General features: G+C 50.3%; 1 protein-coding gene across 1 annotated transcript; it reads right to left on the reverse strand.

Moving 5' to 3' along the window:
• Positions 1–2,816: 2,816 nt before the first annotated feature.
• On the reverse strand, positions 2,817–28,444 carry WBP11 (WW domain binding protein 11). The gene is made up of 11 exons (XM_068110715.2): positions 28,212–28,444; positions 21,290–21,321; positions 21,095–21,188; positions 20,792–20,988; positions 9,486–9,622; positions 9,005–9,180; positions 8,776–8,901; positions 8,426–8,521; positions 5,206–5,532; positions 4,704–4,874; positions 2,817–4,026 (listed from the first exon to the last, which is right to left on the reverse strand). Exons 1-11 carry the CDS (start codon positions 28,273–28,275, stop codon positions 3,500–3,502), a joined length of 1,947 nt encoding a protein of 648 aa, XP_067966816.1. The 5' UTR covers positions 28,276–28,444; the 3' UTR covers positions 2,817–3,499.
• Positions 28,445–72,089: the final 43,645 nt, after the last annotated feature.

A 72,089-nucleotide genomic window follows, 5' to 3' on the forward strand; every position in this document is an offset into this window, starting at 1 on the left:
GAGTCAAAGGTAGAGCTATTTGGCCACAGTACCAGAAGACATGTTTGGCGAAAACCAAAGACAGCATTTGACCACAAGAACCTGATACCAACTGCAAAGCATGGTGGTGGCAATATTATGGTTTGGGGCAGCTTTGCTGCATCAGGGCCTGGGCAGCTCACCATCATAGAATCCACTATGAATTCTTCATTGTACCAGAGGGTGCTTGAGGATATTATGAGGCCATCTGTTGGAAAGTGGAAGCTCAACCGAAGGTGGACCTTGCAACATGACAATGACCCTAAACATACCAGTAAATCCACCAAGGAATGGCTGAAAAGAAAGAAATGGAGGGTTCTGGAATGGCCAAGTCAAAGCCCGGATCTAAATCCCATCGAGATGTTGTGGGGGGATTTGAAACGAGCTGTGCATGCAAGAAACCCCTCAAACATCGCACAGCTGAAAGAATTCTGCATGGAGGAGTGGGCAAAAATTTCTCACAGTCGATGTCAGAGACTGGTAGACAGTCATAAGAAATGCCTACTTTAGGTTGTTTCTGCCAAAGGGGGCAATACCACCTATAGAGCCAAGGGTGTACTTACTTTTTCCACATGCGAAATTTGCATTTATGTTTATTTAAATTATACAATGGACGACAAAATGTAAATGTTTCATGATGTTTGTTATATTATATCACCTTTATCTATCAATATTGTTTAAATGAAGATCAAATAGCTGTATGTTGAAATATGTTGGAAAAGTCAAACCTTTACATGGGGTGTACTTACTTTTTCATGTGACTGTACCTGTTCAGCTGCATGTACTCATTACAGATGATATGGATGAAGTCTGAGATTGCGCGACCAAGGGATACATAAATAAGTACTGCACATATATTGAAGGAAACGTAATGGTTGAAATGGAAAACTACAGACAAGTACAGCAACCCGGATCCTTAAAAACATCAACGGACGTGGACATTTACTTTATGATATGCAGTAAACAGGTGAGAGGGTTGGAAATTGAGGAAACATAATATTGGAAATGAGGATGATGGGAGAGAGGATTGGAGGAAGGGCTGCATATCGATAAAACATCTGGTGAGGGGTGAGCATCGATTAAACAGCTGATGAGGGGTGGGCATCGATGAAACGGCTGGTGAGGGGTGGGCATCGATGAAACAGCTGGTGAGGGGTGGGAATTGATGAAACAGCGGGTGAGGAGTGCGCATCGATGAAACAGCTGGTGAGCGGTGGGGATCGATGAAACAGCTGGTGAGGGGTGGGGATTGATGAGACAGCTGGTGAGGGGTGGGATCGATGAAACAGCTGGTGAGAGGTGGGGATTGATGAAACAGCTGGTGAGGGGTGGGGATTGATGAAACAGCTGGTGAGGGGTGGGAATTGATGAAACAGCTCGTGAGCGGTGGGATCGATGAAACAGCTGGTGAGGGGTGGGATCGATGAAACAGCTGGTGAGGAGTGGGGATCGATGAAACAGCCGGTGAGGAGTGGGGATCGATGAAACAGCTGGTGAGGGGTGGGGATCGATGGAACAGCTGGTGAGGGGTGGGCATCGATGAAACAGCTGGTGAGGGGTGGGGATCGATGAAACAGCTGGTGAGGAGTGGGGATCGATGAAACAGCTGGTGAGGAGTGGGGATCGATGAAACAGCTGGTGAGGGGTGGGGATCGATGAAACAGCTGGTGAGGAGTGGGGATCGATGAAACAGCTGGTGAGGAGTGGGGATCGATGAAACAGCTGGTGAGGAGTGGGGATCGATGAAACAGCAGGTGAGGAGTGGGGATCGATTAAACAGCTGGTGAGGGGTGGGCATCGATGAAACAGCAGGTGAGGAGTGGGGATCGATGAACCTGCAGCTATAAGGTCACTCGGGGCACCACTCTGACTCATGACGTCAGGGCAGGAATTTGTAACTTAAGTCCAGGGTGCCGGGCATAACTCGCCTACTCTTCGCTGAAGACACAGTTGAATCTTCAACGTCCATCAATGAATGCTGGCAGATGAAACGCCAAGTTTCACCTCAATCCGAGGGACGTCACACACAATGATGAATCACCTGCCAGTGAAACACCACGATGACAATTTCTAGCTGGGTCGGGATTCGAACCTCAACAAAAACAAAAAAAAAGATGTAAGTGTGCATACTTCCAGAGTCCAGGCCATCCTGCCGACCCACAGTCTATCAAAACCCCATATCAGATATTCTGTCCAGGCCGCTACTCTTTACCACGCATGTGGGATCTTGTATCCAAGTGAGTCATTTTGTTTTGCTGGATCTTTATCACATACAATGATTGGCCAAACCTCTCAAAGGATGACATGTTCACTCTATTTCCACAAAATGTTTTTTCTCTTGAGCTTGTTCAGTCCATCTCGAACTCATCATCCAGGCACTGGTACACAGAAAGTACATGGAGTGGTAATTGTTACTGAGCAACTTGGTTTTTCTACACTCAGATGGCTAACCCTTCCACTAGTCGACATAAACTACCCACCGATGCGTCTCCTCACCATCAGAAAGCTCAATTGCCTAAGTCGTCCCCTTCTCGAACACCAGGTGAACTCTGCTCATCAACTTCTGACATCAGAAGATAAAGGTCTCCTTTTCCCAAAGATTCTGACGGGCTGAGGCAGTCATTAACTCTTTCCGTTTGAGCATCGTATCCCGAGCACGACCCTCACACATCCAACTCCTAAAGCATGAACAGAACGAGAAAGACGCACACTCACAGTCTTTACCTGAAGATGTCCTTCCATTGTTCACCCATTGTTCGGATTCAGGGATTTGATAATCAGATGCAATCTGAAAGAAGTTCATTTTCATGATGTCGATTCACGAATTTTATTAATATTTTATCCATCTCGGGTCTGGAAAAGTTACATCAGTGGCCGAGCGAACGCTGTCCTGGTTAAAAGTGGAGACTTTCACCGTTTTGTAACCAGTTTGGTGAAAAAAAAACAGAAAAAAAAACTCATTAAAAAAATATCTAACTGTATTATGGACATCATCAGCCATCACTGGATAACAATGAACAGTTTACAAATAATGGTGTCATGAAGATAATGTTAAACACAAAAAGAAAAATGTGTTTAAACAAGATGACGGAGTTAACATATTTCACAATTCCTCGGTTTAAAAAAACAAACAAACATGACAAACTCAAAAAGGATCCACTAAGACTTATAAACAAAAACAACAACAACAAAAAAGGTTTTTCTTTGGGGTGCAGAGTTATATCGAAATGAAAAGTTTTATTTATTTATATAAATCGCTTCAAGCCATTCACATGCACCACCTGCGTGTCACAACCGGATAATGGCTGCGACACAAAACAGATAAGGAGCAATACATTTGAAGGGGCGACTAAAACCAAATAACCTCGGAAGAGAATGCGATTTCACAGATAAATGCTCTGGGTGCTGTGATGGAGAAAAAGGTTGATGATGAGAACAGCCACGCCACCTAAACACTTGGTGCTTATAAGCTAGGCCCAATTTACAGGAGGCCTTCCATTTCCTTCATGAAGGCCTCGTACATGTCATCCTTGGTTGGCATGCTTGCGGTTATTTTCGATGCAGGTTTGGGATTGGGTACCGACGTGATGGTGCCCCCCATAGTTTCGTCCTCGGATCTTCGCGCAGGCACCACACGGCCCTTGGCCTCACGCTTGACGCGCAGCGACGTGGGCATAAAGCGCGTGACGTCTGCTTTTGGGTTAGTGATCTGGGGCTTGGCGCTGATCGTCGCCATTGCTGCCTTTTCTATGGTCGCCATGCTGCCAGCCTGAGCCACTGCAGCTGCGGTTGCTGCGGCAGAAACGACGTTGGACTGACCGAGTTGTGCCGGTTGTCCAATACCAGGACCGGTCTTGGCTTCGTCACCCTTTGGCCGAGAGATAAGACTTGGCGGGGCGCTCAGAACCCCGGGAGGATTTGTACCCGGTGGAGGGAACATGAGGGGCACCATGGGAGGCACAATGCCTGGCGGTCTCAGCATTCCATGACGTGGAGGTGGAGGAATTCCTTTGGTGGGAGGGTAATGATGAACACAAAATTAAAGGATGAAAGTTCAATGTCAGCAAAACCTGCCAACCACCACCACCACCACCACCACCACTCAATAACTGAAAAAAAAACCTTCCACCCGTTATAACCAGGAAGAAGCTCACTCGACCAAATCAAATTTTTGGTGATCAAAAAGACAATGGAAGGAAAAAAAATTTTTATGACCCATAATGTAAACTAGAACGCCACTCCTTGGAGCGCATACTCCCGCCGTGGGTCAAGTTGGCATAATACGTTTTGTTTAACATCCCCTCTCCCCAAAACAATAAATGAAAAAGAAAGTAAGCCCTACTGTCAGAGAATTTATTTTGATATATCTCGGAATTGGAGGAGAAAAACATCATTTAAGAATAAGAATAAAAGCTTCAATGCAGTAAAACAGAAAAAATCTTTCCCCAAAAAATTCCTGGATCCGGAATAATATCCTGAGCTTTACCAAAAACTAATCAATTCTTCCTTATCCCAAGGGCAATCATCCCACCAACTTTCATCCAAATCCGTTCAGAACTTTTCCAGATATCTTGTTCACAAACACACGAACACATGCACGGACGGACACGATCGAATGCATTACTCCCTGGTGGGAGTAATAAGTGTTGCCGAGCGATTGGAATAATACAAGACAGGTGACGTACCAGGTGGACCAGGTGGAAGCAAACGAGGAGGCGGTGCTCGAGGTGGAGGACCAGGGGGGAGGCCCGGCGGAGGTCCTGGAGGACGACCCGGAGGGGGCCCCGGAGGCAGTAGACGGGGTGGAGGTGCTCGCATTCCCAGAATCCCAAGAGGACGAAGGAAGGGTGGCACACCTGTTTAGGGAAAGGAACACCAATGAGAGAGACAGTGAGGGGGAGAGAGAGGGACAGAGATATGCTGCCTCCAAGTCAATTTCAAACGTGAGAAACTTATTAATTAATGAACAACCCCATGACAGGGTTTCCCCAATAATTAAGTTCAACATCAGGGTTTTCATCGTTCATTACTTTGCAGTGAATTGCAGCAAAAGAGTATACTCAAGGCGAACGACAACATAACAATATGATGCAGTCAATTATAGGCACAATTCGAAATGTGCATTTACATGGCTCAAATAAATGTACCTTCAATTAACTACACTTCAGAATACTTTTTGGGCCTTACCAGGAGGGGGAGCAGGTGGCGGGCCGGAAGGTGGTCCAGGGGGTCTCAAAGGTGGGATTCCTGGGGGAGCCATTGGTGGCGGAACTTGCAGAGGTGCAACCACCGACGCAGATTGAGCCGGTGATGCCACAGATATCTGATGCGGAACGTGCGGCGAGGTTCCGGAGGGTTTTGGAAAGGTAGAAGCAGTGGCATTTCCTTCGTCGTTGCTCTCAGACTTGGATCCTTTATTGGCGTCTTTTTGGGGCTCAACATGATCACCCTTAATCTCTTCATCCTCTTCCTCTTCCTCGTTCTCCCGTTCGTCCTGCGTTGGTATTTCTTGGCCTGAAGATGACAACACAATGATTACTTTTGTGCGGTTACTTGAATCAACGAATACTTCCATTTTCTCCATGCAATCCATTTGAATTCAAACACGGATTGTTTGGAGGCGAAACTAAAATGTTTACAACACCCGTGGGTGGGGAGTGGGAGGTGATATGTGGCAAACAAAATTTGATGTGTATAAAAGGCATTGTTACCTTTTATCTTACACTGCAAATTTAATGTTTGAGCAAAGTGTACTCCCAGGAAATTATCGAATGTGATTAGTCACAGTGATGGAAATGAGTATGAGAAGAGCCAATGTTGCTTGGTCATTGTGCACTCTCTTAACTGACACCACGCCTGCTCCGAGCGAGCACAGCATCTCAATGTCCGTTCTTCCAGGCAGTCGAGCGCCGAGTTTGACGTCTGGCTGCTGACATATTGAGGCCTATCATTTGAAACATCTGTTCCAACCTTATCAGTCAATCGCAGACGGGGTCGACATACTTTATGGCGAGGTAATTGAGGGTCAGGCCCATTCAGCAGGAAGGCAGACTCCAATAGTGAATTGGAGCGTGCGAAATGACCGAGCGGATACAGACCAAGCACGGTGAGGATGAGCACTCCATGATCAGCAGATTGCGGGTAAGGTACAGAAAGGCTGGCCAGACAGCTAACAGACCTCCAAGTAAGTGGCCAAAAGTGAATGTTGCCAGACACCGAATAAAAGACTGGCAAATTCATCTCTGGGTTTTGAAAATAAATAAATAATAAAATCAAACTGCAAATACAACTCAACTTCCTATAGATCAAAGTTGTGAGATGGATCCAAACGATCAAAAATCGCTTAAGAAGCCATGCCTACTGCCTACCATGCACGGCACCCACGGTGTTCCACTTGCAATGAAAAATATAATCAGACTGGATTCCAATTGGAACCACGACCATCTGATGCGCACAAGAAGCAACATGGGATGTAGATGCATCCGATTGATCAAACCTTGATAAAAAAAAAACAAACAAAAAAAAACCTGTCTGACATTATTCTTGCACCTCCTGGCCCTGCAGTTTTCACTTCACAGCAGTTTGACGGTTCAAAACGCAATTATCCAGGTAACGCATTCCTGGTTTTCCTCTGGAAGAAGAACAAGCATGTTTAACATCATCCTGAGGCTAATGCAATATTGATTTTCAACCACCACCTCCAGGCTTTCCGCATCAACGCAACTACTTGCGTGAGAACAGCTCGTCTGAAGAGCGTGCGCCCGGGCCGGGCCCGCTGGTGAAGGCGCCACCACGAGGTTAAAATGACAAATTACATGCGAACAATGATTTCGCAGCAAAAATAAAATGGTCACGATGGTGATGGCGTCATTATCCGTCTCGATAGCAAAATTACATGCGCAAAGTCTCATTTACAAGCATGTCTAGTAAATATAAAGTCTCTCACGTGATTCGTACATTGAGTGATGGACAAATGGGAATGAATGAGAGGGAGATCATGCAGAAGAATGAAACGACATGAAAAAGGGTTCTCAATTGCATTTGGTCTGTCATGTGGGTGAGGTTGGCAGAACTTTGGGAATGACCCTCATACGTGTGAAACATCATGGCCTGCAAGATTATTTTTACTTATTTAAAACAAGTCACACGATCGCAAATTACAGGATGATGCAGAGGTGGCGTACATGATTTTGAGCTGTCTAGTCTGGGCTCAATCACGAAGCCGACTATAAACTGCCGGATTGCGCTTCACAGAAGGGGCTTTGCATCACAAATTGCACCAGCTGGGTGACCCATCTACCGTCATTAATTGCACGTCAATGGTCCAGGGTGTCGTCACTCACAGAATAGGCAATTATCGCCACAGGAACCCTCAACAAATTTCAAATTCCGGCCTAAATCGGCAGCGGTTGAACGACATGCCTGACCAGCGGCTGGCTTCGGAGCCCAAAGACCCACGCTAAAACTTAGACCATTTCTGACTCCACAACGTGCGAATTATTGTGGTAGATTAAGAAATTGTTGTGTCACAGTTGACCACATGCATGAAGCCTTCATAAAATACCAAGACAGTGGGAACAGTAGGAAAACTAAAACGGGCACTCGGTGGGCTCCACCAGGCTGAACATTTTGTATCCCACTGATAGGCCGGATTTGGATCCGGACCTGAACCAAAATCGAATCGGCTTGTTCTAGTCACCTAAGCAATTCATCCACCTAGTTTTGTCATAACTAATCTATAACTTTTTGAAATATCATGCTATACTCTTTGGCCCCATCTTCAACAGTGAAGCATCACTTCAAAAATTCTAGTAGCCGGATCCGGATCGTCACGAAAATGTAATCATTTTGTCCTTGTGACACACCCAACCTCTACACCAAATTTAATCCGAATTAGTCCACAATTTTTTGAGATATCCTGTTCACAGACAAAGACAGACAGACACGGGTGAAAACACAACCTCCGACCACCGACCAAAGGAATGGGGCCGCTGGAAGGACCATAAAAACGGACAATGGAGGTGCTATCGAAAAGGGTCATCGGCACTTCAACAGCAAAACAATGAAATAAAAAGAATCAAACGCATCATGTGATCCAAGCAATGCATTTTGAATGTTAATTACAGCATCTTGAGGACAATTTGATGAATCAATACAATAACTGCAAACACATTTTGAACTGTATCCCCAACTGTGTTCCATGGGGTTTGTGAATGGAATTGAAAGTGCTTACACCTAAAATAGATAAGCAGATGACCAAGTGTCAGGAGTGAAAAGTGCGAGTTTGAATCCCATATTACTTTGTTCATTGTCTGTGAAGTAATAACAGGTCCAAGTACAAGTTGGTCATGTGGTATAAAAGGCAAGCATTATGGTAAAACAGCAGTTCATTCGGTGGACCTCTTACCTGCCATCCTCAACATCATTGCCTGCAGCGGTGTTAGCCCTTCCTTCTTTTTACCCTTTGCACCTGCATCACCCTCGGCAAAACGGACCACACGACCTGGAAAAATACAATCGATTTGGTTAAAAACCACAACATACCAGGGTAAGCACAACGTAAACAACATCAACAGGGAGGCAGGACGCATTGGTGTCACAACAGTGTTCCATCAGTGATGTCACTTTTTGACATACCATGGTTTGAGTAACAGAATCACAGCAAAGAGTTTCTGTTTGGTTCGAAACTTGAGACAGTTTTGCTTCAACACTCCCATGATAGGAAAGCCGTTCAGGAAGTTTGTGAAAGCCTATTACCAGGTCGCTCCCCCTCTCCTGGTGGTTGTTCATCAATTTCCTGGTTCTTCTCATCCTCATCTTCACTTGAGCTCAGTTCAGCATCGATGTCCGCAGGTTCGATGGCTTCTCCGATATCCTCCATCGCTGCGTTGGACGAAACGGTGTCACATTGCACAATGGTAAACATCTCAATGTTGGGCATGTCACATAATCAGCAACCATTTCATCCCAAGGTTAAAAGACTTGCCGGTCTCTGGATCATATATTTCGTCTTCATCCCGGATGGGGAGAGTGGGGGCGGGTTGCTGCTTGGCTGTTATGAGAACCTGTGGAGGTGGGGGACCGGGTGGAGGACCTGGTGGTCTTTTTGAGGGAGGTAACTTAGGCACGCCAAGGCTTGGACCGACGGGCGCTTGAACGGTGCTGCACTCATGGAACAACAAAGAATATGGAACAAAAAGAAAAGAATAAAGGGTGCAAGTGATCAGGATAAGCAAAGTAAAGAACCACATAATACAAATTCATCATGGTTTTTAATATTAAACACCCAACCACCCTCCTCCCCCAACTACTCTGCAACCCACCCTACCCTACCTTACCACCACCCCTCAGACTTTCACTACCCCTTCACAATCAATCACTACAATCGTCTACCCAATCTCCACCATTGGTCATAAACATTCCCTTGCGCAATCGAAGAATGCTGCGTAAAGGAGATGCACATATACCCAAAGGACACGCTTTTCTTCAGGATGGAGGGTGGTTGAGCACCCGGGAGAGGGATGTCTTGGATGGAAGCGATGTTCGAAGGAGCATGGGGCATATCAGGTAAGGGAATCGTGTCGATTTCCACATGTTGTGCATTCTGGGTCAAACAACACATTTCATCGTCATCAGCAATGTATACAAGGATGAAGAAGTCTTACCATTTAACATGCCAGAGACCCAACTGCTGTCCAGTTGCCCTGTGTATTTTAAATCTAACCTACAACAAAAAGCATAAAAATAAAGACGACTTGATTGGCATAACACTGCGAAAGTTCATCAAGGCTGGCCAGTCAACGAAAATAAATAAAATTCTAATTTTGCTTCTCAAATCAACTACATAGAGTTCCGAAGGTAGACGATTATCAAAAATGATGGCGACAGTTTCGAAGACAATTAACAGCCATCCTATAAGTTGTTGATCATGTTTCAGATCATGTTGATCATGCTGGTGCGAGGCAGTGGTGTGAAGTTGGAAACTGAGCTAGTCCCAGGAGAACTACCATAATTGCGATTGTTAAAACCCAGTGGGCTCATTAATAACTTTAAGGGAGCGGGTAATATGCCTGCCCCACCTGTGGTGTCAGTTGACAAATTAAGATTCACTCAATGCCCCCAGGGCAGCCTGGCATGGGCAGGAGAAATGCCACCTAAGGTCGCTGTAAAAATTAATAATAAAATAAAACGGCAATATTCAAGAATCTGTTATGGATTCGTCACTTCCGTTGTGGTGGTTTGCATCCACTGTAAGTATTTCTGATTCCATGTATTATTATGGTTGCCATTTAAAGGGAATAGATATTTCTATTTTCAAAAGTTAAAAGTTAATGTTAAAAGAATCAGGAACCCGGATCGGGAACCGGACGAGGAAGAGGAAGAAGAGGAAAAAGAGGGCGGAGCGAGCGAAGTCGGACAAGAAGCGAGTCGTTTCTTCGTCCTGAGCGAACGTTGTCGAGCAAGAGTCACGAGTGAACTTTGGGTTTCCTGGAAAGGGATTCCTGCGATAGGGTTGTTATCGCTGTGATTGATCAACCTGCGTGTCAGGTTTGGCGTTGGATTCTGAGGAATCATCGTTGTGTCATTACGTCTCAAGTACGAGCCGTCGGCCATTTTGACTCGCGCGCTTTGCTCATCGCGAAAGGTCTTTGCTTCGCGTCAGCCGTTTTCACCATTCAGACGTCTATCTGGGATGTGTGTGTGCAACGTGGATTTTGAAGGCAAACTTGAGGTTCGCCGATTTGGAGCTGTAAAACATCCATACCAGAGGGTGTGATTTCCCAGTCGCCTTGAGTGCGCTTTTACGCAGCTTTGGGCCGCGTGACTCTTTGCGCTGCTTTGGCCGCGTACGCCTTTGTGCAGTTTTGGCGGCGTGACTGGGCCCGTCATCTGAACTGGATTCTGGTTTCGATTCCACATCGCTTTGACGATCGCTGGAGGGGATCAACTTGAGCTCGAAGACGGGAATATAGTGACATTGGGGAATGTTCTTTTTTCACTCACTTGGAGCACAGTGAGTTACCTGATATTAACTGATGGTACCATCATAAGATATATGTTGATTGTACTTTTGATTGCTATCATTGTTTTACTGTTATTCTTGTGTGATTTTTAATACAATCTTTGTTTGTTAGTAACAATTGGTGTGGTTTCACCATTGATTTTTGACATAGAATAACACTTGTTCTGCTGTGACTCCTCTCGGGGCTCGGAGGTACACCGTGACCAGGGGGTCGGGGAGGAGCACGTAACAAATCCCAGGGTCATTCTATCTGGTTGTCACAGAAGCGAAGCCAGATATTCAAGGGAATCATTTAAGTCACCGGACGAGGTGTGGCCCTGAATGGGTTTCTCTCATCTCCTCTTCCTGTTCAGGCTGGAGTTCCCCAAGGTAGTGTTCTGGGCCCTGTGCTTTTTCTGGTCTTCATCAATGATCTCTCTGACTCTCTTGAAAATCCTCTCTATCTCTTTGCTGACGACTCTACTCTCTGTCGCTCCATTCCTCATCCCTCAGATCGGCAGTCTGCAGCCTCCTCACTCTCTGCAGACCTGGACAAAATCACAGACTGGTCAAACAAGTGGAACATGTCTTTCAATCCTGACAAATCTCACACTCTTACAATGTCTCTCCGAAAGGACCGACTGGACAACCCTCCCATCTACTTTCTCAACAATCCTCTCCAAGAAGTTCTGTCGCTCAAGCTTTTGGGTCTCACTATCTGCCATGATCTTTCTTGGGAAAACCACATTTCCAAGCTGGCCTCCAAAGCCAGTCGCCGACTGGGCATCCTCCGTCGTGCGAAGTCCTTCCTTGGCACACCTGAGCTCCTCACCACATACAAGGCTTTCATCCGCAGCTCAATGGAATACTGTTCCCCCCTCTGGGCTGGTGCTCCTGCCTCACACCTTGCTCGGCTTCACGCTGTTGAGGCCAAAGCTTTCAGAATCATTGGAATCTCCTGCGATGTAGTCAACGCCGAGGGCCTTTCACTCACTCACCGCAGGCAGGTTGGTGGTCTTTCTGTCTTCTACCGACTCCTCTCCGGCCTTGCTCCCCCAGCTCTCTCTGTGCTCTGTCCCCCCAATATTCCTTCAGGTCGCACAAGATCTGCCTGCAACCCTCTTATGGTTAAACTGCCAAAGTCTAGGCTCTCTGCTCACCTTCACTCTTTCATTCCCCTTTTCTCCCGCCTCTGGAACAAACTCCCCCACTCCCTTCAATCCCACTCCTCCCTCCAGGTCTTTAAAACAGCTGTTCACCACCATCTCTTATCGTCCCCCATCGAAAACCTTGATCTTTTCTACCCCCGGTAATTCACCCCAGAGTCCTTGCAGTGTTCATATGTTTTAATCCTCTCCCACCTCCCCCCAAGTCCTCCCGATGTCCCTGCTCTCAAATGTTGTGTTTGTGTCCTTCCCCCTCTTCCCCCTCTCTTTTGTGTCCTTCCCCCTCTCTCCCCATCTTGTCTGCCGCTCCCCTTGTTTTTTGTGTTTTGTGTGTCGGTTTGTCTTTTTGTGTGATTAATGTTAGCTCTTTCACGAGCCTCGATCTTGTATACAAAAAAAAGAAAAAAAAAGAAGAAAAGAAGTCCTAGCACCTGAAAAGTCCTTCACTTTCCGCAACTTTATTAAGTATTTTCAAAATGACTTAAAGGGGAACCCAAACGCAAAGTTTTATTTCCTGAAAACCATTGAAAATCATTAATCATGGTCTAATATGAAGGGAATTTTTTTGCCAATCATAAAGTGCCAAAAGAAAGGCCTGACGTGTCGATTTTTGCCAGTAACGCCGCACTCAGAACGCCCACCTTGATCCAAATGGCAGCTTACATGGAGAAACAATGCATTTCGAGCTCAGATTCCGATATTGATTCCGTCATTAGCAACTCTGAAGGTTCTCCGTAAGTTGAAACGGATCAGTGGGACGTTGAAGAAGCTATTCGAGACAAAATTAGTGATGTAAAAGCTTTTGAAGGAATTGTGGAGCCTTATCGTTTCTAGCCTTTCCGTTTCCAGGGCAGAAAAGGCAGAGCATGAAAGTTATAAGGCAGCCAAGAAGGCTGCAAAGAAAGAGGTAGCAAAGGCACAGGAGGCATGTAGGAAAATGTTCGGAGAACGCTTGGATTCGGAAGAGGGTCAGAGAGCGGTATTCAGGATTGCAAAGCAGATCGTGTTACGGATTCGTCACTTCCGCTGTTGTGGTTTTCCTCCACTTGAAAGATTTCTGATTCGATGTACTATTATTGTCTTCCAAAGGTTTATTGTTTATGAACAGTTATTAAAAGTTAAAAAGGTTACCTTAAAATGATACAGGAACCCGAACCGGAAGACAAGGAGGTGAAGAAGAGGAGGCGGTGAGAAAAGTCGGAGAAGAAGCTGGTTGCTTTGTGTTCTGGATCGAACGTTGTCAAGCAAGAGACACGAGTGAACTTTGGGTTTCCTGGAAAGGGATTCCACGATAGAGTTGTTATCGCTGTGACTGATCAAACCTGCGTGTCAGGTTGGCGTTGGATTCGGAGGAACCATCGTCGTGTGATTACATCTCAAGTATGAGCCGTCCGCCATTTTGACTCGTGCGCTTCGCGCGTTGAGCAAACTTTCCTCGCTTCGTCAACCGTTTCCACCGCGTTCAGACGTATCTGTGGTGTGTGTGTGTACCGAGGCTTCTGACGATTACTTTGCGGCTCGCCGACCGTGAACAGTGAGGGTACGTACCTGGAGGGGGCCTTTGGATTTCCCAGTCGCCGTGAGTGCGCCTTTGTACCACTTTAACCACGTGACCCTTTTCTCCGCTTTGGGCCGCGTGCGCCTTGGTGCCGTTTTGGGCATCGTGTCTGTGCCTGCCCTCGGAACGAGATTCTGGTTTCGAGTTGACATCGTTCCGTTGATCACTGGAGGGGACCAACTCTGAGCTCGAAGACGGGAATATAGAGACATTGGGGAAGGTTCTTTCCACTCACTTGGAACACTGTGAGTTACCTTATGCATGCTAGCTGATGGAATAGAGAGTGCACTCTTAATTGTCATTTGTGGTAATGTTATTCCTGTGTGATTTATAATATATTATTGGTTTGTTCATAACCATTGGTGTGGTTTCCTTATTGATTTCGACACGGAATAATATATTTTTCTGCCGTGGCCCCTCCCGGGGTTCGGAGGTATACCAAGACCAGGAGGTCGGGGAGGAACACGTAACAATAGCGAAAGAGAGGTGTGATGTGATGGGGGTGAGTTGCTTGAAGGATGAAGTGGGAAAAATCGTTGTGGACCCAGATGGAATTAAAGGAAGATGGAAGAGATATATGGAAATACTGTTGAATACAGAGAATGAATGGGATGGAAACATGGAGAGTAACCCAGTTTTAGGACCGGCAGAGAAGATAACCGAGAAGGAAGTTGAGGAAGCGATAAAAGCAATGAAGAGTAGAAAAGCGGGAGGGCCGACGGGAGTTGTGGGAGATATGTTGAAGGCAGCGGGAAATTGGGGTGTGAACAGAATGACAGAGATCTGCAATCTGGTGGTGAAAGCAGGCCGCATTCCAGTGGATTGGGAACTGAGTACCCTCCTCCCTCTATACAAGGGGAAAGGTGACCCTCTGGACTGTGGCTCGTATCGAGCGATAAAGTTATTGGAGCATCGAATGAAGGCATTGGAAAGGGTGTTGGAGAGGAGGATAAGGAAGAAAGTGAAGATGGACGAAATGCAGTTTGGATTTATGCCAGGAAGAGGAACGACAGACCCGCTTTTTATTGTGAGGCAGTTGCAGGAGAAGTATATGGAGAAGAGGAAGAATTTGTTTCTTGGGTTTGTTGATCTGGAGAAAGCATTCGATAGGGTTCCACGTGAAGTAGTGACATGGGCATTGAGGAAGTTAGGAGTGGAGGAATGGTTGATCAGAGTTGTGATGGCAATGTACAAAAGAGCGCGCACAGCTGTAAGGACGAAGGACGGGAACAGTGGTGAGTTTGAGGTGAAGGTGGGAGTGCATCAGGGGTCGGTACGATGTCCACTACTATTTGTAGCTGTGATGGAGGTGCTGGCTCAGAACGTAAAGGAGGGTTTACCGTGCGAGTTGTTGTATGCAGATGATCTGGTGTCGATTGCAGAAAGTATGGATGGACTGAAGGAGAAGATGAACAAGTGGAAGGAATGTATGGAGACAAAAGGTCTGAAGGTGAATATCGGAAAAACGAAGGTGATGGCAAGTGGTAAAGCATGTGGTGAGGTGGAAAGAACTGGGAAGTGGCCGTGTGCTGTGTGCAGGAAGGGTGTCGGAGTGAATTCCATTCAATGTACAATGTGCGCTGAGTGGGTTCATCAAAAATGTCGTGGTTTGAGGGTCATTAACCAGTGTGGCAGCTACATTCAAGTGTAAGGTGTGCACAGAGGGAGCTGCAGATGGAGGAAATGTTGAGTTGGATCTTGGAGATGGCGTGAAGCTGGAAGGTGTGAAAACATTTTGTTACCTTGGAGACATGCTGAATGGAGAAGGTGGATCAGACTCGGCAACGGTTGCTCGAGTGAGATGTGCATGGAAGAAGTTTCGGGAACTGAGTGGCATGCTGACGAGGAGGGGAGTTTCATTAAAGCTGAAGGGAAAGGCGTATGCTGCATGTGTGAGAAGTGTTATGATTTATGGGAGTGAGACATGGGTAATGAACGTAGAGCAGCAACGAAGGCTGGAAAGGGTGGAAATGCGAATGGTTCGGTGGATGTGTGGAGTATCGTTGAGAGAGAGGAAGACAAATGATGAATTGCGAAAGATGATGGGAATAGAGCCTGTGATGGATGCTGTGAAGAGAAACAGGTTGAGATGGTTTGGTCACGTGTTGAGGAAGGATGAAAGTGACTGGTTGAAAAGAGTGATGGAAATGAATGTAGAAGGAAGTAGAGAACGGGGAAGACCGAGAAAGACTTGGCTAAAGATGGTCGAAGAAGAAATGCGGGCAAGGGGGTTAACAAGGGGAGATGTAGAAAATAGGGCAAAATGGAGAACATTGTCATGGGGACCGCAAGGCTAACCCCCGCTCTTGCAGGGAAAATGGCCTTAAAATGCCTGCTGTTGTTGTTGTTGTTGTTGTTGTTATCGTTTCCAGCCTTATGTGATTGATTCAGACGAACATGGCACCAATGGAGGTGTTAGTGAAAATGAAAACGCGTGTTCACTACAGATTGGAAGGTTTTGTTTTTCAGTTAAATTGACGGTTTATCAGGGATTTTATATTAATTGATAAATCAGTTATATTATTCCAAAAGAAATACAGCACGACATAGCACGGAGACCCCAGAAAAAATGAGCAACGAATGCTTTGTCTCTCCATCTCAGGCTGACCCGGCAGTCCTGTATGGTACAGCATCGTCCTGTTTCATACTTTCCCATGACACCATTTGTGTGTGTGCTGTGTCTGTGCCGTGTCAATGTCCCACCCCAGCAGAGGATGGAGAGGTGGTATAGGGTACAGGTGAGGTGAGATTGGTCACTGGCAGGCCAACACAGGTGTTCGATTCACTGCTCAAATTGCCTGTGTACATGTGCTGGTGGCTGGGTAGAGATGGTCTTACAGTTTCGAGCGACGGCTGTTTCTTCCGCCTAATCGTGGTGGATAACCACAATATCTATAGCCATCTCTGTTGTTTCATAACAGTGCTCTGTAAAATGATCGAGCACAAAAGTGAACATTTTGCAGGCCCGACCCACACTCAGTCATTTTGGACAAACCTCACCCAATTTCTGGCAAACTTGGGGTCTTTCGACCATTGGTGTAGCATGAAACCATCTCGGTTTGTATTCCTACATTCACCAAGGACGCATCAACCCTGGCATATTTGTGGAAAATCGAAAATCATTCACTGTTTGAGTTCAATCGTACCGTGATATAACCAGTAGACAGTACGAATATGGCGGTCGACTTCTTATAATGCCGTCACAGATTAGTATGAAGAAGAAGATTTCGATTTATAATCACAAAATTATCTACTTTATGAATCGCAACTTGGAAAAAGACATCACATCTATTTTGTAGGGTATCAAGGGATAGATTAGCGTCAAGGTATTCTGAGCGTTTGGGTTCCCCTTTAAGGAGAAATTGTGCCGACCAATTGAATAAGCAAACAGGCCGCCCAAGGTCAGAATATTGAGATGTACAAGCTATTCGACCACATAACTGGTTCTTCAAATGCTTTTAAAACTAGAGAGTTCATAGAACATCTAACCCCATACAGTCTTGAGAAAAGAGGACATTGGTGGGGTCTGCAAACAGCAAATTTGATTGGTTGAGATGTAAAATGCCATAATATGTTATCCAAGTACTGCTAAATGGAAGGAGTTTGAAAGTGCCAATGAGACGATTTGTGTTCCATAGTGGTCAAGTACATAACTCAATTGATATAAAGATTTCATTTTTTTTTCCGTAAGTCCACCTTCCTTATACATATATAACATGTTAGATTAGTTATTTGTGCCTGTTTGTGTTCTTTATGACATCATTAAAAACAGTAAGTTTCCTGTTTGGAATGATTTTCAATTTTGTTTGACTGCCAGACAAGCAAACAGAGTAAAAAACAACATCTCACCCCTCTCTGCACATGCGCGATCAGGACAAATTCAGAGCCAAAGTACTGCTAAATTACAGGTTTGTTTTTTGATTAATGTCCAATTTGTGTTTAAAATAGAGCATTCATTTGAAATTAAGCAGTTCCTCAATCATAAATTAATGTTTGTTGACAGAAGGACAGACAGATAAAGTGAACCAATTGCTTAACCCCATTTCGCTCCATGCGCGTGGGGTAACAGTAAAAAACAAATAGCCCCGATTGGGCGTCTCTTTAGGCTGTAAACCTGGGGTGGGGAACCTTCGGCCTCCGGGCCGTATACGGCCCGCGAGACCGTTTGATCCGGCCCGCGAGGCAATTCATCTATCTATAATTCCAGTAATCTCTCCTTTTCAAGGTTTTTAATTAATCGGACAAAGGTTAACCAAGTTATGGCCAAAAACGATTCAACCAATCAGAGAGGAGCGAGCTTTCACGTGTTGTAACAGTCAACGAATGCCGAACGTGGCGAGCAGACGCTGCCTCGGACGACACATTTGAGAACTTATTCATTTATTTGACGTTGGCAAAATATGTTGGCGCTAACAGAATAATTGCCATCAAATTAAAACTAATTTGCGATTAATCGTAACTGCGATATGCGACCTTCTGGACAGTCAAGTGAGTTCCGGACAGTCGTAACTGCGATATGCGACCTTCCGGACAGTCAAGTGATCGCGTGATCTCATGTCATCATTTCATTCAGTATATGCAAACATGGCGACTAACAAGAAAAGAAAGGTAGATGCGGAATGTCGCGCTTTCCAAGAGAAATGGGCAAACGATTATTTATTTGTGGAAGTAAAAGGCAAGCCAGTATGCCTAGTTTGTCGGGAAGCGCTCTCGGTGATGAAAAAGGCCAACCTCGAGCGTCATTACAGCTTGAAACATGCTAAACTGGACGAGTTGAAAGGACAAATGCGCTTGGATAAAGTTAACGTTCTTCGGCGGAGTTTTGGTGCTCAACAAGCAGTCTTCATAAGACCACAATCTGACCGAGACAACACTACGCATGCTAGTTTTGTGGTGAGTGAGCTAATCGCTAAGAGGCTGATGCCGCATTCAGAAGGAGAATTTGTGAAAGAGTGCCTTGTTGCCGCTGCGGAGCTGCTCGCACCGGACAAAGTAAAATTGTTCCAAAGTGTCAGTTTGTCTCGAAGAACTGTCTCAGATCGGATTACTGACATGGCACATGACATGACATGGCACATGGCATATTGAGAAAACACTGAAGGACACCGCAAGAGATTTCCAGTTTTTCTCTCTGGCCTGCGATGAGACAACGGACATAACAAACACCGCCGAACTAGCCATTTTTGTGCGGGGGATTACAGCTGAGTTTGATACGAGGGAGGAGTTGCTGTCTTTGCAAGCCATGCATGGCACCACCAAAGGTGAGGATTTGTTTGAGCAAGTTGTTTTGGCTATGAACAAATTCGAACTGCAGTTTGACAAGTTAAGTGGCCTGGCCACGGATGGAGCCCCAGCCATGGTTGGCGCGCAAAAGGGATTGACTGCATTGTTCAAAAAAGAAATGAGTCGTCTCAGTCTCGATCCAAGTGAGTTAGTTGTATGCCACTGTATCATACACCAAGAGAATCTGTGTGCACAGTCCCTGAAGCTCAACAATCTGATGACAACTATCGTTTCCACCATAAACGTCATCAAAAGCAGAGGGCTGAACAGCCGCCAGTTCAAGGAGTTACTGAGTGAACTAGAGTCAGAGTACGGAGATCTGGTTTACCACTGTGAGGTGCGGTGGCTGAGTCGCGGAAATATGCTCACACGGTTTTACTCACTGAGAGAAGAAGTGAAACAGTTCATGGAGATGAAGGGGAAACCTGTCATGGAACTCAGTGATAGCAAGTGGCTGTGTGATTTGGGCTTCATGGTGGACATTACCAAGTACCTGTCAGAGCTGAACGTCAAGCTCCAAGGTCCCAACCAGCTTCTCAGCTCTCTGCAATCACATGTGAAATCATTTGAAGCTAAACTAAAGCTGTGGCAGGTGCAACTGGAAAGGGGAAACACTATCCACTTTCCCACTCTGCAAGAACAAAAGCCTGCTGTGACATCTGAATATGCTGCTGAGTGTGCAAAACTCCTCCAGGCATTTGGAGAGAGGTTCCAGGACATGAAAAGTAAACAAAGGGAACTGAACATATTTGCCACGCCGTTTAATGTGGAACCAGCTGATGTGCCTGACAACCTACAACACGAAATCATTGAGCTGCAAAGCAATGACGAGCTCAAAGCTAGATACAACAACCTCCCTTTGCTCGAGTTCTACAAACTGTATGTACGTGCTGAGGATTTTCCCATTCTGAGGAGACATGCACTGAAGTTTGCATCACTGTTTGGGACGACCTACAGCTGTGAGCAGTTCTTTTCAAAACTGACTCTTGCAAAGACTCGGTTCCGCTCAAGACTGACTGACCCAAACCTGCAAAACCAGCTGCGAGTAGCATCATCATCACTACCACCTGACACCAAACGCCTCGCCAAAGAGAAACAGTTCCAGCCATCGCATTAGGTGAGTCCGATATATGTATTCAATAATTTAGCATGGCCCTCGAAGGATGTTCTAAAAATCGAAATGGCCCTTGACAGGAAAAAGGTTCCCCACCCCTGCTGTAAACAAATAGGTTTAGGTTTAAGGTTTTAAAAAGGTCTCACTTAAGGTTTAGGTTTAAGGTCTCTTTAGGTTTAAAAAACAAATAGTCGTCTCTTTCGGTTGTAAATTTAGACCTCTGCTGATTTGGTGGAAGCCCCTGATCCGAAATTGAAAAATCCAAGACTGAGCGATCCTGTGGACCAATGAGTAGAAGGGCTGCATCGGGTTTCAAAGGAATCGGTTGGTAAATAAGGTACGAGTAGGGATCCAAAGTTTCAGGCAGTAACCCCCACTGGGAGCCTCTATGATACAAAATTGACAAATCAAGGCCCGAGCAATTGTGCGGGCTCGTGTCTTGTATTCATGTGTCAAGTTTCAGATCAATCAGCTGGGTGGGTGACCAGGGAGGAGCAGCAAAAATGGCGAAAAATTAACGGAGGACGACCGGACGGAAGAACATCATGACCCATTTTATAAGGTCATCTTTTGAGATCGAGATGAGATGAGCTAAAGAACAGCTCGACAGCCCACGTGGACAAATGTACCAGTCTCTCAGTGTTTCTCACCTTGACGGCCTCGTAGTGCTGGGCCAGGTGTGCACGGCGCTGCCCATACTCGGTCTCCTGTTGTCGAAGGTCCTTCACCTGTTCCGGGTTCTCTTTCTCGTAAAGACGCATTATGCGCTCAAACGTCTCGTGCAGTTTTTTCCTCTTATCTCTGAGAACCTTCTCGTTGAGCATCGGGCCGTGTGTTGGGTTGAACTCTGTGGAAAAGAGTTTGCAGTTTGCATACAGCTCTGGCACATGTGACAATGTTTTATGCACCTTAGCTTGTAATATGGAAAATCCGGACCACGTAGGACAGTTTACCCATCTCGTCAATCTTTTCCATGTCCTTTAGTATTTGACGGGGGTCTTTCATCTTCAACACCGCAGTCCGTACCATCATGCGCTGCTTTTTGTTCTGGGGAAAAAAAAATCAAAAGGAAGACAAATGTCAATTCGCTTCATTTGCAAATACCTGTGGCTAATTGCATTCAGCAACCAAGGGAACACAACACGCACCTTTTTAAGTTCTCTCTTCCTGGCTTCCTTACCTGACAAGGGGGGAAAAAAACAAAAAAAAACACGTAAGAAAAATAATTTTCAGAAAGTTCACATGAATCGTACTATAACTCACCAAATGTCCGTCTGTCCGTTCGTTCGCAGGTACCATAAAAACGGCTGAACCGATCGCAACGATATTTTGGGTGGGTAATCCTGGGACCCCCTGGAGTAAAATAGGCTGTATTGTTTTTCCAATTTCAGCTTTGGCCTCCAGCATTTTCCGGTTTGGACTCCAGCATAACGTTATTTTCCTGGGTACCGCACAAACGGCTGCACCGATCGCTGCACAGCGGCACCGATCGGACTCGGTGACCTCGGACAAAGACATTTTATAAGGACATGGGTTGAATCCCTGCTTGAGAGAATGCCAACCCCCTCCCCGCCATCACGGTAGTCTCCCCAACTCACAATCCCACGAGATATGCGGAAAGGACGACCCAAAACCAATTATCTTCTTTTTGATTCGTATATAAACATCATTAAAAGTAAATAATGACCTCGGCCAAAGTTCAAACGACGTGGGTTTAATCTCTACATGAGAGAATTCCACATAGCTATTTGGGCAGTGTTTAAGCTAACAGATCGCTGTCTCCATTGATCTTGCCAAGGCTGTAACACCTATCGGCTCAAAATCCTTTTAACTGTTGACATGGTAGTTTTTACAATGAAGGAAACACGTATCGGGAGCACAAACTACAGAGCGATTGTGAATGTGACAGCTATGAGGCCTCTTTCGCTTCGCATCGAATTATTCATTACATTCATTCATTCATTTAATGATCAATACGCTCATTCTTAAACTCATTAAACATTCATTAAACGATCATGAAACGATTACGAAAATAAAAACGAAAAACATTACGAAATTACATTCACACCGTCACATCAAACACTACCGTGAACACAAACATCGTCACAAACGTCACGTTACGTAATTCAAACCGTGAACACATCGAATATTGGAGAGCCCATTGCCCAAATTTGAAACACGATGGAATAATATTTACTGATATGAACAGTGATGTGGCTTTTATTGAAATTCGACAAATACTGTTTAGATTTTGATGATTTGCGTGTGATATGATTTAACTTTTCATTTGGGCCTCCCAATTGAAGCCTGCCCGCAGGGCGGGTACCGTTGCTTGTTGGTATAAATAACTATACGAGCTATGTATGGGAAATAAATGATTTTGTCTGGGCGATATCTCAGCCATCCTTTGAGCTAGGAAGCTGAAATTTGGGCACAATAGTGAGCAAGTGCTTTGGCAAAATGCTATTTTTTGGGGTTTTAAAAAATTAAACAATTAATTGATTAATTACTTAATTATTATCGATTAATTAAATGCTTATTTATTTCCTTTCTCTTCTAGGCAATATCTCAGGCACCTTTTGAGAAAGGCCCAGCACACCGACACCACCCAGCACACCGACACCGCCCAGCACACCGACACCGACACCGCCCAGCACACCGACACCGACACCGACACCGCCCAGCACACCGACACCGACACCGCCCAGCACACCGACACCGACACCGACACCGACACCGCCCAGCACACCGACACCGACACACCGACACCGCCCAGCACACCGACACCGACACACCGACACCGCCCAGCACACCGACACCGCCCAGCACACCGACACCGACACACCGACACCGCCCAGCACACCGACACCGCCCAGCACACCGACACCGCCCAGCACACCGACACTGACACCGACACACCGACACCGCCCAGCACACCGACACACCGACACCGCCCAGCACACCGACACCGCCCAGCACACCGACACACCGACACCGCCCAGCACACCGACACACCGACACCGCCCAGCACACCGACACCGCCCAGCACACCGACACACCGACACCGCCCAGCACACCGACACCGCCCAGCACACCGACACCGCCCAGCACACCGACACCGCCCAGCACACCGACACCGACACTGCCCAGCACACCGACACCGCCCAGCACACCGACACCACCCAGCACACCGACACCGCCCTGGCGCCCAGCACACCGACACCGCCCAGCACACCGACACCGCCCAGCACACCGACACCGCCCAGCACACCGACACCGCCCAGCACACCGACACCGCCCAGCACACCGACACCGCCCAGCACACCGACACCGCCCAGCACACCGACACCGCCCAGCACACCGACACCGACCAGCACACCGACACCGACCAGCACACCGACACCGCCCAGCACACCGACACCGCCCAGCACACCGACACCGCCCAGCACACCGACACCGACACCGACACCGACACCGACACCGCCCAGCACACCGACACCGCCCAGCACACCGACACCGCCCAGCACACCGACACCGCTCAGCACACCGACACCGCCCAGCACACCGACACCGCTCAGCACACCGCCCAGCACACCGACACCGCCAGCACACCGACACCGCCCAGCACTCCGACACCGCCCAGCACACCGACACCGCCCAGCACACCGACACCGCCCAGCACACCGACACCGACACCGCCCAGCACACCGACACAGCACAGCACAGCACAGCACACCGACACCGACACCACCCAGCACACCGACACCGACCAGCACAGCACAGCACAGCACACCGACACCGCCCAACACACCGACACCGCCCAGCACACCGACACCGCCCAGCACACCGACACCGCCCAGCACACCGACACCGCCCAGCACACCGACACCGCCCAGCACACCGACACCGCCCAGCACACCGACACCGCCCAGCACACCGACACCGCCCAGCACACCGACACCGCCCAGCACACCGACACCGCCCAGCACACCGACACCGCCCAGCACACCGACACCGCCCAGCACACCGACACCGACACCACCCAGCACACCGACACCGACACCACCCAGCACACCGACACCGACGACGACGACGACGACCAGCATAGCACACCGCCCAAAACAACTAGACCACCAAGTACAACTGTTGTCGAGGGACTGCTTCTGAAGAACCAGTGCTCTGTAAAGAGTAAGGTACAGTCACGTGAAAAAGTAAGTACACCCCATGTAAAGTTTTGACTTTTTCAACATAAATCAACATACAGCTATTTGATCTTCATTTCAATAATATTGATAGATAAAGGTGATATAATATAACAAATATCATGAAACATTTACATTTTGTAGTCCATTGTATAATTTAAATAAACATAATTGCAAATTTCACATGTGGAAAAAGTAAGTACACCATACATTTATCACTACTTCAAATATCTAAAATTAGAATCAGGTGCACCAGCTCAGGTGCAAATGATTAGAACATCCTTAGAGAGGATCTTGGAGGAACATGTCTTATTTAAACCTCAGACATTTAGTTTGGTTTGCTCTTTGTTGTTGAAGTGTGCGGCGTCACCATGCCTAGATCAAAAGAGCTCTCTGAGGCCTTCAGAAAGAAGGTTATAGATGCCTACGAGTCTGGGAAGGGATTTGAAAAGATCTCCAAACAATTTGAAATCAATCATTCGACTGTCCGGAAGATCATCTACAAGTGGAGAAGATTCCAAACAACTGCCAACTTGTTCAGGCCAGGCCACCCCAGCAAGTTCAGCCCGAGAGCAGACCGCAAGATGCTGAAGGAAGTCTCTAAGAACCCCAGAATGTCATCACGGGACCTACAGGTAGCTCTTGCCACTGTTGATGTCAAAGTGCACGAGTCTACCATTAGAAAAAGGCTGCACACATTTGATCTACATGGGAGGTGTGCCAGGAGGAAACCTTTGCTGTCCAGAAAGAACATCAGGGCAAGACAAAAGTTTGCCAATGAACGCCCAGGCAAAGACCAGCACTTCTGGAACAATGTGCTCTGGACAGATGAGTCAAAGGTAGAGCTATTTGGCCACAGTACCACAAGACATGTTTGGCGAAAACCAAAGACAGCATTTGACCACAAGAACCTGATACCAACTGTAAAGCATGGTGGTGGAAATATTATGGTTTGGGGCAGCTTTGTTGCATTTGCTGCAACATGACAATGACCCTAAACATACCAGTAAATCCACCAAGGAATGCCTGAAAAGAAAGAAATGGAGGGTTCTGGAATGGCCAAGTCAAAGCCCATATCTAAATCCCATCGAGATGTTGTGGGGGGATTTGAAACGAGCTGTGCATGCAAAAAACCCCTCAAACATCGCACAGCTGAAAGAATTCTGCATGGAGGAGTGGGCAAAAATTTCTCCCAGTCGATGTCAGAGACTGGTAGACAGTTATAAGAAACGCCTACTTGAGGTTGTTTCGACCAAAGGGGGCAATACCACCTATTAGAGCTAAGGGTGTACTTACTTTTTCCACATGCGAAATTTGTATTTATGTTTATTTAAATTATACAATGGACTACAAAATGTAAATGTTTCATGATATTTGTTATATTATATCACCTTTATCTATCAATATTGTTGAAATGAAGATCAAATAGCTGTATGTTGAAATATGTTGAAAAAGTCAAAACTTTACATGGGGTGTACTTACTTTTTCACGTGACTGTATGTTGATGATGATCAAAATGTTGATCGTTTTTCTTTAAATGCCAAGATGTTATTAAAGTGCAACAGACATGCGAACAATCATGGAAATATATATATATATATATATATATATATAAAGATTGGGGCAGTTGGGATTATACATTTTAAAAGAAAGATTGCTCGAAATTTGCAGAGTAGATCTAGGTTTTTCCTTTCTGATTGCAATCGCCTACTTTCTTTAAAAATAAGAATAAAAAAATATACATACATATAATTAAATAAAATTCCTGCACCACAGGATCATACACAGTATATATAGATTATAAATTTTAAAATGATAACTTTAATAATGTCACAAACCAAAGTTCAATGTTTCAGTCATCTTTCTCATGACAAAAGTGACAATAGTCACAGTGGAAGCAATGATGAGTACTTTATGTCATTCATCTTGTTTAGTGGTTCCTTGCTTAGAAGAGACTGGTATGTGGATGTAAGACTGTTTGAGCAAATCGACCCAGCAAAACCACTTGAGCCTGGATCTGGTCCCGAATACGTTCCACATTTGAGAGACAAGCTCAAAGGTGTGTGTTTGAGGAAGGGGGTGCATCCCACACTTTTGGTTTCTGTGGTTGTCGAAGACCATTTAACAACCCCATGGAGTCACGTTGAGGAGCTGGCACAATAATCACGAGGTTAACATGCAACGAGGTTAACAAAGCCCGTCTTTGTGGCTCCACCAGCGGCTACGAAATATCACGTTTTTCACATCCAATAATGAACCAACAGGTGTGAATTATGTAAACTAGAGAAATACCCGTGCTACGCACGGGTGGGAGGCCAAAAGCAAACAGGCAATGCAGATACGGCGAATGCTGAAGCATGAAACCAATAAATTCCACATTCCTGCAGCACCTTCAGTCACACGTCAGACATGGACAGCAAGTTCGTGAAGGACTTCCATGAAAAACGTACATGTTCGCAAACAAACGGGTACGTTCATGTAGAGAAACATCGATCGTGGGTCCGTGGCGAATCTGCATATGGCGATGGCAAAATATCAGAAATTGAAGGCTTTTTTATTTTAAACGATTCATATAAACATCCGTTGAATCATATCACACGCAAATCATCAAAATCTAAACAGTATCTTTAGAATTTCAATAAAAGCCACATCACTGTTCATATCGGTAAATATTATTCCATCGTGTTTCAAATCGTGATCGATAATCGTGTTCACACCGATCGAGATTTAACGGATGTTTATATAAATCGTTCAAAAGAAAAAAAGCCTTCAATTTCCGATATTTAGCCTTTTCATTTGGGCCTCCCAATTGAAGCCCCGCCCATAGGGCGGGTACCATCGCTCAACGTAAGAAGACGTCACAATGAACGTTATGCGAACGTGAATGTTATGCGGGAGTCCAAACCTGAGAATGCTGGAGACTAAAGCTGAAATTGGGAAAACTAAATAGCCTATTTTACTCCTGGGGATCCCAGGATTACCCACCGAAAATATCTTTGCGATCGGTTCAGCAGTTTTTACGATCGAGATACCTTCGAATGGACAGACAGACATTTGGTGAATTATAGTAAGATTGAAGAACCCGATTGAAAATTTCATAAACTGTCAGATTTATTAACAATCAATGTCACGGATGTGTAATTCTGGAAGTTAGAAAATCCAGGGGAAGAATTGTGCAGTGGAAGTGGCCGTGAAGGTGAGGTCGAAGTGGCCATGAGGGTGAGGTGGAAGTGCCCATTAATGTGACATTGAATGGCAGTGAAGGTGAGGTGGAAGTGCCCGCGAAAGTGAGGTGGAAGTGCCCGTGAAGGTGAGGTGGAAGTGCCCGTGGAGGTGAGGTGGAAGTGCTCACGAAGGTGAGGTGGAAGTGCCCGCGAAGGTGAGGTGGAAGTGCCCGTGAAGGTGAGGTGGAAGTGCTCACGAAGGTGAGGTGGAAGTGCCCGCGAAGGTGAGGTGGAAGTGCCCGTGAAGGTGAGGTGGAAGTGCTCACGAAGGTGAGGTGGAAGTGCCCGTGAAGGTGAGGTGCAAGTGGTCGCGAAGGTGAGGTGGAAGTGCCCGTGAAGGTGAGGTGGAAGTGCCCGTGGAGGTGAGCTGGACGTGCTCACGAAGGTGAGGTGGAAGTGCCCGCGAAGGTGAGGTGGAAGTGCCCGTGAAGGTGAGGTGGAAGTGCTCACGAAGGTGAGGTGGAAGTGCCCGCGAAGGTGAGGTGGAAGTGCCCGAGAAGGTGAGGTGGAAGTGCTCACGAAGGTGAGGTGGAAGTGCCCGTGAAGGTGAGATGCAAGTGGTCGCGAAGGTGGACGGGTATGTACGGGTGAAAACGGTTGTGACTTGTCACACGAAAACTGCTCATGCCATGTGCATCTCTTACGGGCCTGATCAGTCGGGTTCATGAACTTCCCACTCTTCGTGGAGCTGGTGGATCGGCGCCCCATTATGGCGGTTCACTCCTCGGCCGGTCTTTCTACCGAATGATTTGCATACAAGACGATCACTCCACAAGTCTGCACTTTCAACAGCACAGTAAGCACAACTCCATAGTAACCTCCGCCATTTGGGAAAAAAAATAATTGATGACCGGAAGTTCAATCATTTTAACCTTTCCTCAGTCTACCATCCCATTTCAGTTTGATAATTACTGATGCACCCCGCGCGAAACCTAAAATAAAACTAGTAATACGCTTAAAAAGTAAATAGCCAACGTGTCAATCCTGAATAACCTCGTCTCTGCTACTAACTATACCGCCGGGGCTATCAAATATTGCAAAGCCTAAATCATATGACAGAACACGATAGCTGTTCATTCCAAAGAAATAGGTAGAAAGAAGTCGATTGCGCACCATCGCAAACCCATACGCTACCCACCTAAAGCAAAGTTGATAGATGGCGTAAAGTTTCACTAGGATTGACCCAATATTTTGAGTTACAAATAATTTCCCCCGTTTTGATCCCGAACTCCATCTGAGGCATGAACGGGGAATCAAATCCATAAAAATCATTAAATATTACATCCGTCCGTCCCCCTCCCCCAATGTTGATTGCATATACAAAGTTTCATTTTAAAATGTGCCTGTTATTGCATTTTTTTATCCTGCGCTTGCGAAGCGAAAAGCATTCATGTACGCATTGTACGCATGTACGCATGTACGCATGTAAGCATTCATGTACGTACGTGTCTGCATTTCAGTAAAATATAGTGTGTGCCGTGTCTGCATTTAAAAAATTCATTTTCTCGGCAACTGTTGGTCCGATTGACATGGAATTTTCACCATAGGAGCGCCTCCTCCATTAGAATATTTTAATGATAATAATGACGTCATATGTCATGTGTTACAGGCGCCATCTTGGAAAAATCGAAAAACGTTGCACCTCTATATCTCCAAAACCGCTCTATGGAAAAAAAATTAAACATGGCTCATTGTCAAGTACTCACCATGGGGAATAAGATATGTTAATGATGATGTCATCGGTACCTTCGTTATGACATCATAATTCGACAAATACAACATTTATCCATCCGATCATTATGAATTTTTTTTCAGCAACTGTTGGTCTGATGGACACAAAATTTTCACCATAGGAGCACCTCCTCCTTTAGAATATTTTAATGATAATCATGATGTTATTTTAATGATAATAATGACGTCATAGGTCATGTGTTACAGGTGCCAACTTGGAAAAACCGAAAAACGTGCACCTCTATATCTCCAAAATCGCTCTATGGAAAAAATTGAAACGTGGCTCATTGTAAATAACTCCACGTGGGGAATAGGTATTGTTAACGATGACGTCATTGGTGCCATAATTATGACATTGTGGCGGACACAAGCAAGAGGACACGAATTCAGCGCACCAGCAGGTGGCGCGAACGTCCAGGCGGGGAACTGGAAGGCATGCCCCGCCTATCGACCGATCGGCCACGCCCGGGGACGAGGCGTGGCCTCGGCACATATATGCGGGCTCCAAGCTCGAGCCCGCCCAGTGCTGCAGTTTGAGCTTTCTTAATAAAGACTCTTTTGGTTATCAAACGCGTTGTGGCCTACCTCTTTGGCAAGCAAGTTGTGTGCGCAACACCACACTTCACTGGTGACCCCGATTGGTTCAGCGGTTGCTGACCACCGAACGCGCCATGGCCAACAACGCCGTAACGGTAAAACTCCCAGAGTTTTGGGAAGCACAGGCCGATGTGTGGTTCGTGCAGGCCGAAGCACAATTTCAGCTTCGAGGCATAACGGCGGACGAGACCCGTTACTACCACGTGGTCGTCGCCCTCGGGCCCGGCACAGCCGCACGAGTCGTGTCCATCCTGCGGCACCCGCCGGCCGACCACAAGTACAGGGAGCTCAAACGTCTCCTCATCGCCACGTTCGGCCTCACGGAGATCGAAAGGGCCGACCGCCTCCTGGACCTTCCCGAACTCGGCGCCACATGACCATCCGTGCGGATGGATCATATGCTGTCGCTGTTGGGTGACCAAGCCCCGGATTTCTTATTCCGGGCGCTTTTTCTATGCCAGCTACCTCTACAGGTACACCTCGCGCTGGCCGGTTCCAACATAAGGGAACCCCGCGCCTTGGCCGTAGAGGCCGACAACTTCTTCGCGGCTTGCGACACGCGGTCGAGTTACGGTGCCGCCGTCGTGGTTCCCGAGGCAGATGCTACAGCGTCCCTCGTGGCCGCTGCCGCGCCCCGACCACCACCACCACCACCACCACCGCCGAGAAAACCGCCGCCGCCCCTGCCGCCGCAAGCTTGGTGCTATTTCCACGCCAGGTTCGGCCACAAGGCTAAGAAGTGTTGCCCGCCGTGCAATTTTGACAAGTCCGGAAACTACCGGGCCGGCGCTCATTAGCGGCCCTGAGCGTCGGCCATTCCGGCAGCCTCCTATTCATCACGGACAACTTGTCCGGGCACCGTTTCCTCTGCGATACAGGAGCGCAGGTAAGCGTCATCCCAGCCTACACGTCCGACAAGCGCACCGCGGGCCCGGGCCCCACGTTGATTGCCGCCAACGGTACACCCATCCGCACGTTCGGGAAGCGCTGCCTCTCCCTGCGGTTCGGAGGGCAGCGCTTTCAATGGTCGTTCGTGACCGCTAACGTGCCAATGGCATTGCTCGGTGCGGACTTCCTATGTGCGAATGGGTTGCTGGTCGACGTAAAGCGCAGACGGCTCGTCCAGGCCGAAACCTTTATCTCGCTCACTTGTCCGCTGAGCAGCTCGTTGAGCGGCTCACTGAGCGGCTCAATGAGTGGCTTGCCAAGCGGCTTGCTGGAGGGTTCCGTCCCGGCGAGTTTAGTTTGCACGCTTCCGGCAGCGGACGACTTCACCCGCCTCCTCGCCAGTTTCCCGGCCCTCACGCGGCCCACCTTTTCAGCGGTGGCCATTAAACACGGGGTGGAGCATCACATCCCCACGGTCGGGCCGCCGGTCTATGCCCGGGCACGCCGACTCGAGCCCACGAAGCTCGCGGTGGCGAAAGCGGCGTTCGCCACGCTGGAGCGGCTGGGGATCATGCGGCACTCCAACAGCGCTTGGGCTTCCCCGCTGCACATCGTGCCGAAGCCCGGTGGGGGATGGCGGCCGTGCAGGGACTACCGCCGGCTCAACGATGCCACCACCCCCGACCGCTACCCGGTCCCACACATTCAGGACTTTTCCGCCCGGTTGGCCAACACGACCGTGTTTTCGAAGGTGGACCTCATCCGGGGCTACCATCAGGTCCCCGTCCAACCGGACGACGTCCCAAAGACGGCCGTCATCACCCCTTTCGGCCTCTTCGAATTTCTAAGGATGCCCTTCGGGTTGAAGAATGCGGCTCAGGCATTCCAGCGGCTTATGGATAGCGTCTTGCGCGACTTACCTTTCCTGTTCGTCTACCTGGACGACATCCTAGTCGCGAACGCGTCCCAGGAGGACCACCTGCTCCACCTCCGCACGCTGTTCGAACGCCTGGGCCAGCATGGCCTAATCATCAGCCCTGCCAAGTGCCGTTTCGGTGTCACCACCATCGACTTCTTGGGGCACCGCATCACCGAGCACGGGGCCGTCCCTTTACCGGCCAAGGTGGAGGCGGTCAGGGATTTCCCGTGGCCCCGCATGATCAAGGGGCTCCAGGAGTTCCTGGGCATGGTAAAATTTTACCGCCGCTTCGTGCCCCACGTCGCCCAGCTCATCCACCCCTTGCACGAGGCCCTCCGGGGCAAGCCGGGCAAAGGTGACATCGCATGGTCGGATCCGATGGCCACAGCGTTCGTGGGCGCAAAGCTGGCTCTGGCCGACGCCACCATGCTGGCGCATCCTGCGCCCGATGCACCGATCGCCCTCACCACCGACGCGTCGGATTACGCGGTGGGCGCGGTGCACGAGCAATAGATGCGTGGTGCTTGGTAACCGCTGGCGTTTTTCAGCTGGCAACTTCGCCCGCACGAACGCCGGTACAGCACCTTCGACAGCGAGTTGCTCGGACTCCAACTGGCGGTCCGACACTTCCACCATCTGCTGGAGGGCCGCCCGTTCACGGCCTTCGTTGACCACAAGCCCCTTGTGTTCGCGATGGCCAAGGTCGCCGAGCCATGGTCGGCATGGCAGCAGCGCCACCTCTCTGCCGTGTCCGAGTACACGACGGACATCCGTCACGTGGCGGGTAGGACAACCCGGTGGTGGATTGCCTTTCCCGGTCCGTCGTGCACGCGGTCCACCTCGGGGTCGACTATGCCCGGATGGCGGAGGCCCAGACCGCCGACCCCGGCGTCCAGGCCTTGCGGACCGCCGTCACGGGCCTCCGCGTCACCGAGGTGCCGTTCGACACCGCGGTCATGGCCCTCCTATGCGACGTCTCCCTCGACCGGCCTCGGCCCATCGTGCCCGCTGGCTGGCAGCGCCCGGTGTTCGACGCCTTCCACGGCCTGTCCCACCCTGGCGCGAGGGCATCCCAGAAACTCGTCGGGGCAAAGTTCGTCTGGCATGGCCTCCGGAAGGACGTCCGCGACTGGGCCAGGACGTGCCTCGTGTGCCAGCGCGCAAAGGTCCACCGCCACACCCAGGCACCGTTGGCCCCGTTCACGGTGCCCGAGCGGCGGTTCGACCACGTGCACGTCGACTTGGTGGGACCTCTGCCCCCCTCGCGAGGATTCACCCACCTCCTCACCATGGTCGACCGCACCACACGGTGGCCGGAGGCCGTCCCATTGGCGGCGACGTCTGTGGCTGAGGTGGCGCAAGCCTTTATCGCCACTTGAGTTGCCCGGTTCGGTGCCCCCTCGGACATCTCGTCCGACTGCGGCCCCCAGTTCACCTCGGAGCTCTGGGCCGCGGTGGCGCAAGGGCTCGGGGTGAAACTAGACCGCACCACGGCCTACCACCCCAAGGCCAATGGCCTGTGCGAGCGCTTTCATCGCTCCATGACGGCCGCGCTCCGGGCCAGCCTCTGCGACGGCGGTTGGGTCGACAGACTCCCCTGGGTCCTGCTAGGCCTCAGGACGGCACCCAAGGACGACCTGCGTGCACCCTCGGCGGAGCTGGTCTTCGGGCAACCACTGCGGGTACCGGGGGAATTTATCCCCGACTCCACGGCTCCTTGGTCCGCGGCACAACAGTGCTCCTCCCTTCAGGAGACCGCCCGGAGGTTCGCCCCGGTGCCAATGGCACACCACGGTTGCCCGCCTTCCCACGTCGCCCCGGAGCTTCGCACGGCAAAGTACGTGTTCATCCGGCACGACGCCCACCGGGCACCGCTATGGCCCCCGTACGACGGGCCCTTCCGCTTGTTGGAGACCGGGGACAAATTTTTCATGGTCGACATCGGCGGTGCCCCGGATCGCATTTCCGCGGACCGCCTCAAGCCGGCCCACCTCGATCCGGACCACCCCCCGCCAGCGGCTCTGCCTCCGCGTCGAGGCCGCCCCCGGCGGTCGGACCCCCGGCACCCCCCAGCCCCGCCGTCCCACCACCCCCCAGACCGGCACCCATCGCCAGGGGGCGTTTCGGCCGGGTCATCCGGCTTCCCCGCAAACTCACCCTTCAGGTGCGTGGGAATTCTGGGGGGGCACGTGTGGCGGACACAAGCAAGAGGACACGAATTCAGCGCACCAGCAGGTGGCGCGAACGTCCAGGCGGGGAACTGGAAGGCATGCCCCGCCTATCGACCGATCGGCCACGCCCGGGGACGAGGCGTGGCCTCGGCACATATATGCAGGCTCCAAGCTCGAGCCCGCCCAGTGCTGCAGTTTGAGCTTTCTTAATAAAGACTCTTTTGGTTATCAAACGCGTTGTGGCCTACCTCTTTGGCAAGCAAGTTGTGTGCGCAGCACCACACTTCAACATCATAAGTCGACAGGGACAACGCTTCTTCTGATCATTTTGAATTTTATTGAGCATGATCTATGCAACAATTATTTAGAGGCTATAAATTTATGATGTCATCGCTCACCTGGTCTGGCAGCCATATTGGATCAAAAAAACATAAACGTTCAAAAACAGAAGAGTTGGCTCACACCAAGTTGACTGCGCAGGGTAAGTATTCTATGAATACCATCCAGTTTTTGTATTTGACCCTTCGACCCTGCCCGAGGGGGCGGGGCCAGACAGACAGAGCCAATTACAATATCCCCTGTTTCTTTCAAAAAGCCGCTTGGCGATTGGTTTGCATTAATGACTTCGACTGTCATTATCTTTTTGTGCCATATTTGAACAATGGAACAATGGAATTTGAATTTTATTCCCATGAGTATTCGCAACTCAACTGCAATAAAACAGAACAATGCCCTTATATTACTAACTAATAAACAATTATAATCTAGAAAGAGCAATCAGAGATTGCAGACCCTCCGGCAGGACGTGTTTTCAGTGGTTTTTGAGGTTTTGTGTTAAAGCAAATATGGCGACCGAACCACGTGACCGATGACGTTGAAGGAGCTGCGCTCCAACGCGAGTTGAAAGAATTGACGCGACCAAAGACGGAATTCGTCCGAGTTGCTTTATTGAAACAAAACAGCTCAGGTATTCTCCCTAGCCCGTTTATTGGGCAGCAATATATATACACATTTATGCCGGGGCGTTTGCCCGGGAAAACCGAGACCGGGCATGCTCGGGTGTCAAGGGCGAGTCCTGGTAAAGCGAGTCTGGACATGCCCGGGCGTCCTGGACGCGGCCTGGCAAGTCGAGGCTGGGCGTGCCCGAGCGCTCTGGGCGAGCCCTGGAAAGGCGAGAGCGGGCATGCCCGGACGCTCTGGGCGAGCCCTGGAAAGGCGAGTCTGGACATGCCCGGGCGTCCTGGACGCGGCCTGGCAAGTCGAGGCTGGGCGTGCCCGGGCGCTCTGGGCGAGCCCTGGAAAGGCGAGAGCGGGCATGCCCGGGAAGGACGAGACCGGGCGTGCCCAGGAGAGGCGCGTCTGGGCCCGTCCGGACGAGCCCGGCATGGCGATCGCGCCCTGGCCGCGTCCTGGCAGGTGCAAGGCGATTGTGTACATTCAGCGGGAACCGCTACACACGCCCCTCCAGAATCGACCTGCACCGGCAGGGTCAATTTAAGGGGGGTCTGGATGACCCGGCCGAAGCGACCTCCGGAGGGTCGTGGGGGGGGGGGGTCCGATCCGGTGGTGGGTGGTCGAGCGGGGGGAACTGTAGACGGGGGGTGGCCCCGCCGCGGAGGAAGGCCTAACCGTGGTGGTCGGTCGACGTCCACGTGCGCCGGTTTGAGGCGGTCCACAGAGATCCGGTCTGACCGGCCGCCGACGTCGACGACGAAGGACTTGTCGCCCCGTCGGAGGACCCGGAAGGGCCCGTCGTACGGCGGCCGGAGTGGCCCCCAGTGCGCGTCATGACGCACAAAGACGTACTCCGCTGTGCGAAGCGCCGGGGGGACATAGGACTGGGGGCCACCGTTGTGGGACGTTGGCACGGGGGCAAATCGTCGGGCGGCCTCCTGGAGGTCCGAGCGCTGGTGTGCGGCGGACCAGGGACTGTTAGCATCGGGCACAAACTCGCCCGGGACGCGGAGCGGCGGGCCGTAGACGAGCTCGGCGGCGGACGCCCGGAGGTCCTCCTTGGGGGCCGTGCGGAGGCCCAAAAGGACCCACGGCAGCCGGTCGGTCCAACCGTCGTCCTGAAGGCCGGCCATGAGTGCGGCCTTCATGGAGCGGTGAAACCGCTCGCACAACCCGTTGCCTTGGGGGTGGTAGGCCGTGGTGCGGTGCAGTGTGACCCCCAATGAGTGGGCGACCGCGCCCCAAAGTTCGGACGTGAACTGTGGGCCGCGGTCGGACGAGATGTCCGCCGGTGCGCCGAAGCGCGCGACCCAGGTGGCGATGAACGCCTGCGCCACGTCGGCGGTGGTGGTGGAGGTGAGGGGCACGGCCTCCGGCCACCTGGTGGTCCTGTCCACCATGGTGAGCAGGTGGGTGAACCCCCGCGATGGGGGCAGGGGACCCACCAGGTCCACGTGGACATGGTCGAAACACCGTGCAGGCACGGTGAAAGGTGCTAGCAGGGCCTGGGTGTGGCGGTGGACCTTGGCCCGCTGGCAGGCCGTGCAGGCGTTGGCCCAGTCGCGGACGTTCCGTCGAAGGCCGTGCCAGACGAAACGCGCTGACACCAGCTTCTGAGAGCTTTCCGGCCTGGGTGAGAAAGGCCGTGGATGGAGGCGAAGATGCGGCGCTGCCAGGAAACGGGCACGATGGGGCGAGGCTGGCCCTGGGAGACGTCGCAGAGCAGGACAGTGCCCGCGAAGGGGATGTCGGCCAGGCGGAGGCCCGTGTCCGCCGCCCGGAGGGCCTGCACCGAAGTGTCGGTGGTCTGGTCGGCCGCCATGAGCGCGAAGTCCACGCCGAGGTGGACCGCGTTCGCGCTGGCCCGAGAAAGACAGTCGGCCACGGCGTTGTCTTTGCCGGCGACGTGCCGGATGTCCGTGGTGAATTCCGACACGGCGGATGAGGTGGCGCTGCTGGCGGGCCGACCACGGCTCCGTGACTTTGGCCATTGCATAGACCAACGGCTTGTGGTCGACGAAAGCCGTGAACGGGCGGCCCTCCAGGAGGTGTCGGAAATGGCGAACGGCCAGGAATAGACCAAGCAGCTCGCGGTCAAACATGCTGAATTTTAACTCGTTTGGCCGGAGCTGCCGGCTGAAAAAAGCGAGTGGCTACCAAACCCGTCCACCCATTGTTCATGGACGGCGCCCACCGCGTAGTTGGAGGCGTCCGTAGTGAGGGCGATGGGCGCGTTGAGCACCGGGTGAGCCAGCAGCGTTGCATCGGTGAGAGCCCGTTTTGCGCTTGCGAAGGCCGCGTCCATGGCCGCGGACCAAACGATGTCATGCTTGGCCGGCTTGCCCCGGAGGGCCTCGTAAAGGGGCCGCATGAGCTGAGCAGCGCGGGGCACGAATCGGTGATGAAAATTCACCATGCCGAGGAACTCTTGTAGGGCCTTGATGGAACGGGGACACGGGAACGTGGTGATGGCCTCGACCTTGGTCGGCAGCGGCACGGCCCCGGTCTTGGTGATGCGGTGGCCCAAAAAGTCAACGGTCGTCGTGCCGAAGTGGCATTTGGCTGTGTTGACAATTAAGCCATGCTCGCTGAGGCGACCGAACAGTGTTCGGAGGTGGAGGAGGTGCTCGGCGCGGCACGTGCTGGCGACGAGGATGTCGTCCAGATAGACGAAAAGAAATGGCAGGTCGCGTAGCACGCCATCCATTAAGGACTGGAACGCCTGGGCCGCGTTCTTGAGGCCGAACGGCATCCTCAAAAATTCGAACAGGCCGAACGGCGTGATGACGGCCGTCTTCGGGACGTCGGCCGCTCGGACAGGTACCTGGTGGTATCCCCGTATCAGGTCAATTTTGGAAAATATGACCCGTCCCGCCAAACGGGCGGAAAAGTCCTGGATGTGCGGGATCGGGTACCTTTCGGGGGTGGTAGTGTCGTTGAGGCAGCGGTAGTCACCACACGGGCGCCATCCACCCCCCGGCTTTGGCACGATGTGCAGTGGTGAGGCCCACGCGCTATTGGAGCGCCGCACGATGCCGAGGTGCTCCAACGCGTCGAACTCGGCCTTTGCCACGGCGAGCTTGGCCGGGTCAAGGCGGCGGGCCCTGGCGTAGACCGGCGGGCCCGTAGTGGGTATGTGGTGCTCGATCCCATGCCGCACTGCGACGGCCGAAAACGTCGGCCGCGTGAGGGCCGGGAATTCCGCGAGCAGGCGATCGAACTCGTTCGCCGTCGGGAGGGCGCACGCCAGTTCCGTCGGCGCGGAGCTGCTCATCGTGCACGCCAGGGAGCTGAAGGTCTCGGCGTTGACAAGGCGACGACGTTTGACGTCGACCAGCAGCCCGTGCGCGCAGAGGAAGTCGGCGCCCAGCAAGGCCATGGGGACGCAGGCGGTCACAAAGGTCCACTGAAAGCACTGGTTGCCGAAGCAGAGGGTGACGTCGCGCGGGCCGAAAGTGCGTATGGCCGAGCCATTAGCAGCGACCAAAGAGGGGCCGCAAACGGCGTCCCACCTGTCCTGTTCGGAGGCGGGTATGACGCTCAGTTGGGCGCCGGTGTCACAAAGGAAACGCCGCCCGGACGCTTTGTCCCGAATAAAAAGCAAGTTGCCCGAGTGGCCGGCGCTCATGGCTGGGAATGAACGCCGGCCCGGCCATTTCCCGACTTGCCGAAAGTGCACGGGGGTCGGCACATCCGAGCCTTGTGTCCGAACCTGGCGTGGTAATAACACCACGCCTGGTCAGGTGGAGGCCCCGGCCGTCGTGTCGGAAGCGGTCGGCGCGGCGTGGCGGCCGCCAGTTGCACCGGCAGTTCGGCCTCCAACCGCGCAGGGTGCTCGGGCGTCGTGGGCGTGGCCTCTGACGGCGGCGGGCTCCAGGTAGCCACGCCGATGTGTTGGCCCGCCGAGGAGATCTTATCGGCTTCCCTGGCGAGGGCGCGGGGATCGGTGATCGACGTGCCAGCCAGGGCGAGGCGTACCGGGTGAGGCAGCTGGCGAAGGAACAGCTCGCGGAACAGAAAATCCGAAGAGTGCTCACCGAGCAACGAGAGCATCTAGGCCATGCGCTCGGACGGGCGCGTATCGCCGAGCTCGGGCAGGTCGAGCAGGCGCCGTGCGCGTGCCGCCGGTGAGAGGGCGAAAGCGTCGAGGAGGAGCGTCTTCAGTGTGTCATACTTGTCGGCAGCCGGCGGGTGCTCGAGGAGGCTCAGGGCGCGGGCCGCGGTGGCGGAACTGAGCGCTGCCACAACGTGGTGGAAGCGGGTGTCGTCCGCGATGATGCCTCGCAGGGTGAACTGGGAGTCCGCCTGGGCGAACCAAACAGCCGCGTGAGCCTCCCAGAAGGTACGCAGTTTAAGAGTCACTGCCGTGTCCATGTCGGTAGGTCACCAGTGAAGGAGCTGCGCTCCAACGCGAGTTGAAAGAATTGACGCGACCAAAGACGGAATTCGTCCGAGTTGCTTTATTGAAACAAAACAGCTCAGGTATTCTCCCTAGCCCGTTTATCGGGCATCAATATATATACACATTTATGCCGGGGCGTTTGCCCGGGAAAACCGAGACCGGGCATGCTCGGGTGTCAAGGGCGAGTCCTGGAAAGGCGAGTCTGGACATGCCCGGGCGTCCTGGACGCGGCCTGGCAAGTCAAGGCTGGGTGTGCCCGAGCGCTCTGGGCGAGCCCTGGAAAGGCGAGAGCGGGCATGCCCGGACGCTCTGGGCGAGCCCTGGAAAGGCGAGTCTGGACATGCCCGGGCATCCTGGACGCGGCCTGGCAAGTCGAGGCTGGGCGTGCCCGGGCGCTCTGGGCGAGCCCTGGAAAGGCGAGAGCGGGCATGCCCGGGAAAGACGAGACCGGGCGTGCCCGGGAACAGCGAGTCCGGGCATGCCCAGGAGAGGCGCGTCTGGGCCCTTCCGGACGAGCCCGGCATGGCGATCGCGCCCTGGCCGCGTCCTGGCAGGTGCAAGGCGATTGTGTACATTCAGTGGGAACCGCTACAACGTCATCATTTTTATTCTCCACCAATTTATCCCCAGATGATGCTCAAGAAATTTCATCTTGATCAGATGAAGTTTTGTACTTATCGAATTACGACATCATAATAGAAGCACCTATGACATCATGATTAACATATTTTTTTTCCAGATGGAGAGTTCTTTACAATGAGCCATGTCTCGCAGCGCTTTGGGAGATATAGAGGTGCAAATTTTTTTCGGTTTTATAAGATGGCGGCCGAACCACGTGACCGATGACGTCATCTTTTTGTTCTCCACTAATTTATCCCTCGATGATGCTCAAGAAATTTCATCTTGATCGGATGAAGTTTTGTACTTGTCGAATTATGACGTCATAATGGAGGCACCTATGACATCTTCATTAACATATTTTGTTCCCCATGGAGTTATTTACAATGAGGCATGTCTAAATGTTTTCTATGCAGCTCTTTCGGAGATATAGAGGTGTAAAGCGCGGCATTACGCGCGCTGCTTGCGAGCAAGGAGGAAGCGGACAAGCGGTAACTTATAAGCGTCTTTATTTCAGGAGCTCACTGTAACACTAGCGCGCTCCGGGCTGCGCGCCCCGTGTATATCCTCAGGCCACGCCTACCCCTCGGGCGTGGCCGCCGCCCACTTGGTGCGCGGAATGATGTCACCACGCCAGTGGGCTTTGGTGTCTGCCACACGCGCCCCCCCCAGAATTCCCGCGCACCTGGAGGGCCAGTTTGCGGGGCAAACGGATGACCCGGCTGAAGCGCCCCCTGGCGATCGGCGGCGTCCGGGGTGCAGGGATGCCAGGTGGGATGCCCCTGGCTGCCCCTGGGATGGGTGCAGGACCGGGGGGCGGCGTGGCGGCGGGGCTGGGCGGTGCCGGGGGTCCGCCTGCAGGGGGGCGGCCCTGACGCGGGGGTCGGGCCACTGGTGGTGGATGGTCCACGTCGAGGTGGGCCGGCTTGAGGCGGTCTACAGAAACGCGGTCAGGAGTACCGCCGATGTCCAGGGTGAAGTGCTTCGCCCGGGTCTCCAGCACGCGGAAAGGCCCGTCGTACGGGGGCCGCAGTGGTGTCCGGTGGGCATTGTGGCGGACGAAGACGTACATCCCGCCGTGCGAAGCTCCGGGGCGACGTGCGTCGGTGGGTGCCCGTGGCATGCTGTTGGCACCGGGGCGAACCTCTGGGCGGTCTCTTGCAGAGCGGAGTGCTGCTGTGCCGCGGACCATGGTACCGTGGAGTCGGGGAGGAACTCGCCCGGCACCCGCAGCGGTTGCCCGAAGACCAACTCCGCCGCGGATGCACGCAGGTCCTCCTTGGGCGCCGTCCGGAGGCCCAGCAGGACCCAGGGGAGCCTGTCGACCCAGCCGCCGTCGCGGAGGGTGGCCCGGAGAGCGGCCTTCAATGAGCGGTGAAATCGCTCACACAGGCCGTTAGCCTGGGGGTGGTAGGCCGTGGTTCGGTGCAGCCTGGGGGTGGTAGGCCGCTGGCACGCGAGGCACGTCCTGGCCCTGCCGCGGATGGCCTTCCGGAGGCCATGCCAGATGAACTTGTCGGCGATCAACCTTTGGGAGGCCCTTGCGCCCGGGTGGGACAGGCTGTGGATGGCGTCAAACACCTGGCGTTGCCAGCCCGCGGGCACGATGGGGCGAGGCCGCCCGAGGGAGACGTCGCACAAGAGGGCCGCGCCCGCGCCGTCGAACGGCACCTCAGTGACGCGGAGGCCCGTGACGGCGGTCCGCAAGGCCTGGACGTCGGGGTCAGCGGCCTGGTCCGCTGCCATCCGGGCATAGTCGATGCCGAGGTGGACTGCGTGGGCGACGGCCCGGGAAAGGCAATCCGCCACCGGGTTGTCCTTCCCCGCGACGTGCCGGATGTCCGTCGTGTACTCGGACACGGCCGAGAGGTGACGCTGCTGCCTTGCCGACCACGGCTCGGTGACCTTGCCCATCGCGAAGATCAGCGGCTTGTGGTCGACAAAGGCCGTGAACGCACGGCCCTCGAGCAGATGGCGGAAGTGCCTGACCGCCAAGTGAAGCCCGAGGAACTCGCGGTCGAAGGTACTGTAACGGCGTTCGGGTGGGCGAAGCTGCCGGCTAAAGAACGCCAGCGGTTGCCAAGCTCCACGCACCCATTGCTCGTGCACTGCGCCCACCGCGTAGTCCGAGGCGGCGGTGGTGAGGGCGATCGGTGCATCGGGCGCCGGGTGCGCGAGCATGGTGGCGTTAGCCAAGGCGAGCTTCGCGCCCGTGAACGCCGTGTCCATCTGCTCGGTCCAGGTAATGTCGCCTTTGCCCAGCTTACCTCGGAGAGCTTCGTGCAGGGGGCGCAGGAGCTGGGCGATACGGGGCAGGAACCGATGGTAAAAGTTCACCATGCCCAGGAACTCCTGCAGCCCTCTGATCGTGCGGGGGCGCGGAAACCCCTTCACCGCCTCCACCTTGGCCGGCAGGGGGACGGCTCCGTGCCTGGTGACACTGTGCCCCAGAAAATCGATTACGGCGACGCCGAACCGGCACTTTGCGGGGTTCACAATCAGGCCATGCTGGCCCAGGCGTTCGAAGAGCGTGCGGAGGTGGCGTAGGTGCTCTTCGCGGGACGCGCTGGCGACGAGGATATCGTCCAGGTAGATGTAGACAAAATCCAAGTCGCGCAGGACGCTGTCCATCAGTCGCTGCAACGCCTGAGCCGCATTCTTCAGACCGAAGGGCATCCGCAGGAACTCGAAGAGTCCGAATGGCGTGATGACCGCCGTCTTCGGGACGTCCTCCGGCCTGACGGGGACCTGATGGTAGCCGCGTATGAGGTCCACCTTCGAGAAGAAGGACATGCTCGCCAAACGGGCGGAAAAGTCCTGAATGTGGGGGACGGGGTAGCGGTCGGGAGTGGTGGCGTCATTGAGATGGCGATAGTCCCTGCACGGTCGCCATCCCCCGCCGGGCTTCGGCACGATGTGCAGCGGCAACGCCCAAGCACTCTCCGAGCGCCGAACGATGCCGAGTCGCTCCAGGGTAGCGAACCCCGCTTTTGCCACCGCCAGCTTCGTCGGCTCGAGGCGGCGTGCCCGGGCGTAGACTGGTGGCCCGACGGTGGGGATGTGATGGGCCACCCCGTGCTTGACGGCCCCCGCCGAGAAGGTGGGCCACGTGAGGGCCGGGAAGCCGGCGAGGATGCAGGTGAATTCGTCCGCTGCCGGAAGCATACAGATCAACGTGGCCGGAACCGAACCGTTCGGCAAGACGCTTGGCAAGCCGCTCGGCGAGCCGCTCGTTGAGCTGCTCGACGAGCTGGGCAGCGCACAAGCGAGCGAGCTGAACGTCTCGGCCTGGACAAGACGTCTGCGCTTTACGTCGACCAGGAGCCCATTAGCGCACAGGAAGTCCGCGCCAAGCAGTGCCATGGGCACGTCGGCGGTGACGAACGTCCATCGGAAAACCTGCCCTCCGAACCGCAGAGAGAGGCACCGTTTTCCGTACATACGGATGGGCGTCCCGTTCGCGGCAAGCAGCGCGGGGCCCCCGCCCGCGGCATGCTTGTCTGACGTACCGGCGGGAACGACACTCACCTGCGCTCCCGTGTCGCACAGGTAACGGCGCCCGGATAAGGTGTCCGTTATGAACAGCAGGCTGCTCGAACGGCCGGCGCTCATCGCCACTATTGAGCGCCGGCCCGGGCGTTTCCCGACCTGTTGAAGGAGCATGGCGGATGACACTGCCGAGCCTCGTGGCCGAACTTGGCGTGGAACCAGCACCAGGTGGTGGAGCTGGAGGAGTGCGGCTGGCTCCGCCAGGCCGGTGGAGTTGGTGGTTTTCCCCGCGGTGGCGGTTTTCACCGCGGCGGTGGGCGGGGCGTGGCGGCGGTCACAAGGTGCGTATCAGCATGCTGCGTATGCTGTGTAAGCTGATGCTGTGGATCAGCATCATCAGCAGCATCAGCCTCGAGGTCCGTGACAGCCGCACCGACTCTCGCCCGCGCGTCCGAAGCCGCGAAGTACCTGTCCGCCTCTGCTGCCAATGCTCGGGGTTCCGTTAGCACGGTCCCGGCGAACGCGAGGCGAACCTGCGCTGGAAGTTGGCGACGGAAAAGCGCCTGGAATAGAGAACCAGGGGCTTCGTCGCCCAACAGTGACAGCATATGGTCCATTCGGACCGACGGGCGCGTGTCGCCGAGCTTGGGGAGATCCAGGAGGCGGTCGGCCCGTGCGTCGTCCGTGAGGCCGAACGTGGCTAGGAGTAGCCGCTTGAGTGCCTCGTACTTGTGGCCGTCCGGTGGGTGGCGAAGGACGGACACAACTCGAGCGGCCGTGCCGGGCCCAAGGGAGGCGACGACGTGGCAATAGCGCGTGTCGTCGCCGGTGAGGCGCCAAAGCTGAAATTGGCCTTCGGCTTGGATGAACCAGACTTCGGCCTGGGCCTCCCAAAATTCGGGAAGTTTAATCGACATTGCGTTGTTGGCCATGGCAATGGCGTCGTGTGTGGAAGGATCGCTCCGGCAGATCCAACGTCGAGGGTCACCAGTAAAGCGCGGCGTTACGCGCGCTGCTTGCGAGCAAGGAGGAAGCGGACAAGAGGTAACTTATAAGCGTCTTTATTTCAGGAGCTCACTGTAACACTAGCGCGCTCCGGGCTGCGCACCCCGTGTATATCCTCAGGCCACGCCTACCCCTCGGGCGTGGCCGCCGCCCACTTGGTGCGCGGAATGATGTCACCACGCCAGTGGGCTTTCGTGTCCGCCACAGGTGCAAAGTTTTTCGGTTTTTCCAAGATAGCGCCCATTCCACGTGACGTATGACGTCATAAGTATCATTAAAAAATTCTACACGTGGAGATGCACCAATGGTGAAAATTTACTGTCAATCGGATCAACGGTTACAGAGAAAAATCATATTTATTCTGTGCGGACAAACAAACAAGCATACAGACAAACACACAAACGGACTCAAATGCAATACCCTCTCCTCAGGCGAGGATAATAAATCATTTTATAACGGACTTGACACTGAACATTTCATACGCTAAAATATTTATCTCCCTTTAGCTTTAGTTTGTCTTGAGAATATCTCCCATTCGAATTCGACCTGATGGTACGCGACATGGTGGTGTAGTTGGCTGTGAAATATGCAGTGTTGGTAAGAACCGGGGATTTTTTAAGGTGGTGTCGTTAGCTGGGAAATATATTGGTAAGAACAGGGGATTTTTTTTAAAGTTTCTCAAAATTTCATATGTCTTAGTTAATTTTAATAAGAAGAACTGCGCTAACAAAATTAAATTATAGGGAAAGATCTAACAAAAAATATTGTTCGTGACGTGTCAAAACTGTCTTACAATTGTGTGTTATCCCGCTATAATTATTTTGTAAACGATTATATTTTTTCACTTGTATAACAAAGATTTAATATCAAGATCAAGTTTGCTGGACATAAATGAACGATGCAAACGTTTAAATGACAGTCGATGTATTTCCGCTTCCGGTATAAAGGTACATCTCTGTTAATTCTGTGATAATTTGTAGTTCCGAATTCCTTTGCGTTATCGCCATCTACCCTCCTTCTGCCTCGCCGTCGACCCTACATATTCTCTCCCTTCCTGCCCTTTTCGACCTCAATTCCCCGCTCTTCCTCTTTTCCTGTGGCGATCATCCAGGCGGTGTAGTTTGTGAGTGTTATTTGGCTCATCGCTGGTGTTTCTAAATTCTAATTGACTACTACGTTGGTGTTTGGCTTGTTCCGTGCAGGTGGGATGGCAGTGAGCCCCACGCCAAACATCTATTAATCAGGCATGTGTTTCTTTAATTCCCATTTCACCCCGAACCCAAGGTTGGAGTTTTTTTATTATTATTATTAAGCTCGTCATTAAGAACGTCCTTCGAATGACCGTTATAAAATGCTCCAACGCGCATAAACCCGATATGATTATGGACCTTATACTTCTAGTGTTGCCATGCATGGATCCCCCCCCCCCCCCCCCCACCTTCCTCTGAAAGACTGCGATGGTTTCCATGGCAATTACAGTAAACAAGGTTGTTCCTCGATTTCTCTTTCATCCCGATATAGAATAGCCTGCGCGGTTCGTACTTGTACTGTATCCTCAGGTTTGAAACGATGTAAGGTATTTTAATGAGATAAACTGCAGCAAGGAGGTGAATTATCCTGTTGAAGCATCAATTCGATGTCATTTTATAAATTATTACGATGTCACTTAGAGATAGCCAGTTTATTATCTTTAAAGACAAAGCTTTATTTTCATAATTTTGTACTTGCTCTCACCAGGAGAGACCTGTGAGCCGCAGTGACAGGTAAGATATTTGCATACGTGGTAAGTTGGAGGCGACGAAAAGCTGAAAGGGGTCGAAAGAGGGTTTTATTTATTTATTTATTTTGACCAATCAACATGGTTAAAACGCTATTTTAGAGGTAGTCGTTTATGCCGTATTGCCTACACCAGAATACTGAGATAGCCGTTTATTGATGACTAATGATAAGGAAGTGCCAAGTAAAACGACTTCAAACTCCGTGAATGTGGTGATATGATGGAGCTACAACAACAACAACAGGCATTTTAAGGCCATTTTCCCTGCAAGAGCGGGGGTTAGCCTTGCGGTCCCCATGACGATCTTCTCCAAATTGTCGTGGTTCTATTTTTGAGGCAATGTTTTTATGGCCGGATGCCTTTCCTGACGCCAACCCTTTGAGTCGCCTCTTACGACACGCAGGGATACGGTGTACCTATTGTAAACCGGGGTACACACCGGTAATATGATGTAGCTAGGTGCGGCAAAAAAAAAAAATGATATAGATATGATGTAGCTAGGTGCGGCTAAAACAAAAACAAAAACATGATATAGATATGGTGTAGCTAGGTGCGGCTAAAACAAAAACAAAAACATGATATAGATATGGTGTAGCTAGGTGCGGCTAAAACAAAAACAAAAACATGATATAGATATGGTGTAGCTAGGTGCGGCTAAAACAAAAACAAAAACATGATATAGATATGGTGTAGCTAGGTGCGGCTAAAACAAAAACAAAAAAATGATATAGATATGATGTAGCTAGGTGCGGCTAAAACAAAAACAAAAACATGATATAGATATGGTGTAGCTAGGTGCGGCTAAAACAAAAACAAAAACATGATATAGATATGGTGTAGCTAGGTGCAGCTAAAACAAAAAATAGGACTGCGGGTCCTGAAGCTCAACTGGATCAGGAGCAGGTCACTCAAACCTCCCCCCCCCCCCCCATAAACCCCTGCAGACCCACAACTCCCCCTCCCCACCCCCCCGTAAACCCCCATAATGTGCTCAGATTTTGATGTGGTCAATACACCTTTGTTAGGCATCAGATATGAAGCTTGTGACCAAGTTTCATCAAAATCGTTTGTGTAGTTTCGGAGAAGAGGGCAAATACCTATTTTAGAGGAAGGGGTGAAAAACCCCACCCGTAAACCCCTCACAACGATCGTAGATTTTGATGTGGTTAATGCACCTTCATTAGGCATCAGATATGAAGCTTGTGGCCAAGTTTCATCAACATGGTGTGTGTAGTTTTGGAGAAGAGAGCAAATACCTACTTGGGGGGGGGGGGGGCAACCGTCCCCCTTCCCCATAGATCCCCTTTTCAATTTTCAAAGTTTAAAAAAATATTTATTTAAAAAATCAATTTTTCAAATTTCAATTTTCATAGATCTCCTCTTCACAATCACAAGTCCAGCTGATCTTGAGCTGAAAACCGTTCACATCACGCATTGTTTTTTTTCAAACATGCAATGAAGGTCTCACATGCAACCGTCTTATAGCTTTTGTAGAGGTTATGAGGAAACGTGGCAAGAACTCTTTTGTATGTTGAATGGTAAGTTTGGTGTTTAACTGATTAATTGAGTGAAGGATTGTACATGTACAACAAGCAGGGACACAACTCATCTATCAATCATAGAGAAAACAAAGTTCAGCAAGTTTTACTTAGTTGAGTATTGTGAGTTGCCAAAATGAGAATATTACAATGGCTTACCCAGAGTGGATTCCGTTTCATGCTTACTTTACTTATTTCCTGCTATCACCCCCACTTTTCCTTTCCATTCCTGTATCCTTGCACATCCAGTATGATTAATGACTGCAGCGGTCCATGGCTCCTCTCTGTTCCAATTTCCTCCATATCCTTCGTCGTTCGCTCATACTTTTCTTCGAACTCGCATGGACCTTCCGTGTCCGATTTCCCTTTGTGTACCTCATTTCTTCAATAGCACTCAATGTGCGCCTTCAGGTGCGTATCACTGGCATTTCGATATGGGGGATGTAGGGGACAGTTGGGATGCATAACAAAGATGTGATGAGTTGTTTTTTTGTTGTTAAAGTGCGTTCAGCGAAGTATGCAGTGTCAAAGTGCGTTTTTGTTATGTGCCGTTGTTAATGCAACCTTCACATACACGGATTATTCTTACGAGTCCTTACGGATCGCCAACTCATAGTTAATCACAAGCATCCGTAAATAACTTGCTGGTATCCGTAGATAACTCGTCACAACTCGCAACAACTTTTGACATGTCAAAAATCATCTTCCGTTATTTACGGATGCTTGCGATTGACTACGAGTTGGCGATCCGTAAGGACTCGTAAGAATAATCCGTGTATGTGAAGGCACCCTAAAGTACGTACAGCGAAGAGCCGCCAAGCTAATTTGTGCCTCGTTGAACTGCCATACGAGAGGTGGCTGTCCATTCTCAAATTCTTTCTTCTCGAGCACAGAAGATTATGAGGATACCTCGTACTGACTTGCATGTCCTTAACTCTGCAACTGGACCGGATGGCATCAGCTCATGTGTCCTAAAAATCTGCTCTGCTGCTCTTGCACTTCCTCTCTCTGCCCTTTTCAACCTGTTATTTACCCTCAGTCATCTTCCATCTGCTTAGAAATCATCCAACATCACAGCATTCCATAAAAAGGTGCGAAAACTGATCTCCTTAACTACAGACCTTTCAGTTTACTTCCAATCATCAGCAAGGTCATATAATCCATCATCGCAGTTGACATAAAATCATTCCTTTTCTCCAACAGCCTCATCTCAGACCTGGTCACTCTTCCTTAGACATGCTTCTTCTACTCTCCCAACAATGGATGGAGGCCCTCAATATCAGACATGAGAGCACGGCCGTCTCTGGACATATCTCGAGCTTTTGATACAATCTGGCATTTCCAAACTATCTTCCTATGGAATCCAAAGCCAACTCCACACACGGCTTATTGACTTCCTCCACTCTTGTAGCCAACATGTGGCTCTCAATGGAACCCTTTCTTCTCACCCTGTCAAGGCTGGAATTCCCTCCCTCCCCCCAAGGCAGTGTTCAAGGCCCCATTCTATTCCTAATCTTCACCAATTAATCTCACCGACTCCACTGTGCCATGACATCCATCATCCTTCTATAGACAGGCAGCAGCCTCTTTCCTCTCAGACCTTGACAAAATCACAAACTGGTCAAACACCTGGACCATGTCTTTCAATCCTGATAAATCCCACACAGTCACTCTCTTTCCAAAAGGACCATTCTTCAACCCTCCGATCTACTTTCTCAACAACCATCTCAACGAGGTTCAGTTACTCAAACTCTTGGGTCTCACATTCAGCCATGATCTCTCTTGGGCAAGCCTCCAAAGCCAGATGCTGACTGGGCATCCTCCATCATGCAAAGTCCTTACTTGACACACCTGAGCTTCTATCCACCAACAAGACTTTCATCCACGGCTTCATGGAGTACTGCTCTTCCCTCTGGGCTGGCTCCCCTGCCTGACATCTTGCTCAGCTTGAGGCTGTGGAAACCAAGGCTTTCAATATCATTGGAATCTCTCGCGATGAAGCTGAGTCTATGGGCCTATCACTTCGCCATCACCGACAGATCGCTGGTCTCTCTGTTTTCCACTTCATTTCTGGTCTTTGACCCTCTGCTCTCTACAGACGCATGTGGTCCACCAGCAACCCCCTCCAGGTGAAACTGCTTAAATCCAGAACCAATGCTCACCTCCACTCATTTACTCCTCTCTTTTCCCACCCGTGGAGCCACCTTTCACCCTTTCTTTAATCCAGTTACTTCCCTCCGGTTCTTCAAGACAGCTGTTCACCACCATGCAAAGCCATGATGTTTTCTCCACTCGTTACCACCCGCACTGCTCTCAAAAATTTACTCATGTATCCATCTTGCCCACCCCTTGCGTTCTCCCCTACCCCTAATCGTTACCTGCATCCCTTGTTCATGTTCATCCGTGGGATGCTCCTCCGCCCTGCTATTGGCGTTTCCCCTTTTTCTTGCTGTTCCCTTTGGTATGTTGTGCCCTGACCTGTTCTGTGTCCTAGCTTTTCCAAAAGCCTAGACCTTGTATTAAAAAAACATTATACAACTGGTCAGGTTAACTATTTAATTTAACCTGACCTGAATGATGATATGAATGTTGTTTTTTTGAAATTACAACTTCTTTCCTGGAAGTCCTTGCAGTGTTCATATGTTTTATACCTCTCCCATGAATAAGCAGTGATGACCAGCTTTGTAAACACTGCTATTGTTGCTGTGTTTTTGATCTTCTTTGCAACAATGCCTGATCTTTCATACTTTAGAGAGGACCTTTTATCTATTGGGGCTTCTTGTCACCATTATCCAGTAACATTGGATGTGTATCATACACTACAACAGTGTGACGTATGTAGTATACAGCCAACTAGACGTGGACGTCGTGCCTTTCAGAAAGATCAACATCCCATTCCTGTCCTTGTTTCACCACGGGTATATTTGAAACAATGTCAGAAGGTCTCTAAGAGAAAACAAGAGTATAGAAATCTCAAAACCATTAGATGTCATACAAACTTGAGAACAGTTTTAACCGAAACAGATCCCCAGGATTATCAGCCACGTTTACCATCCACCCTTTTGTTGAATGCGAGATCACTTTGTAACAAAGTAGATGATCTCCGAGCAACGATAGACACTCAGCATAGGGATATTCATCTGATTGCTGTCACAGAAACATGGTTCTCTGCCAAGAAACCTGCTTCGGCATGTACACTTTCAGGATATCACCAATTCCATCATGATCGTGATAACCGCACCGGTGGAGGTGTGGCGCTTTATGTACGTGATGATATGAATTCAACTCAAGTCTTTGATGACATTGTCCCACTACACTTTGAAATCATGTGGGTGAAGTTGAGATCCTCCACAAGCATACCATTGAAGAATGACATTTTCGTTTGTGTGGTGTATTACCCACCCCGATCTCCCAACCGAGATGAACCTTGCACCCACATCATTAATATGGTTGACACGATTTGGGTGCAGTCGGACAATGCATCATTGCTTATAATGGGAGACTTCAACGACCTGAATACTCAAACCATCGAACTCCATACTTTGCTACGTCAAATTGTTACTGCACCCACCAGAGGAGCTGCGATTCTGGACAAAATCTTTACTGACATGGGAGGTGACTATCACGATCCTGTTATGACTGCTCCTATAGGGAAAAGTGACCACATGGTTATCTCACTAAAACCCAAGAATGGTCACAATCCCCGACGGACATTACAATACTTCTGTCGACCATTCTGAGACTCGGCTGTACGATCGTTTGGGCAGTGGATAATGCAAGCGGACTGGTCTGACATGAATGAGCTGATTGATGTCGATGTGAAAGCTGATTGGTTTCAACAAATGATCACAGCTCGGTATAGAAAAAAAAAAAAAAAAAAAAAAAACGAACAAATCTCCATCACCCGTCGACTGAGTGACAAGGTATGGATGAATAACAACATCAGACAGCTCATTGTTACCCGTGATTCACACTATGACCGAGGGGATAATCGTGCATACAAGCGACCGCAAAATCTTGTACAGCGAGAGATTGAACGAATAAAAGAAGGACTTCTATGCTCAAAAAATTGATCATTTGAAACAGAGCGAACCTGGTAAATGGCACCAGCAGATTAGAAATCTTACTGGAATGCGCAAATCATCGCCATTGCTGCTGGATTAAGATAAATTGCCATCAGAGATCGCACACGAGTTGAACTGTCATTTTGCCTGGGTATGCAATGAACTTCCTTGTCTGGACTTGACTGCATTACCAGCCTACCTTCCTGTGCTGCCTCCCCCAACCATTAAAAGACGGGAGGTTTATAAATGTCTCTGCAGATTGAATGCACCGAAGGCTGGACATCCGACAGATGTCCCCATTCGACTGTTAAAGGAATTTGCATTCGAGATTTCACTGCCCTTGACCACCATCTTCAATGATTGTCTTCACAGTGGTTATTTTCCAAGCAGCTGGAAAACTGCATCTGTGTGTCCTGTGCCGAAGATATCACCAGTCACTGACTTTAGTCAACTTCGACCAATATCAATCACACCGATAATAGCACGTGTTTTCGAAGGCTTTCTGGCAGAATGGGTGATGGCTGATATCAAACACCAAATTGATTCAAAGCAATTTGGTAACATGAAAGGCAGCTCTGTGTCCCATTACCTTATCAGCCTGCTTGATGAGCTTCACCGGGGTATCGATAAACCGGGTCATCATGCCACCATCTGTACAATTGACTTCATGAAAACCTTCGATCTGATCGACCACACAAAGGCTCTTCAGAAGCTGATTCAGCTGGGGTCAACCCAGCCATTATCCCCTTGATCGCTAGCTTTCTTTCGCGCCGCCTGCAGACAACTCGATACTGTGGTGCATCTTCATCCGAGCAACAGCTGTCCTGTGGAGTTCCGCAGGGGACCAAACTTGGTCCGGTAATCTTCCTGATTATGATCAATGATGCTGCCTTGACTACTCAGAAAAGATGGAAATATGTTGATGACCTCACCATTGCTGAAGTTGTCCGCACATCACATACCAGTCATTTACAGGCTCATGTGGATGCTCTTTCGGAGTGGAGCTGTTTGAATGCAATGAAACCAAAAGCTGAAAAATGCAAAGTAATGCATGTTAGTTTTCTATGTATTGGTTCCCCTCCCCCTTTGATTACCATGGGAAATGAAGTTCTTGAATCTGTCGACACTTTGCCTCCTTGGTGTTGCCATACAGTCGAACCTTAAGTGGGATGCGCAGGTCGAGCAAGTCATCAAGCGTGCATCCTGCCGCCTCTACATTTTGTGCAAATTGAAGAGTAACGGTGTTTCAGACAGAGATCTTGTGTTCATCTACACAGTATATATTCGCCCTTTGATGGAATTCTGTGCACCAGTTTGGAGTAGTGGCCTGACAGTACAGCAGTCTGATAGCATAGAGAGAGTGCAGTGAAGAGCTCTTAGGATGATCACGTACCCTGATCAACATCATTACGAGGAACTCCTAAGCAGCTTCGGCATTCCTTCCCTGGCTACAAGAAGAAATGATATCCTCACAAACTTTGCCAAATTGATCCTGGCTTCCTTGCGGCATCGTGATCTGCTCCCAGCTGAACGGCAAAGCCTCTCTCGAACTGGGCTCAGAAATTCTCAGCACACACATTCCTCAATCAAGAACTCAGCGATATAAACCATCTAGTATCCCTGCTCTGGTGAAACTGTTAAACGTCCAGTTGAAACATGATTAATGTATTTTAATCTTTTGAATGATTTTTTTTTTCTATTTGTTTTGATTTTCTGCATTTCTTCAATAATTTCGAAAGATTTCAACTTTCATTACCAGCATGTATAATTTAATAAAAAGTAGATATATTTATCGTGTATTATTGAAATAAAATGCATAATTTGGGGTGCATGATTAATGTATTTGAACTTTTAAAATTAATTTATTTTGTTTTGTTTTGTTGATTTTCCGAATTTCTGTAATAATCTCGAAAGATTTTAATTTTTATGAACAGTATGTGCTATTTGACACAAAGTAAATACATTTTTACTGCATAATTGAAATAAGACGTATAATTTGAAATACTTTCATTAATTGATTGAATATTTAATTTTTGTAATGTTATATATTATACTATTTTTAAGTCAGTGTAGGCTATTTAATACAAATATTTAGATGAATGCAATTATTTATTACATTATGAATGTAATTATTGACATTTATATATTGACTGAAGCATTTCAACCTTTTACATGAATTTATTTTGTTTTTATTGATTCACCGATGCAAATAGATAATCGATTTCTTTTTCTGTCTGTATAATGTATTTGTTACTATGTAAAATTACTTATATTGTAAACTTGACATTATTTGTCCTTGGAATACAGTCATGTACATTTTTCTTTTTTCTTTTATTCTAATAAAACCGAATTGATTGATTGATTGATTGATAAACCTTCTCATTTGCTCTTGATTGGATGTTTTTGTTTATTTTTCAGGTGCATATAGAAATCGACCCTCACTGAGAAGCATCATATTGTGTGCACAGCCATGATGATCGAGCCACAATTTCCTCAAAGTACGAGCCGTGTGCCTGTGAATATACACAGAGAATGCAGCTGTAATACTAGGTAGTGCATTAGGATAACATGTTCATGAACAGCAAGGGGCACAGATAGCAGAGCCACATGAGGTCGGCCTCGCACGCTTTCACAACGTCTTGATAAGTACAGAATTCAGAACATGTTGTGGACGGGTTATGACAACTTGGTGGATGAGTTGGGTATGTGATAGTCATAAAAATGATACAAAGTTATGGATTGACACAAATAACTGTCAAATAAATTACTCGTATCATGACTGGCCTATCAGTGAGATATAAAATGTAAACTGTTCAGCTTGGCAGAGGTATGCGCTCTACCGAGTGCTGTTCCAGTTACTTCTGCCACCGAAGGTGGATGAGATTATGTTTTCACCCCTATCTGTTTGTCTGTGAGCAGGATATGTCAATAAGTTATGGATGGATTAGGCCAAAACTTGGTGGACAATTTGGGTAGGTGACAAGAACAAGTCGATTTGATGTTTGTTCAGGCCCGGATCCAAATCCGTCCTATCAGTGGGATACAAAACGTAGACGGTTCAGCCTGGCATCGGTATGCGCTCTATTGAGTGCCGTTCTAGTTATCTCTGCTTTTCCCCGTTTTCTGATATTTATAAATTGGCCATTTATATTTAATCATTTACTGTGCAGGGGCATTCTGTCTGTGATTGGACTGTACATACACCTTTATCTACAGTTACTCACTCGCATGACAGCGTAGACCTGCTACACACATTGCACAATGCCAAGTCGGTTGACATTTATTGTCCGGGCATGTTTGGTTTATCAAAAGTCGTAAAACCGAATGAACAACATTGTATATTGAGCAGATATGTACTGTACTTTACTTTGGAATACCAAACCTTGTCGAGAACTTTAAGTATAATTTAATATTTTTGGTAATCATTTAAATGAGCACTGCCAGTCATTTAAAGAGAATAACCTTTAAATAGAAAGTAATTTAAATAAAGAGTAAATTTAAATAGAGGTTACATAGAGAGTAACCCAGTTTTAGGACCGGCAGAGAAGATAACTGAGAAGGAAGTTGAGGAAGCGATAAAAGCAATGAAGAGTGGAAAAGTGGGAGGGCCGACGGGAGTTGTGGGAGATATGTTGAAGGCAGCAGGAAGTTGGGGTGTGAAGAGAATGACAGAGATCTGTAATCTGGTGGTGAAAGAAGGCCGCATTCCAGTGGATTGGGAACTGAGTACCCTCGTCCCTCTATACAAGGGGAAAGGTGACCCTCTGGAGTGTGGCTCGTACCGAGCGATAAAGTTATTGGAGCATGGAATGAAGGTATTGGAAAGGGTGTTGGAGAGGAGGATAAGGAAGAAAGTGAAGATCGACGAAATGCAGTTTGGATTTATGCCAGGAAGAGGAACGACAGATGCGCTTTTCATTGTGAGGCAGTTGCAGGAGAAGTACATGGATAAGAGGAAGAAGTTGTTTTTTGGGTTTGTTGATCTGGAGAAAGCATTCGATAGGGTTCCACGCAAAGTATTGACATGGGCATTGAGGAAGTTAGGAGTGGAGGAATGGTTGATCAGAGTAGTGATGGCAATGTACAAAAGAGCGCGCACAGCTGTAAGGACGAAGGACGGGAACAGTGGTGAGTTTGAGGTGAAGGTGGGAGTGCATCAGGGGTCGGTACTAAGTCCACTACTATTTGTAGCTGTGATAGAGGTGCTGGCTCAGAACGTAAAGGAGGGTTTACCGTGGGAGTTGTTGTATGCAGATGATCTGGTGTTGATTGCGGAAAGTATGGATGGACTGAAGGAAAAGATGAACAAGTGGAAGGAATGTATGGAGACAAAAGGTCTGAAGGTGAATATCGGAAAGACAAAGGTGATGGCAAGTGGTAAAGCATGTGGTGAGGTGGAAAGAACTGGGAAGTGGCCGTGTGCTGTGTGCAGGAAGGGTGTCGGAGTGAACTCCATTCAATGTACAATGTGTGCTGAGTGGGTTCATCAAAAATGTAGTGGTCTGAGAGGGTCATTAACCAGTGTGGCAGCTACATTCAAATGTAAGGTGTGCACAGAGGAAGTTGCAGATGGAGGAAATGTTGAGTTGGATATTGGAGACTGCGTGAAGCTGGAAGGTGTGAAAACATTTTGCTACCTCGGAGACGTGCTGAATGGAGAAGGTGGATCAGACTCGGCAACGGTTGCTCGAGTGAGATGTGCATGGAAGAAGTTTCGGGAACTGAGTGGCGTGCTGATGAGGAGGAGAGTGTCGCTGAAGCTGAAGGGAAAGGTGTATGCTGCATGTGTGAGAAGTGTTATGATTTATGGGAGCGAGACATGGGTAATGAACGTAGAGCAGCAACGAAGGCTGGAAAGGGTGGAAATGCGAATGGTTCGATGGATGTGCGGAGTATCGTTGAGAGAGAGGAAGACAAATGATGAATTGCGAAAGATGATGGGAATATTGCCTGTGATTGATGCTGTGAAGAGGAACAGGTTGAGATGGTTTGGTCATGTATTGAGGAAGGATGAAAGTGACTGGTTGAGAAGAGTGATGGAAGTTAATGTAGAAGGAAGTAGAGGACGGGGAAGACCGAGAAAGACTTGGCTAAAGATGGTGGAAGAAGAAATGCGGGCAAGGGGGTTAACAAGGAGAGATGCAGAAAATAGGGCAAAATGGAGAAGATTGTCATGGGGACCGCAAGGCTAACCCCCGCTCTAGCAGGGAAAATGGCCTTAAAATGCATGTTGTTGTTGTTGTTGTTGTTGTTGTTGCCAGTCATTTAAATGACATGCAGATCTACGGAAATCTATTAAACACTCTCTTGATTTAGTTATGGCATCATCCACATTTCTATCGTGATCGCTTGTAAACTCCTCACTGTGTATCTGCAATCACATTTACTTTGATCGCATTTCAATTGCATAAGCAGGGAACCATGATTGTCATGGGGCCCGCAAGGCTACCCCCCGCTCTAGCGGGGAAAATGGCCTTAAAACGATCATTCATATTTTATTCAACCTTCTGTCATTCTTTGAGCCTTAACCTCTGTAGAAACTAGAAAGTTTGTAGAGGTTACCATTCTAGTTTCTATGGATGTATTTTCTGCAGAGGTTTCCCTGTATTGTGTGGGGGCATTACTGGTATTGACCATTTAATCCACAACTGTTTTGCAGAGCGGCTGGGTAGCAAGATACTGCAAAATACCCACCTACAAGCTCTTCAATGTGACAATGAGCAGATGATTAGATTATTGTCTCCTGAGAATTGAGAATGGATTGCTTATTGTCAAGTGAAAAGAACACCAATGTCTGATTTGGCAGAAAGCTGAGAATCGGCAGATCAATTTGGCAACAGCCCTTTTATGGAATCCCATGTTTGGCTCAAAAAGATTACGAATATTTTTGCCATGACCTGATTGGCCCTTTAAGAAGGTTTCACTGAAAACCGTTTTTTGTGAAGACTGAAGAAACAAAATGAACTTTGTTCTATTGACGGTTCCATCCCCCACAGATGTCCTGCTCCCATGTTCTCCATGTAGACAGGTGCAATCTGCATGTAGGTGTGATTATTGTAACAGTTTTAATTGTATCATTTCTTCATTTGCTTTGCCTTTTGTGTTTTTAAAAGTTTAAGTGAAAGTTGCAGTACATGCCGTGTAGAGATCTGAGTGGATACAATTTCTTTTTTGCCATTTAATAAAATACAGAAGTATATTTTTCTTGCTTTGTACATCTTTCATGAAGGTCGATTGTATGATCACCTGCTGCACAGGGCAAGATTGGTATGGGAGAATTCAGTGGCACTGTGATCACCTCGGGATGTGTACCTTCACTGGTACAACTGGACTATGTACCACTGTACCAGAAGGGATAAAATCTGATTATATTATCCACTTTCTCGGCATGTCACAGACAGGGGGGCGCTTTAGCGTGGAATACGTACACCGACATTTTTATACTTGCAATTGCTTGTTGTCGAAAGATCTGAAGATTGTTTTTAAACGAAGAGCATTCCTTTTTCCTGGCTACAGTTTATATTAACCTTGTGGATTGTGCTTGCATTATGTGAGCAGATATATTAATTTATTAATTGAAGAATAAGTGAGCAGTACGAGCTCTGCCCCTCTCCCCAATGAGGAAGTGCCACGTGACAGGCACAGTTTAAGCTCCACCTCTTTCCTGGCCAAAAGAGCAAGGTTCCATTGGCTGACTATTTATGGATGCTTTTGTTTATGGACTGTTTTGTGATTATTACCCTGCGTGTGTGAAGTGGGATTATGCGATTACAAGCGATTATGCAATTTAATAGTGGGATTATGCAATTGGTTCACTCCATCTGTCTGTCTCTCTGTCTACGGACATCAGTCTATGATCAAGGAACCAAGTTTCAATTCATTGTTATATATTGGAACACTAACCTGTTAGTTTAGCAGTACTTTGGCTCTGAATTTGGCAAATTGTACGGATTGTCATCCCAATTGTGCATTCGCGGAGAAGAGTAAGGGTAATATATTTAGTACGTCTGCCTGTCTTGCAGTCAAACAAAATCGAAAATCATTCCAAACAGGAAACTTACTGTTTTAGGGACATCATAAAGGACACAAATAACAGGCACGAATAACTAATTTAACGTGTTAAAGACGGTGCATCAACAACGGGAAACTTCTGAATTTTTAGCAGCGTCGCAGACACTGCTCATAGAGTGCACTCTGCTGTTGTTACCACTTCTTCTTCTTCTTCTTCTTCTTCTTGTTGTTGTTGTTGTTCTTGCAGAGAAGACAAAACCTCAAAGCTCCACCCATTCTGGGAACCATAGCTCCACCCATTCTGGGAGAGCCTTCATATAAACAAATATCCACCATTTTATTAACTCGCATAGCTTTGAGGCCTGTTTTGTAGGCCCGTGGTGTCTTCCTCTCACACAGTTTTCTTTCAAATCAAATTCGATATATCATTTCATTTTTCACAGTCGCCAACATAGTTTTAGACTCGGTTGACAAAAAACGGGAAGAAAATCCGATGAAAGTTGCCCTTTATAGAACGAAATGAATTCTCAAAGGCCTGTAACTTCAAGTCCATTGACATATATTTTGTTTAAATCGCGGCATGGTCAGTCATACACCGCCTGAAATAACAGACGGGAAAATGCCGAGATATATTAAAAATTCGTCGCCACACACGGGAAATTGCCGAGATATATTTTCACTTTGCACAAAAATAACATCAAGTAATCGAATCAATAGGATAGGAATGTCCTGTACCTATAACATCGACGTTTTCGGCACAGCTGCATCTAGGCATTGTGTAACATCGACGCGGCTTTTGTTTTAATTAAAACTTTTTGTACTTGTTTTTCTACAAGCGTTAAAATCTATTTTTATTTCAATCGAATTATTTACTTGGACACTGCAGAACACAAATCGCCTTATTGTACCTTCAAAAACGGGGGGGGGGGGGGGGGGGGGGTGGGTGCTGAGTAGGGAGGGCGATCCCCTGGGAAGCCCCCTGATGCATCTAAAAATCGAAGCCTGATTGATTGTGTGGCCCATCGAGTAGAAGGGCTGTATCAGGTTTCAGAGCAATCGGTTGGTAAATAAGGGAGGAGTAGGAATCCGAGGTTTGGGGGGGTACGCCCGCCCTAGGAACCCCCATGATCCGACATTAAAAAATCGAAGCTGGAGCGATTGTGCGGGATACTGTTTTGTATACATGTCAAGTTTCAGAACGATGAGGTGGGTGATAAAGGAGGAGTAGCAAAAACAGGAAAAAGTTAGGTGTGAAGGAACTGCGCTCCAACGCGAGTCGAAAGAATTGACGCGACCAAAGACGGAATTCGTCCGAGTTGCTTTATTGAAATAAAACAGCTCAGGTATTCTGACAAGCCCGTTTTTCGGGCAACAATATATATACACATTTATGTCGGGAAGTTTGCCCGGCAAAAGCTATACCGGGCATGCCCGGGTATCAAGGACGAGCCTTGGAAAGGCGAGTCTGGACCTGCCCGGGCGTGTTTGGCTGCGGCCTGGCAAGTCGAGGCTGGGCGTGCCCGGGCGCTCTGGGCGAGCACTGGAAAGGCGATAGCGGGCATGCCCGGACGCTCTGGGCGAGCCCTGGAAAGGCGATAGCGGGCATGCCCGGACGCTCTGGGCGTGCCCTGGAAAGGCGATAGCGGGCATGCCCGGACGCTCTGGGCGAGCCCTGGAAAGGCGATAGCGGGCATGCCCGGACGCTCTGGGCGAGCCCTGGAAAGGCGAGAGCGGGCATGCCCGGGAAAGACGAGACCGGGCGTGCCCGGGAGGTTCGGGCGTGCCCGGGAACAGTGAGTCCGGGCATGCCCGGGAGAGGCGCGTCTGGCCATGTTCTGGCCGGTGCAAGGCGATTATGTACATCCAGCGGTAACCGCGACACACGCCCCTCCAGAATCGACCTGCACCGGCAGGGTCAATTTAAGGGGGGTCCGGATGACCCGGCCGAAGCGACCCCTGGAGGGTCGTGGGGAGGGGTCTGACGTGGTGGTGGGTGGTCGAGCGGGGGGAACTGTGGACGGGGGGCGGCCTCGCCGTGGAGGAAGGGCCAACCGTGGTGGTCGGTCGACGTCCATGTGCGCCAGTTTGAGGCGGTCCACAGAAATCCGGTCCGGCCGGCCGCTGAAGTCGACGATGAAAGACTTGTCGCCCCGTCGCAGGACCCGGAAGGGCCCGTTGTACGGCGGCCGGAGTGGCCCCCGGTGCGCGTCATGACGCACAAAGACGTACTCCGCTGTGCGAAGCGCCGGGGGGACGTAGGACTGGGGGCCACCGTGGCGGGACGTCGGCACGGGGGCAAATCGTCGGGCGGCCTCCTGGAGGTCCGAGCGCTGGCGAGCGGAGGACCAGGGACTGGTAGCGTCAGGCACGAATTCGCCCGGGACGCGGAGTGGCTGGCCGTAGACGAGCTCGGCGGCGGATGCCTGGAGGTCTTCCTTGGGGGCCGTGCGAAGGCCCAAAAGGACCCACGGCAGCCGGTCGGCCCAACCGTCGTCCTGAAGGCCGGCCATGAGTGCGGCCTTCATGGAGCGGTGAAACCGCTCGCACAACCCATTGGCTTGGGGGTGGTAGGCCGTGGTGCGGTGCAGCGTGACCCCCAACGAACGGGCGACCGCGCCCCAAAGCTCAGACGTGAACTGTGGGCCGCGGTCGGACGAGATGTCCGCTGGTGCGCCGAAGCGCGCGACCCAGGTGGCGATGAACGCCTGCGCCACGTCGGCGGTGATGGTGGAGGTGAGGGGCACGGCCTCCGGCCACCTGGTGGTCCTGTCCACCATGGTGAGCAGGTGGGTGAACCCCCGCGAGGGGGGCAGGGGACCCACCAGGTCCACGTGGACGTGGTCGAAACGCCGTTCAGGCACGGCGAAAGGTGCCAGCGGGGCCTGGGTGTGGCGGTGGACCTTGGCTCGCTGGCAGGCCGTGCAGGCGTTGGCCCAGTCGCGGATGTTTCGTCGAAGGCCGTGCCAGACGAAACGCGCCGACACCAGCTTCTGAGAAGCTTTCCGGCCCGGGTGAGAAAGGCCGTGGATGGAGGCGAAGATGCGGCGCTGCCAGGAAACGGGCACAATGGGGCGAGGCTGGCCCTGGGAGACGTCGCAGAGCAGGACGGTGCCCGCGAAGGGGATGTTGGCCAGGCGGAGGCCCGTGTCCGCCACGCGGAGTGCCTGCACCGAGGCGTCGGTGGTCTGGTCGGCCGCCATGAGCGTGAAGTCCACGCCGAGGTGGACCGCGTTCGCGCTGGCCCGCGAAAGGCAGTCGGCCACGGCGTTGTCTTTGCCGGCGACGTGCTGGATGTCCGTGGTGAACTCCGACACGGCGGAGAGGTGGCGCTGCTGGCGGGCCGACCACGGCTCCGTGACCTTAGCCATTGCGTAGACCAACGGCTTGTGGTCGACGAAAGCCGTGAACGGGCGGCCCTCCAGGAGGTGTCGGAAATGGCGAACGGCCAGGAATAGCCCGAGCAGCTCGCGGTCGAACGTGCTGTAGTTTAACTCGTTCGGCCGGAGTTGCCGGCTGAAAAAAGCGAGTGGCTGCCAAACCCCGTCCACCCATTGCTCATGGACGGCGCCCACCGCGTAGTTGGAGGCGTCCGTAGTGAGGGCGATGGGCGCGTTGAGCACCGGGTGAGCCAGCAGCGTTGCGTCGGCGAGGGCCCGTTTGGCACTGGCGAAGGCCGCGTCCATGGCCGCGGACCAAACAATGTCATGCTTGGCCGGCTTGCCCCGGAGGGCCTCGTAAAGGGGCCGCATGAGCTGAGCAGCGCGGGGCACGAATCGGTGATAAAAATTCACCATGCCGAGGAACTCTTGGAGGGCCTTGATGGAACGGGGACGCGGGAACGTGGTGATGGCCTCGACCTTGGTCGGCAGCGGCACGGCCCCGGTCTTGGTGATGCGGTGGCCCAAAAAGTCAACGGTCGTCGCGCCGAAGTGGCATTTGACCGGGTTGACAATTAAGCCGTGCTCGCTGAGGCGACCGAACAGTGTTCGGAGGTGGAGGAGGTGCTCGGCGCGGGACGTGCTGGCGACGAGGATGTCGTCCAGATAGACGAAAAGAAACGGCAGGTCGCGCAGCACGCCGTCCATCAAGCGCTGGAACGCCTGGGCCGCGTTCTTGAGGCCAAACGGCATCCGCAAAAATTCGAACAGGCCGAATGGCGTGATGACGGCCGTCTTCGGGACGTCGGCCGCCCGGACAGGTACCTGGTGGTAGCCCCGTATCAGGTCAATTTTCGAAAAGATGACCCGTCCCGCCAAACGGGCGGAAAAGTCCTGAATATGCGGGATCGGGTACCTGTCGGGGGTGGTAGCGTCATTGAGACGGCGGTAGTCACCACACGGGCGCCATCCACCCCCCGGCTTTGGCACGATGTGCAGTGGCGAGGCCCACGCGCTATCGGAGCGCCGCACGATGCCGAGGTGCTCCAACACGTCGAATTCGGCCTTTGCCACGGCGAGCTTGGCTGGGTCGAGGCGGCAGGCCCTGGCGTAGACCGGCGGGCCCGTAGTGGGTATGTGGTGCTCGATCCCGTGCCGCACCGCGACGGCCGAAAACGTCGGCCGCGTGAGGGCCGGGAATTCCACGAGCAGGCGAGCGAACTCGTTCGTTGCCGGGAGGGCGCACGCCAGTTCGGTCGGCGCGGAGCTGCTCATTGTGCACGCCAGGGAGCTGAAGGTCTCGGCGTGGACAAGGCGACGTCGTTTGACGTCGACCAGCAGCCCGTGCGCGCAGAGGAAGTCGGCGCCCAGCAAAGCCACGGGGACGCTGGCGGTAACAAAAGTCCATTGAAAGCGCTGGCTGCCGAAGCAGAGGGTGACGACGCGTGGGCCGAAAGTGCGTATGGCCGAGCCATTAGCAGCGACCAAAGAGGGGCCGCAAACTGCGTCCAGCCTGTCCTGCTCGGAGGCAGGTATGACGCTCAGTTGGGCGCCGGTGTCGCACAGGAAACGCCGTCCAGACGCTTTGTCCCGAATAAACAGCAAGTTGCCCGAGTGGCCGGCGGTCATGGCTGGGAATGAACGCTGGCCCGGCCGTTTCCCGACCTGCCGAAAGTGCATGGGGGCCGGCACGTCCGAGCCTTGTGTCCGAACCTGGCGTGGTAATAACACCACGCCCGGTCAGGTGGAGGCCCCGGCCGTCGTGTCGGAAGCGGGCGGTGCGGCGTGGCGGCCGCCAGTTGCACCGGCAGTTCGGCCTCCAACCGCGCAGGGCGCTCGGGCGTCGTGGGCGTAGCCTCGGACGGCGGCGGGCTCCAGGTAACCGCGCCGATGTGCTGGCCCGCCGAGGAGATCTTATCGGCTTCCCTGGCGAGGGCGCGGGAATCCGTGATCAACGTGCCAGCCAGGGCGAGGCGTACCGGGTTAGGCAGCTGACGGAGGAACAGCTCCCGGAACAGGAATGCCGGAGAGTGCTCGCCGAGCAACGAGAGCATATAGTCCATGCGCTCGGACGGGCGCGTGTCGCCGAGCTCGGGCAGGTCAAGCAGGCGCCGTGCGCGTGCTGCCGGTGAGAGGGCGAAAGCGCCGAGGAGGAGCGTCTTCAGCGCGTCGTATTTGTCAGCAGCCGGCGGGTGCTGGAGGAGGCTCAAGGCGCGGGCCGCGGTGGCGGAACCGAGCGCCGCCACAACATGGTGGAAGCGGGTGTCGTCCGCGGTGATGCCTCGCAGGGCGAACTGGGAGTCCGCCTGGGCGAACCAAACAGCCGCGTGAGTCTCCCAGAAGGTAGGCAGTTTAAGCGTCACTGCCGTATCCATGTCGGTAGGTCACCAATGAAGGAACTGCGCTCCAACGTGAGTCGAAAGAATTGACGCGACCAAAGACGGAATTCGTCCGAGTTGCTTTATTGAAACAAAACAGCTCAGGTATTCTGACAAGCCCGTTTTTCGGGCAACAATATATATACACATTTATGTCGGGAAGTTTGCCCGGCAAAAGCTATACCGGGCATGCCCGGGTATCAAGGGCGAGCCTTGGAAAGGCGAGTCTGGACCTGCCCGGGCGTGTTTGGCTGCGGCCTGGCAAGTCGAGGCTGGGCGTGCCCGGGCGCTCTGGGCGAGCACTGGAAAGGCGATAGCGGGCATGCCCGGACGCTCTGGGCGAGCCCTGGAAAGGCGATAGCGGGCATACCCGGACGCTCTGGGCGTGCCCTGGAAAGGCGGTAGCGGGCATGCCCGGACGCTCTGGGCGAGCCCTGGAAAGGCGATAGCGGGCATGCCCGGACGCTCTGGGCGAGCCCTGGAAAGGCGAGAGCGGGCATGCCCGGGAAAGACGAGACCGGGCGTGCCCGGGAGGTTCGGGCGTGCCCGGGAACAGTGAGTCCGGGCATGCCCGGGAGAGGCGCGTCTGGCCGTGTTCTGGCCGGTGCAAGGCGATTATGTACATCCAGTGGTAACCGCTACAGGTGACAGATGGACAGATATTCGGACATCACGACCAATTTTATAAGTTATAATCTCTTCGAGAATCAAGATGAAATAAAAATGTCATTTCACGATATGACGAATTTCACGATTTTAACCAAAAGGCTTTCGTAATCCAACTACTAAACCAGAATGATCTGAAGCATAGTTTGAGAATTTTCACCCAAGCCATCCAAGTTGATGTCGTTTTATTTCATGTTTGCTTTCGCATTCATAATATCTTTGCATCCTTATTCAATTGATGAGAGGCCCGTGTGTACTTGTCAGCCAAGACGTTTAAGCACGGGGCCTATTTCCGGTCCATTTATTGATGGAGTGATTCTCTCCTGTCTCCATTGTTATCTGCCCTTCCTCCCCCAGTCATGCTCTCGCAGCTCTACATCCCTCCCTTGCCACAACAGTTTACATTTTATCGGCGTGTAATCCATACCTAGTTACCTTTCCTAAATCTAAGCCTTCTTCTGTGCTTCACTCATTTGTCCCATTTCTTTTGTTCTCATTTGTGGAACCAATTTCCTGCATTTGCCCAGTCTCTATCGTCCCACCAGAATCTTGCGTTCTTGGCTACCCATCAATTAAAATGTCCCACAAGAATCCTACAGAATTCCTCTCGTATTCTTTTCATCCAAGAGGACATCTTGTAGTCAGGTTCACTATGTTTTTTTCGTTCAAAATTTTGGTAGATTAGCAAAACTATACATTTTTGGAATATTCAGAGCATGAGGAATCCAAAAATTAATGTTTACATTTGCGTAGACACCTTTGCGAAAATGACACTCAGGACAGTGATGAAGATCTGTAAAAGCATATTCCTGAACGGTGTAGACCTCGTAGATCCTGTGTATAGGACTTATAGTTCAATCTGATACTACCTATAACTTCCTATAACAACCTATAACTTCAAAGGACTTGCAATATCATGTATTATGTAATACAGTTATATCACAAATATAAAGACAATGGTTTTCAATTACCTTTGTTTGTTGCTTTTCTATAATCCTGAGCACTATTTTGAGGCCTTTATTGGATTCCTTGACCCAGAAAACATAGGATTAGCATATTTAATTAAGTCTCTAGGTTGACTAGAAGCCGAGATCGCGCAAAATATGTATTTTATGGCGGCCATTTTCAAAATCCAAAATGGCGGCCATGCAGGTGTCTGTGCAAATGCCAACATTGATTTTCAGATTCTCCATGCTCTGAAGATTCCAAAAATGTACAGGTTTGCTAATCCCAAAATTTTGAAAGAAATTATATTTGTTAACATAGTGAACCTGACTATCTTCATCACTGTCCTGAGTGTCATTTTCGCAAAGGTGTCTACGCAAATGTAAACATTAATTTTTGGATTCCTCATGCTCTGAATATTCCAAAAATGTATAGTTTTGCTAATCTACCAAAATTTTGAACGAAATTATATTTGTTAACATAGTGAACCTGACTATTAGGGTAGTGTGAGGAGCTAGGCAAGCTCGGGTGGCGACTTCAGTGGCGGAGGTGCGCAGGTAAATAAGACCTGCTGGTAGAGCCACACGACCCAGCCCCGAAATTGTGCGAGGGCACAGAGAGAAAAATTGGGGGGGGGGGGGGGAGGGTGAGACCCCAAATTGGGAGAGCACCACAGCATGGTCAATGGGAATTGGTTTTTAGAACCACATAGAGTAAAGATGGCCAATGGATTGGCAGGGCAAGACCCCAGGTAGTTTAACTGTGTTAATGTCATTTAGAAGATAGTTAGGAGAAAATCTCTTCACACCATCCGCATCCACTCACCGAGGTGATAGGAATCCACACCAGGTTTTGGCAAATGTTTGGATGGTAAAGACGCATCATGACGGAGTTTGACATTTTGTGATGATTCCATCCCTTCCTTCTTGGGAGGGATTGGCAGACGAATTTGGTTTATGGGAGATATGGGGGACGAGACAGTAGAGACGGAATTTGTGAATTGTGTAAATACGGGGAAGGGCAAGGGTAGAGTAGATGACATGGGGGGTGACGAACGAGTATGGACGAGCTTTCTCAGCTCACTCTCCAGCACCCCTCATGTCGCATTACCTTGTATGATGTATACCCTTGCGCCCTTGACCCCCCGCTAACCTCTGCTTTGTCTTCCTCCCCACTCATGGACCATGGTCTTTTGTGAGGGGAGTGTGCAGGTGACCTGAGTGGTGCGGCCACACTCTGCGCTGCACCCTGCTGCTGCCTGCCTGCCTGCACCGGTACACCATATGGACCACACGTTCTGTGGCCTGGCACCTTTGCTGGGACAGACCATTGCTGCCAGCAGCATCTTGCTTGCGGACCACTGTGTTTTAAGTGGCATCGATGCCATGCAGGCGGACCACCTACGCTGGCCCTGCTGGCCAAAATAAAACACAGACGTGGGTTGTTCCCTTTTTTATTAATTAATCCATCGAACAAGAAGATGCAGCCAAGATCCATCGGCCCAGCAGTCAAGCCAAGTGCAAAACATCACTGATTATTTTAAAATGTTTTTTTTTTGCATTTACGGTGATGGTGCTTTTTGTGCATTTTTTGGTGTGTACATATGGGTGTATGGTGTATTGGTGCAGTGCAGTGCAATGGTGTTTCCTCTTATCAAAAACACTTCTTTTTCCCACAAAAGACAGGTCCTGGGTTGTAGTTGTAAATAATTAATTAGTGTCTTGTAAATAACATGCTCCCCACCGGCATAAATGTATAGTTTGAAAAATAATGCCGTAATCCGGTTAATTGTGGGCGTGAGTCAGTTAGGTAGTACACAACGCAGCAGGTGGGACATATCTAGTGTTAAAACTGTCGCACTCAGGGTGTAGAGTAAATGTAGAGGGAAACTACACCTAAGTGTCACGTGTAGTTGTAAAAGTAGTCCTGACCCAGGTATCGGTTCGGCTCGGGCCGAGCCTGGCAAAAGGAGGGGTGCAGTGTTGCGGTTTTGAGAACCCACACAGATAACATCATTAAAGGTTAAAGGTTGCACCCCACAGATGGGCCACATGCAACACGTAGGTCACCTTAGGACGGTAGTTATTTCTTAGTATGTGTTTAGATAAGGCCATGTCCAGTAGATGCATCTGCGTTGTGTCAAACAAATAAGAGTAGGCCCATCTCGTCCATTTTGCAGCCTTCCTCCAAGCGACGCCATTAAGCGCTCTCCAGTCTGTGCCCCATCGGCCCTCGCAATTTGTTACGCTCCTTGGCCAGCAGCCTTCGCTGCCCTTGGACTCGCTCAACCCAGCCGAAAAGCCACGAGGTGAGCCCGGAAAAAGGGGGAGGAGCGCAAGGATGGAGGTGCGGCCATGTCAAACAGCCATCAAGGCGGAGCCGGTAAAACCACACCAGCCAACCAGGGCTGAGGTGAGATCCCCTGACAGGGCGTGGTTGGGGCTTCCGAGAGCGTTTGCTGGCTTGGCTGATAAAAGCGCGCACGCAATGCCCTCGAAAGGACTCGAGAGAACTTATCGTGGTTGAGAGGACTTGAGGGGGCGAGCGCTTGTTGAGAGGACTCGTGCCAAGAGAGAGTGGAGAGGAGATGGTAAAAGGACTCATTAGAGAGCGTGCTAATGCTTCAGTCACATTTGGCTCGGCGGCCGTAGGGTCTAAAAAATCTACGGCCACTAGCAATTATAGGGCGGCCGCAGTATTTCCACGGTCACACAATGTAGCAGTCACATATGTTTTTATTTTTCGGGTAGCCGCACGGGGTATTTAGAAATTGTGGAGACCGAAAACGTGGGGGTGCCGTACAGTCTTTGATTTGATGTCGCACGGTGACCTTAGGGCGTCCCTGCGGCGGCCATAGAATTTTCAAGGCAGACGCAAGGTAGCCTCAAGGTGCCCGCAAGGCGACCGCAGGGGGGCCCTAAGGCGAACGTGCGGCCAGACGGACGGTAACGAGTGGGTATATATACCAGTTCTGTTTCATATGTATATCATATCTCATATCGTCATGGCTACGGCTTGTCGAATTGCTACGGCCAACCTAAAAATGAAAAAAGTTATAACTCCGCGCTATAATTCCACGGCGACCCGTATGGCCTGTAAAAGATAGCCATACGCCCTAGGGCCACCCTGAGGCCACCTCAGAAACTCTGCGGCCGCCGCACGTTTCTGTCAATTTAGGGGGGGTACGGCCGCCATATCCTAGCCGTAGAGCAAATGTGACTGAGGAGTTAAGAACAGCGTTACAATGACTTATTGCAAGAACTCGCGTTATGAGACTTGATTGAGGCGGCTGCTTTGGAAGGACGTGTGTGAAAAGCGCTTCGTATAACCGCCAGTATACTGACCTTCCCCTGTATAATTGTCCGCTCGCGCCTACGCTACGCGGAGAGCTGTCTGCCGTCCATCATCATCGCCTGGTATGGGTCGAGGACCGAAGCCGGACCGGACCCTGAACGCCATCGCCGGACCTTCCACCCTACCTTCGTCACCCTAGTGTGAGTGAATCGGAGAGTGATCGGGCCCGTGTCCAGGGAATAGAATCAGACTGTGATTAAGGCTGCCCTGTGTCCTTTTCCTTCCTCTTCCCTGTACATTCTTCTTTTTCCTTCCTCTTCTTATTAATTGTACAAATTGTAATAAATTACTTGTTCTTCCTGGTTTTCCTCTTAATTCGATCGTCCTAGTCTTTTCTCCATTGGGTAAGCGTGGCACGATTCGGAACCGCTATAATCGGGTCTAGTCACTGGTTAACAGCTCGGATCGCGGATTGCTATCCGCTCGGCATATTCCATCCATATCCGTGATTCAGGCGGGAGTTATTCCCTCGTTTCCGGTCAGCGTTAGTACTTAGGTAATAGCGAATCCCTAGTCCTAAAAACCCTACCTAACGCTGCCCGGGAAGGACGTTATAACTTCCAGGATCGCGTCGGCCAGATAGAGGACAAGGGGATTAACCCCCCCCCCCCCCTTGATAAGGGGAAGGCCGACGTTGGAGATCCACAACAATATATATATATATATATATATATATATATGTATGTCCAAAATATGGCGGTGTTATCTCTTTATGGCGCACGTGGGAAGCGGAGGTCCCTCGGTCTTATTTGAACGGACATACGTGATGGGGGTTTAACCGAACCCACAAATAAATAAACACACAGGACAAGAAATGGAAAGTCAACAAGGAATGATTTAATGAAAATATTGCAAGCAAAAGGAATGTGCGGCAGGGTCGGCGTCATGGGGGGGCATTCGCGGGCCATGCCCCCCCAAATGAGTTATTGTGCCCCCCCAACCCACAGGCCAAGCCTTTTGTGCCAAACTTTGCGTTTTATTAATTAATTTATATTTCTCATATTAAAAATGAAAATCTTTTCGCTAAATGAAATGAAAACAAAAATAAGAAAAGAAAAAAACACACCCTGTTGGTCATATTTGCATCAGGTCACATTTGAGGAAGTAGTATACTCATTGACGAGGAGTTTAATAAGGTGTGGGACATGGCCACGGCTGCCGGCGCATCACTGAGACCCGCGATCCCCAAACGGAGACGCAAAGCGAACACAAATATGGATGAGTATGTCGTTATGGGAACCACAGGACACAGGGATGATGACGAAAAAACATAACTTCAGAGACTGTACTACAACACTATTGATTCAGTGCTTGGAGAGATGGATCACAGATTCAGCGAGCGGAACTCACACTTGGCAAGTGCACTGAAACATTTCAGTGCACATTTCAGTGCCAGAAAGTGAAACATTTCTTGATGTAAAGACTGTGAAGCATATTATGGACCTGTCACGATCGCCTATAATTGAGACAGAGTACGAAGTTGCTAAACAGTTTTTCAGCTCATAAAAACAATCACAGCCAATCGAGGGGGATTGGACTACACAGCACCTCCTCTCAGAGTACCACACACATCTGATCGGAATGCCCAGTGTACTGACTGCTTTCAAACATGCCTCAACATTTGGCGCCTCCACAGCAATGTGCAAGAATTCATTCTCCACTCTGAGAAACGTATTTTCGGACCACAGACATGCGATGCTCCACAAAAGAATGGCCCAGTTGGTTCAGCTAGCGTTTGAGAGGGACTTAACCCGAAAATGCACAACTTAGTGGAAGGACACCATTCTTAGGAGGTTCAGCACCAACACTCGCCGCCTGCAACTCTTCTGAAGGTAAGCCATGCGTTTAATTCACTTCATGATGCCAGCCTTGGCTTTCATGATTATTACGCAAAATGTTGAACGATTTTTGGGTCTGTCTGCATTTATTCGGTAAGAGTGGAGAAAAATAGTCTATTTCAAATGATGGTCCAATGACGCGCACAGTGCAGTGAGTGAAGGAGTGAAAGAGTGAAAGAGTGAAATAGTGAGAGACCGAGACGTGGCTTGCACGTCGGCTATATTTTGTGCAGTGTGGGGGCACAGTGCAGTGTGTGTGTGTGTGTGTGTGTGTGTGTGTGTGTGTGTGTGTGTGTGTGTGTGTGTGTGTGTGTGTGTGTGTGTGCAAGAGAGACTTTGCAGCATGTTTTTAAATTCGAACTGGGTTGGTGTGTTGATTGTTGACGGCAAACTCTTGTTATCAAGCATTTACATCATAGATTGAGTTCTCGAATGGCAGTTTGTGCCCCCCCCCCCCTCACCCCCCGTGGTTACCCTAATTCCCCCCAATTAGATTTGTTCTGACGCCGACTCTGATGTGCGGTAAACGAAAATTCCTAAATGAGGCTCCTCCACTTAGACTCAGACAAGAATAAGGGAAATATGAAAGTAAAAATAAATGTCGGATGGCGTGGAGCCACTTAGCTCTGGTCTCAACGATGGTTTGGTGGTGTCACAGGTCCCGCGTCCCTGCGTGGGAAAACACGCGTTGGCGCGAAGTCACCCAGCTCCGACTGTCCCGAACCGCTCTGTGTCTTTTCCGACAAGTGCACCAGAGAGAGCCAACGATGCTGTGACTGTCCGCCACGCAGCCAGTACCA

Source organism: Myxine glutinosa, chromosome 3, assembly GCF_964187855.1.
Source record: "Myxine glutinosa chromosome 3, kmMyxGlut1.1, whole genome shotgun sequence".
NCBI classification, from domain to species: Eukaryota; Metazoa; Chordata; class Myxini; order Myxiniformes; family Myxinidae; genus Myxine; species Myxine glutinosa.

Coding starts and splice junctions, on each gene's coding strand:
- WBP11 (XM_068110715.2), bottom strand. CDS start 28,275: ATGGGGCGCCGATCCACCAGCTCCACGAAGAGTGGGAAGTTCATGAAC. Junction 20,989..21,094: donor GGAAAAGATTGACGAGATGG/GTAAACTGTCCT, acceptor TCTTTTCCACAG/AGTTCAACCCAACACACGGC. Junction 8,522..8,775: donor AGGAGAGGGGGAGCGACCTG/GTAATAGGCTTT, acceptor GTATTTTTCCAG/GTCGTGTGGTCCGTTTTGCC.